At 33.1% G+C, this 72,089-nt stretch overlaps 1 non-coding gene across 1 annotated transcript; it reads right to left on the reverse strand.

Moving 5' to 3' along the window:
• Positions 1-38,757: 38,757 nt before the first annotated feature.
• LOC128039397 (small nucleolar RNA R71) lies at positions 38,758-38,864 on the reverse strand. The gene has a single exon (XR_008193901.1). It is a non-coding gene; the product is annotated as a small nucleolar RNA R71 (small nucleolar RNA).
• Between the last annotated feature and the right edge of the window lie 33,225 nt (positions 38,865-72,089).

Below are 72,089 nucleotides of genomic sequence, written 5' to 3' on the forward strand. Positions count from 1 at the left end.
CTCTGCGCGTATTGCCTAAAAATTTCGCCTGGTTTCTTTTCCATATTCTGCAGTGTGATCCTATCAGGTACCATGTCAGCCACATGGCTGTATAGTTTTATGAACGCCTGTGCCAGATCTCTCCATGAATTAATCTAGGTACGGTTCAATCGATTGTACCATTTGGATGCCGCCTCTGTGAGGCTATCTTGGAAGCAATAAATCAAGAGTTGGTCATTATTGACAAAACCGGTCATTCGTCTGCAGAACATGGTAATATGAGCTTCGGGGCTACTGGTTCCATTATATTTCTCAAACTCTGGCATTTTGAATTTGTAAGGAAGAACTAAATCTGGAACCAGACTCAATTCTTTAGCATCCATCCCATAATAGCCTTCTGCACATTCCATCGCTCTAAATTTCTCTTCCAGCCATTTGTACCTTTCCTCTAGCTATTTTGGAAATTTATCATTCATTTTCTCCTTTCCAGCCGTCTCGTCGAAATCAGGAATAGCAGGATTAACAAAGTTGGCTCTGGGGTTAGAGCCTGATCCTGCTTAGAGATTCATTAGCGTTGCAGCGTCACCCGGAGGATTAATGGTAACAGAAGACCTACGCGGGTATATCTCAACTTGTTGGGGGTAAAGTCTGGAGGATAGACAGGTCCCTCATTGTCTCCTTCTTCAATATTGAGAACAGAGCCTTTTCCTTTATCAGTTCCTTTGCTGAACCACTGAGTTAACTGAGCCGTCATACTCCCTTGAGATTCCATCATTTTGTCTATCATCTTTTGCTGCTCATTCATTTGCTTTTGAAGCTACTCTTGCATTTCCTTTTGGGATTGTTCTAGTCTTTCCATCCTTTGATCCATATCTTTAGTTTTCGATCGAGTACCGTAGTGGTGCTTGGTGGGTTGGTTGGTTTCCAGATTAACTGAGGAGTGATTTAAATTAATTAGAATCCCTTGATGTATTTCTTAATGCATGCAATGCATGAAATGAATGCAGAAAGGTGTCAATTTTGATTTAATTCCATATAAGAAAACTTTACTAGAAATTAAATTCCTTTACATAAAGTGAATTACAAATAAGACTTTGCCCTAGTACCTAGAACTCTAATCTTTCTAAGTAACAAAGCTAATTCTTGCCCCCGATCCAATTCTAATTCATACTTCACACTCAGCGTGTTAGTCTGTACTGCTAAATTTTGTATATGATCAGCTACTTCTCGAATCTGGACCACAGCTTCCTCGATAAGATGATCTCTGCTTCTAACTTGACTCTGAAAGTGGTGAAGCTGTTCATTATTACGACTTTCATTTTCTTTCAAGTGCTTGATCTGGATCTCACCATTTTGCAACTTCGTTTCTAGCTCTTCGATTCTTTTCTTCATTTCTTCAATCTTGCTCAAGCTAGCTTTCAACTCTTTTGCCAAATTTTGATTTCGATATTGACGAAGACATCCTTCCAACACAACCACCCTATCCTTTAGCTCGCCTTTCTCCTTTTGGCTTTCTGACAAACTCTTTTCTAAATCTTCGTTTTGTCTTTGCATCTCCTAAAATTTCTATTCCCATCTATCAGTTTTGTCTTTTTCTTCTCGAACTTTTGCTCGCCATTGTTCTGAAGTCCTTCCCAGCCCAGTAGTTCTTATTGACAAACGCATTTTTTTATAATCCGTCTACAGACTACCCAGCTCCTCCTCAGCCTTGTCTTTCTCTTTCTTTAACTTCTCATTTTTAAGCTTCTGAACGTCTATATCCAATCTTAAGTTCGTCTTTTCCGCCTCCATTTGCTCTATCTTTTTCTCCAAATCCGCATTTCTCCTCTCAAAATCTTGCCTTATGATTTCTAACTCAGAAGGAATGACTCGCAAATGCTCTTCGATTAACTGGCTGTCTTCCTAATTTAACTTAGGTGTATTGTCATTAATCCTTCTAGCCCACCATTCATGATAATCAGGAGTTGTCATTGGACCCACAGCTAGCCTCTTCATTCGGTGAGTTTGTTTCCACTCACTAGCCATCTCTTAAATTTTCTTTCTATAACCATCATCCTTGTACGAAAATTCACAATCAGCTATCCCTTGGGTCGCAGGTATAAATTGCCTTGACCTATATTGCCTTAGCACCAATAATGGGGCATATCCAACAGCTCCCCAAACCCCTAGCAGAGGAACCCAATCAAAACTACCACACCTATACAGGATCTCATCTGGAAGTAACCAAGGAGCTCTCCACTCAACGTCCTCTTCTCGAAGATTTTGAAGAATTGCCATCCACTTCTCCTTCGAAATGTCGTCTCTTTTTGGCGTAGCGACTATCTCCTTTAGTGGTGAATAATTTTCAGAGAAAACCCGATACGAAAGTTTATCCACCTTCCAAAATTGACTATGAAACCATGCGAGTAGAAGTTGTGCACATCCAATAAATCTCCCTTCGCCCGTCTTCCGGCATGCACTCAATGACCTGAAAGTTTTTGCCAGAATTGCTGGAATCGGTGTAACCTTCGTATCGAACCGGTCGAATAAATCAGTGACTGCTTCATCCACATACCCTAAGGCTTTAGGGAAGACAACCAAGCCGTATATACTTAAAGCAAAAACATCTAACCTTTTCCTTACATCTGGGTGTGTGAGAATTGCATCTTTCAAGCCTCTCCAAGGAACGCACTTACTATCCCCCTTTTGCTTAATTCATACAACAACCCACTGCTCACTCATTCCTGTGACACTCATCAGCTTCTTTGAAAAGGTTGGCACATTTACCGCTCTCGAATAGACCCTGTCCATTTGAAACTTTCAACAACTGATTAAAGCCATAGACTCCTCTATCGTAGGCACTAAATCGATCTTCCCAAACGTAAAGCAGCTGTAAGCAGGATTCCAGAATTGGGCGAGGAAACAAATGCTTGTCTACCTTCACATCAAGCAAATAAAGCAGATCCCCATAATTATTATAAAAGAGCTGTCTAATCTCATCACTCCACTGACCCCAGATTTCCTTCAATTCTTGTAAATTGTTTTGAGTTACACTGATATGCGTAAAGTCACATAACTCCGATACATGCCCGTCAGCCAAACTATCACCCTTTTCTTGCTGCGTTGTTTCAGACCAAGTTCGGACAGCCGCATTATCCTCCACTTTATCAAGAAACCCTATTTCCATGATAAGTCTTCTATCTAGCAACTAAATATAGACTGACGCCTTTTATGATGAAATGAAATGCCATGTCATGCAATCAAAATAAAACACAAAAAGTCAGTATCTTATAAAACATAAGATATAATCAAGAAATAGTAAAAGTCCTAATTGGATATCTACTAGGGTTTAGTTTAGTTCTACCTAGGGTGGATTCCTAAGGTTCATTATATGAAGTTTGGCTTCTAGGGTAAAGGTACTCGAACCAGCAGATTCCTCAATCCTCACCCATTATAGGCTCATATGGATCGAGTTCGGTTCAAGGGAATACATTTCCCTATGGCTGCAAGGAGATGAAAATCTCACGAAGACATAGGTACGAATGTATCCCGGAAGCAATCCACTACCCTACATGGAGGTGAAAACCTCACGAAGGCATAGCTTCTCACTCCCACTTAAAAGGGTAAAATTGTTCAACTCATGAAATGTGATAATGAATGCGAAAGGATGACATGAGTCTTTTAAAAATTTATTTTCTCGACAATAAGACAGAAATTAATCAACTTTGTGGCTCGACTCTCTTATTTTTTTTTTGAAAAAAAAGTCCCCAGCGGAGTCGCCAAGCTGTCGAAACCATTTTTTTGAAAAAAACAAAAATTTTAGGGTGTCGACTTTTAAAAATGAAAATTGGGAGTCGCCACCAATCTTTTATTAAGGTGTGATTGGGTCACCTAAAAATGACTTTGGTCTACAAATTTTAGAAAAACGGGTCCAGGAGTCAGTTACGTATGAGGAAGAATTAGCACCCTCATTATGCCCAAAAATTGGTACCTAGTTAATTAATTAATGTCTTAATGTCGAAAATTTGAAAATCGTAATCCTTAGCAAAAACTTAAAAACGTTACGTATTAAGACCCTTATCATTTCAGAGAAATAAAATACCACACCCAATACGTTAGGGCACGACATTATAATTTTCCCCAAAAATGAATTAGGGCAGAATACTAGTGCAATAAACAATGTAAAAGAATATCCATTTATCCAAGATTTAAGAAATCGCGGCCCAATACGTTAGGGCACAATTCCTCTAAAATCCCAAACTCGGAATACTTCCTTTATTATTTTTTTTAAAAAAATCTTCATTTCAAGAAATAATGCGTCACATCCAATACGTTAGGACACGTGTTGAATTCCCGATAATGAGTTCTTATTTTTTGATTAAAGAGATATGCTTGATTTTTAGATTTAACGAAGAAAATCGGAACCCAATACGTTAGGGCTCAATTTCCTTGAAAATCCTAAATACAAGCACTATCTCTATTTTGAAAAGTTTGAAATCGAGTAAAAATTATGTGATGCTACATTAAATATACCATGCAATAATAAATATTACAACGTCATAGAAATAATATAATAAATGAATAAATAGAATATACATAATGAAAATAATCACATACAAAATATCAAATGAATGATCAAAATAAAAAAATGAATTTTAACATATAAACGAAAACATGAATTAATAGTCGAATGAAGAAAATAATCAAAATATAAAGAATAAAGGGCACATAGTATATATGCATTGAAATTAAAAGTCATACACATAATTTACATATGCAATCTTGGGCTCTGAAACTTATACATACATGATGCATTTATGAAAATAAAAGAAAAAATAAATTATAAAGTATATAAAAAATATATTTGCGTTTTTAAAAAAAAATATGTTCATATATATAAAAATCAGTTAAAAATATTAATATGTGTACATACATATGTATACTAAAATATATATATACATATAGATCAAAAAATAATTACATATAAATAAAAGAATTATATTATACTACAAAAAAATAAATATGCGTATATGAAAAATATATATACATATATATATATATATTTAAAATAATTAAATATAACAAACAAAATAAAAAAAACTAATTAATAAAAAATAAAGAAAATGAAAAAGGACTAATTTGAACTATTAAAAGAAAACTCTGAGGCAAATCTATACATAAATGGAAACTGAAGGACCAAATTGAACGCGCATATTACATGGAGAGACCGGAAGGGAAATTTTCCCTATTTCCCTAAATGGCATCGTCTAACCAGGATCGAATTAAAATCGAAAATAAGTAAAGGGGTAAATTTAAAAATAAAAAAACTCAATTGCAAAAACATTAAAAGGCGGAGGGGCCAAAAGCGTAATTTGCCCCTTTGCTCAAAAACACGCGGATCCTAGGCCGGGTCGGGTCGACCCATGTCTAAAACGGTGCCGTTTTAATTGGCTATTTATGCCAAAAACCCTTCAAAAAAAATCATTCTTCTTTCACATTTAAAAAAATCTAAAGAAAAGCTCTCAATCCTCAGAACTCCGTCGTCGGTCAGGCCATCTATCGATCATCGACCCTCATGCCAAGCCACCATGACAATGCCGTCGTATCTGTGATGGCGGAAAGCCAAAAATCTCAGATTCGACTTTTCAAAGCCTTTAAAACCGAATCTAGCCCCAAAATTGCCAAAATATTGACGGAGGGGGCCCAAATCTCGATAAACTCTTCGGCTTCCGACCGTCTATCCTCAGAGACGGTTACCTCAATCACCCGCGGCGTTTCAGAAGTAAATCGTGGTGAGTCTTTTACCTTTTATTTCCTTTTATTTTAGTAAGTAAAAAAAAATAGAACGAGAATAGATAAGAAAACGAAGAAATATCAACCTTTTGATTTCTTGATTGATTTTTGGACTCTCTTAGTATTCGGTTGTTTGTGAAACTATTTGTGTTTTTTTTATTGATTTCTGAATTGGCCCCCATTACAGTGCTTTGGTGGCTTTTTATATAGCCGAATGAAACAATTAAAAGAAGAAACAATATATGTTTTCTTTTGATTTGATTTGCAAATCTCTGATTTTATTTTCCATATACTGTTTGTTTCCATTTTCGTGTAGGTGTGAAGATTCGGCTCTTGCTGATGGTTATGGCGCGAGGATCTGCCCTAGAAACCCTAGGGGTTTCCAAATCTGCTTTGGGCTTCTGTTTGGTTTGGGCCTCAATTGGGTTTGGGCCACCTCGGGCCCTTTAGATCCGGGCCAAAATAGGGTGTTACACATTTCATATCTCATTTTATACATATATACTTTCATATAAAATCCAACCTCACGAGTTTAACTTTTTATGAGCATTCATGACCAAATTCAATTTTAAAATAGTGCATACTTCCATCTATAATCATGTTATATATATATTCAGCTTATAACTAAATTAAACAATTGCACATAACATTCATTCATAAGACATATTTCATATAATGCCAAACCACTACCATAATATGCGTAATCTTTAATTCAAACCAAACCAAGAAAAACAAGTTATTTAAGCCATATTCGCACGGCTTTAATACATACGTACTTTCAAAATAAACAATTTCAAAGCTAGTCTATACATGCCATAGTCTCAAAAGAAACCTCAATTTAAAATACCGTAGTTATTTGATAGTGTGATGTACTTTTCTGACGAATCCCCGAGCTCGTAACAACTTCAAAATCTATAAAACAAAAATAAATAAACACAAAAAACATACAGTAAGCCATTGAGAGCTCAATAAGTCAATAGCATAGATAAGATTTTAACTAATAAAATGAAAGAGCAATTAACTTGTTTTATAAATACAATATACATCTCTTGGTTATACTTTTATTTCCATATACCTTTCTATTAATCCGAACATACCTTAACACATATGTATAAAGATATAAGCCTTCCTTACAATAACTTAGTTATCAAATAAGCCGAGTCACATCTATAAAGAAACATGATAACTTACAATATTACAATCACTTATAATATATCATCTCAAGCAACCAACTTACCTTATTTCCTTTCATTCATTAAACTAATACATACCTACAGACAAAATTCATTCGCATGTCCAATTGCATCTAATTTTACATTGACAAGAACATTCTAATCACATATTTTGAACAAAATCACTGGCACATAGCCTGCTAGGCTTGAAGCCTGATTCAGAACACCGGCATTAAGCCTGTTAGACGTATAGTCCGAAATATTTCACCAGCATTAGGCTTGGTAGGCACAAAGCTTGAGAATCTAAGAAACAAAGATGATCTTTCATAAAGATCTTCTTAATTACATAAGTCTTACTTAATAATTGTATATCTGTAACATTGAATTATATTTGATTCTTCTAAGTAAACATGCATTCGAACCACATAAGTATAACTCAAAAACATTAAATTCAGCTAAAAAACTTTACAACCTATATTCGAACTTCCTTAGATATATAAAATTCATACCTTAATTTTTCCAACTCAAGAATTTGAATATATATATATTTTGTATGTTCGAACCACACGCATATTCATATATGTAATTCATAATATTAATTTTAGCTCAAAACTTGTATTATACTTTCGAACCATATATTTATAACTCAAAACTTTAAATTCAACCCAAGAAATAAGCCTTACATTTTAATTATTTATGAATATATATATATTCTACTATTAGTTTCATATCATTGAACTTAAAGTATATCTAGCTAACATATATATAATTTGTGTCATTAAAACAACCTACCAAGATCAACTCATATATTTTGTTATCAAATAGGAACATAACAAAGTTTTATTCAACTTACATATTTTAAATTTGAACTTCTCATATATATGATAAATAAATATATTTAAATTCAATTTAGATAATATTTAGTTGCTAATTGACTTACCTCGGATATCGATGGGCACGATCGACTATTCAATTACCTTCATTTTCCCCCGATCCAATTCTGGTTTCTTCGTTTCTTGATCTAAACATATTCAAATTTAGCCTTTTTATTCATCAAATCATTCAATTAAATCCAAAAATACATAAATGGGAAAATTACCATTTTGCCCTTGACATTTTACAGTTTTTTCAATTTAGTCCTTTTTGTACAAAATACAAAATACACAAAATTTAAACACACCATGCTAGGGCCGAATATTCCTAGTGTTCATACAAGTCCACACATTTCATTTATTTCACATTTTAGTCCTTCAAAAATTTATTTTCACAATTTAGCCCTGACTACTCAAATTCACCAAAAATTCAAAAACAAAACATGTTAATCTTTCACATATCTTGCATTTTTCATCATCAACTATCACAAAGCTCAAACATTCATCAATGGCATATCTCAAAATCACTATCAAATTCTAAAATTAAAGCATGGGTCTTGTAGTACACAAAGCAACAATCACAAAAACGTTAAAATTTTCTAAAATCGAACAAAAACGAACCTTTAATTTGGTATGAACATGGCCGAACCTTTCCAAGCTTTTACTTATCATATATTATAATATATAACTATTTACTTATTTAACCTTATTTACTAATTATATAATATATATTTATTAAGGTTAAATTTTTCCTTAACCGCCCACTATCTATATAGTGGTTTAATTGCACCTTTAAGCCTCCCAATTAAAAAGACATCAACAAATTGATGCTTTTAAATTAACCCCTTAAATTTTCATTTTAATCGTTTAAGTCATTTTATCAAATTGAGTACTCAAACGATGAAATTTTAATACGAAATTTTCACACATAGTAATCCACATACTGTAAATACCAATAAAAATTTTAAAATATTTTTCTGACTCGAATTTGTGGTCCTGAAACCACTATGTCCTATTAGGGTCAAAATTGGGCTGTTACAGATCTGTTTAAGTCTGTGGATTACCTGAACAGAACAGACAACCAGATGTGAGTTTTCGTGAACTTAGTGTGTAACCCAATAGAAATATATATACAATTTATACAAAAATCACATATACATTCAGATTCAAATCGGACCTAAGTCCTTTACAGAAATAGATAATAGAACCAGATATGGAGAATCTACCCCCATCCTCTACACACCATCTCTGACCATCCCAACACACCATGTAGGGTTAAAAACACTCACCCATCCCTACACACCGTAATGTGTCATTATGAAACGTATCAGAAAATATGCAGCCAAGCTGCCAGAATATAGGTGAGGGTCGCCTTTCAGAACACTACCTCCATTTATACAATCCCACCCCAAAAAAGATACAGAATAAGATTCAGATACAGATATAACATGCTTATCATGCTTGTGTACAAATATCAGATTTACATATATCAGAATAGTCAGACATGCATAAAAGTGTCCAACTCAGACCATACTATCAGAATATCAAATCACATAATCTAGGGTTTGGTTACCCTTATCGACCCTACGGTAGGTCCACAGTCAATTGGAACGACCCGTGCGATCCTAGGGAAAATTTTATGGAAGTCCACTCAACAAGGGTAAGCCGCAAATAAAAATTCCAAATGTGGGACTTGAAACCAAGACCTCACACACACCTAAAATATTTAACCACTGAAGTAGATACACATTTGTGTCAGTTTTTTACAGAAGCAGAAAAAATTATTCAGGGCGTTACAACTCTACCCCCTAAAAGAATTTTTGACCTCAAAATTTACCTAATCATAACAAATGGGGATACTGCGGACACATCGAGTCCTCTGGTTCCCACGTGGCTTCCTCAGTACCATAATTCTGCCACAAAACCTGTACTAACGGAATGGACTTCCTCCTTAGAACCTTAATATCACAATCCAAAATCTGAATCGACTCCTCCTTAAAAGTTAAATCCGGTCTAATCTCAATCTCCTCAACAGAAACAATGTGAGATAAATCAAATCAATACCGCCTCAACATCGAAACGTGAAACATATCATGGATACAGTTCTACTCCAAAGTAACTCTAACTGATAAGCGATCGGTCCCACACACTTTAGAATCTGATACGACCAATAAACCTAGGACTCAACTTGCCCTTACGACTGAATCTCAAATCTTTATTCCATGGAAAAAACTTAAGAAAGACGAAGTCCCCCAAAGAGTACTAAATATCCCTCTTCTTCAGATTTGCATAAGACTTCTGTCTATTAGAAGCCACCTTTAGATGATCCCAAATCAGTCTAACCTTATCTTTAGTCACAGAAAACAACTCAGGACCCAAAACCCGACGCTCACCCAACTCAGTCCAACTTAACGGAGTACGACACTTACGACCATACAAAGCCTCGTAAGGTGCCATCTAGATGCTAGACTGAAAACTGTTATTGTAGGCGAACTCAACTAGCGGTAGATAATCCTCCAACTACCTCAAAATTCAATTACATAACTCTGAAGCATATCCTCCAATATCTAAATCACCCTCTCAGATTGACCATCGGTGTGAGGATGGAACGTAGTACTGAAGTCTAATCCCGAACCTAGAGCCTCGTACAATTTCTTCTAGAACCTAAAAGTGAAGCTAGGATATCTATTGGAAATTATCGAAATAGGAACCCCATGCAGTCATACAATCTCGAAGATATAGAGCTTCGCTAGCTTCTGCAGAGAGTAGTCTGTCCAAACTGGAATAAAATGAGCAGACTTGGCCAATTGATCCACGATGACCCAAAAAGAATCCTTCTTAGCGGGTTTCAAGGGCAACCTACTAAAAAAGTCCATCGTTACTCATTTTCACTTCTATAAAGGAATCTAACGGGTTGTAACAAACCCAAATGCAACTGGTGCTTAACCTTAACTTAGCACGTCAAACATTGAGTAACAATATCCGTAACCTCACGCTTCAAACACTGCCACCAGTATAACTCACGAAGATCGCAATACATCTTATTACCAGCAGGATGCATAGCATAAGGGCTATTATGTGCCTCCTTCAGAATCGACTACCTCAAATCAGAATCATTCAGTACACAGATCTGACCTCAAAAACACAGAACTCCATCTTTATTCAGCTCAAAATCCGAAGTACTGCCACTCTCAATCTGACAGAACCGCAAACCCAGAGACTCATCCCCTTACTGCTTACCCTAAATCTGATCAAGCCAAGTCGACTTAACTTGTAACTCGGCTAACAGACTACCATCATCAAACAGACTAAGGCGAGCAAACATCACTCTCAAATCAGTCATCGCTCTACAACTGAGAGCATCGGCCACCACATTGGCCTTACCAAGATGTTACTCTATTGTGCAATCATAATCTTTGAGCAGCTTTATCTATCGACGCTGCCTAAGATTCAAATCCTTCTGGGTAAGGAGATACTTGAGGCTCTTATGATCAGTGTAGATAATACACCTCTCACCATACGGATAGTGCCTCCAAATTTTCAATGCAAAAACCACTGAAGCCAACTCGAGATCATGCATCGGATAATTTCCCTCGTGTGTCTTAAGCTTATGGGATGCATAAGTCACAACCTCACCATCTTGCATAAGTGCACATCCTAAACCAATGTGCGACGCATCACTGTATACCATAAATTATTTACCAGATTCAGGCTGTATCAGAATAGAAGCCTGAGTCAGAACAGACTTGAGCTTCTCGAAGCTCGCTTATTACACATCAGTCCAAACAAAAGGAACACCCTCGCGTAAAAGCTTAGTCAAAGGAGCTACAATCAGAGAAAATCCCCTGAAAAACAGGCGATAATATCCCATAAGATTCAGAAAACTGCGAATTTCATATACATTATTAGGCTGTTTCCACTCAAGCATAGCCTCAATTTTTCTCAGATCAACTCAGATCCCCTCAGCAGAAACCACGTGCCCCAGAAAAGTCACCTCATGCAACCAAAACTCACACTTGCTCAACTTAGCATACAGCTGTTTCTCACGGAGTATCTGAAGCACTACTCTAAGATACTCATCATGCTTATCCTCGGTCTTAGAGTAAACCAAAATATCGTCGATAAAGACCATGATGAACTGATCCAGGTATGGCTGAAAGACTCGGTTGATCAAATCCATGAATGCAGCCAGAGCATTCGTTAGACCAAAAGGCATAGCCGGAGCTTAAGTCTGTGGATTACCTGAATAGAACAGACAAACAGATGTGAGTTTTCATGAACTTAGTGTGTAACTCAACAGAAATAGACATACAATTTATACAGAAATCACATATACATTCAGATCGGACTTAAGTCCTTTACAAAAATAGATAACAGAATCAGATATGCAGAATCCTACCCCTATCCTCTACACACCATCTTCGACCATCCCAACACACCATGTGGGGTTAAAAACACCCACCCATCCCTACACACCGTATTGTGTCATTACGACGCGTATCAGATAATATGCAGCCAAGCTATCAGAATATAGGCAAGGGTCGCCTTTCAAAACACTTCCTCCATATATACAATCCCACACCAAAAACAGATACAGAATATAGATTTAGATACATATATAACATGCTTATCATGCTTGTGTACAAATATCAGGTTTACATATATCAGAATAATCAGACATGTATAAAAGTGTCCTACTCAAAGCATATTATCAGAATATCAAATCACATAATTTAGGGTTTGGTTAGCCCTTACCGAACCTACGGTAGGCCCACGGTCGATCAAAACGACCCGGGTGACACTAGGGAAAATTTTAAAAATCTGAGCTCACATGCCCGTGTGGGCCCACACGACCAGATTGGCCTTACCCATGTGGCCCACACGACCTGGCCCAAAACGCACACACCCATGTGGCCCACACGCCCAACTTTGGTGTAGCCCGTGTGGTCCATACGGCCACACTCACACCACCACACAGTAGTCTTGCGTACGACCAAGCCCTGTCAATCACAGGGCTATGTCTCGCACACGACCAACCACATGGGCAACCACACGCCCGTTTGGTGTCAACAGAACAGTTTTTTGGGTTTTGCCAAAGTTTGATTTTCTGCATTTCGAGTACACACCGGTCTTGGTTTTGATGCAAAAACACACCCCAGATCACCAGAACCTAAATTCATCAAACCAAACTTCAAAATTAGTCTTAATTCACGATTAAGTCGAAACCATGAAACCAACAAGTTCAATTCAAACGCTCATCACTTACCCCAATACCTCGTACGATTTTGACTACAAATCCAGAAGAGGAGAGCCCGCACTTCACGATTTGCCGCTGCCAAAATAGAAATATAAGGCTCCAACCGGGAATTTGGAAAACACAACTACAGAAGCGTTAGAACCCAACTTACCAAACAATCGAAAGAAAATAGAAGAACAAAATACGAAGCTTTATTGACGGATCGAAGCAAAATAGAGGAGTATCAAAAAAAGGTGAGGAATAAAAGAATAGAGGAAAGCAAAAGAAAATCAGAGGTCAATTTTCCTGGAAAGAGAGAGGAATTTTGAAAAAATAAAATAAAATAAAAAAAGATAAAAAATTTGAAATGTGGGACTTGAACCCAAGACCTTATACACACACCCAGAACATTTAACCACTAAAGCAGATACACATTTGTGTCAAGTTTTTATAGAAAAAAATAAATTATTCAGGGCGTTACAAAAAGCATTGTTAATAGATATAAACTTAAATGCTACTTTTTGTTTTTTATAATTTCAAAACAAAAAAATAATAATTTACCCTATGAAAGAAACTAATAAAACCACTATCAATTGAGTTTATAAAATTTAGTTGTAACACCCCTTACCAGACCCGTTCGTTGGGTCCGAGCAACAGAGTGCCACATTCGTTGCCGTAAAATACTGACAAACTCACAGTAAAAACATCATTTCAATTCATCAATCATGCAACCAATCAATAATACATCATTGAATAACATGAATTTTTTTCTCGGGTCTTCTACAAGCATATGAATGGTTTATAGTCAACCCAAGATCAAATAGGGACCTTTTTGTAATATTTTTAAAAAATTTGAACAAGTATACTTATAAAAAAATGATTGAAATATTCAATCGTATCATAAATACCTAGATATTAAGATACACAATTAAATCTGAGCCCTCATTGAGCTTATGAAAGCTCTTTTGTAGACTCGAGCATGAATTAGGACTAAAGTGAAAGGTTTTCTATAACCTCTCAAACCTCGCCTAAATGTTATGAATGAATCCCAAAGGTTACATTAGCCATCAAAATGGCTAAGGAAAAACATCCTGTTGTAAAATTGCTATTTTGTTAAATTTTCGAAAACTTAGCGTGATTGTATAAGGCTTGTTAAAAAAACACCGATCTGTTAAGTCATTTATTTTTAAGTTCAGTTTATTAAAAGGTTGTGTCATTTGAAATAAAACTCAGATGATCTTGTTGAAAAGCCCTTTTAAAACCATTGTTTTATCATTACACGGCAGAAAAAGTATTGCAATTGATTTTTATAGAAAAATTCATATTTTAAGTCATAATAGGTTGGTTTGTAAATTTGGTCAGTTCTCATAGAAAAAATCATGCATGAAAAACCCCAATTAAAAATATCTCATACTACAGTCCATACTTTAAATAAAATTTACAATCCCAAAATAATAATACCAAAATAAAATAAAGTAATTAAAAATACTTTATTGCTAGAAAATCTGAGTTGAGACCTCTGTATGCCAAAACCAAGCTAGTCTTGAGGGTTGGCTGTAACAAATAAACTAGGGGGTGAGCTTTAAAAAGCCTAGTGTGAGTCAAAACAATATAGGCATCCAATGAGTCAAATATGCACTCGATTAATATAACATTTCAATCGAGTTATCATAGCATAACATCATATGAGTATGGCATGCTCAATGCAATAGTGCAATAATCCTACCCATCCATTCGCTACACATCACGTGTTCCCCAGAACCTGTCATTCGAGCTCCAAAACAGTAAAAGCCTAAGCTTGATGTGGTTCAAACCACAAGCAATAGTGTGCAGATAAAATTGCCAGTAAAAATGCAGTCAAGATGCTAGTAAAATGCGATAAATTGCCCAATCTCCTCAGTACTCCGGTGTAGTGCACTAACAACAATATGGTGGACTTTAAATGTCATCGGTACTCAACAGAACTCCTCTGTCAACTATAAATACCTACCCCATGCAGATACAATATGACATACAATCGATAAGAAAATCATGCTTTCAGTAACTATTTTGGTACAATGTCATGTTTAACATGCATATCAATATTCAGTGTCAATGTATGCTTTACATAATTTTCATTTAATGGTAACAATAACATGCTCACATGGTTTCATACATTCATTATCAATCACAGCCTAAAAAATGCGTCAAAATTAGTGTTTCAAAATCTAGTATGCTATACACGCATTCAATACGCAATTTCATCACCCAAATAGGACATTTAACGAACATGCTTTCTAATTAATTATGTACCTTGCTCGACAACTCACTTTTTGCATTTAGGCCATTTGGCCAAACCAAAATCAGCAAGCAAATTTCATCATTTAAATATATTTTACATGATTTTCAGGTTAGTTGACACAGGGGAGACCCACACTTGTTAAGCATAAATCCGAAGCACTAACTTAAATTGACAGCTCCCAGGACTCAGATCCGACTAGAACTCGTTTTGATATGTACACAACAGTGATCATTCATCAAAAATTAGTCCTCTATTATTCATATAGGGTTCAACCAAAGCAATGGTGTTAACTATAATTTAACATCTGAATCAGAAAGTTACTACTTACCCTATCAAACATGTTGATAGAGTTGCGAACAGTTCACCAAAGTCACTGTTGATCTAGAAGGTTTAGATCTTAACCTTGAATAAATTAAACACAGAAGGAATCAAACATGTGAGATTCGGCCATGCCATGAACCATTCGACCATAACAAAATACAAAAATTATAGGAAACTAATTTGATCTGAATAAACTAATTGAAAAATTCTACAGTTACACTACTTGCTTAAATCTAATGATAGAAAAATAACAAAAGATAGGGGAAAAGGTTCAAAAGGATGACAATGAAAAGGATGGTGGCTTACTGGGACGACGAAAATGGAGGGAAAAATGGTTGTAAAGGTACAACAGTGATAGTAAAAATGTAACCTCCCCAACTCGTCCTAGATGTTAGACCCAAAGTCCTTTGGCACGGTTCAAAATAAAGTTATACAAACTTTGAATAATAAAATAAATCAAATTGTAATTCTAAATAATTCAATATATAGAAATTGAGTCGAGACCCTTTGGATGCCTTGTCCATGCCCTAACCTAGCAGATTATATATAGAGATGGAAAATAAAAAGGGAGTGAGCTATAAAGCTCAGTGTGAGTCTTATCACAAGTGAACCAATGCAGAATAATAACTAAGCATACATATTAACAAATGTCATCACAGTAACATTCATATAAAATAATAGTATTAAACAATTCATTCAACATGCTTTAAGAATCTCAATGCAATGCGATTTTAGTTTAACGAGAATAATCCTACCCATAATTTGCTACACTCCTCAGTAAGAGTTCTCTCAAACTCCTCCAGCCATAACACTCCAGTTTGTAGCTGAGCCACCAGTATTGTAGGTTTATATGCTGCCAGTAGTTATGAATATACAATGTATTTGCAAATAAAAACTGCTAGAAAGTTTGCGGATAAACCACTAGTGTTTAACTACTAGTACTTCCATTATACAATTGTACCACCCCATGCAATACAGTATGTCATGCTTGAAACAACATTATGTAAAACAATAAACATGCTCATCATGCTCTCAATTCATTAGTAGCATTAGTTGTGCATATCATGCATTCGGTTTAGCAGTAGCAGTCGACATGTTAACCATGCAATCAGTATGTAGTGGTACAAGTAACAACAATGGTTTATCAATAATTCAGTCATAATAGGCATGTATTATTACAAATTAGGCATATATAATAATTTAGTTAATCAAATCATGGATTCAACATAAATAATAATATCAGGGACTTATTTGAAAAAGGTAAATTTCTAAAAACAAAAGGTAAAGAAGAGAGAGAAAAGAAAAAAAACCTAAACAAAAATTAACTCAATCTTTTTTTAGAAAAATTGATAACCTTAGATAATTCAGATAATTTTTTAAAAATATTCAAGTTAATTAGATTTTTCAGTGTTTGACTCAGACTAAAATCTGACAACTTGCTAGGGTGGGTGGCACATGCTTAAAAGAAAAAAAGAATTTGCAAATGAAGGGTAATCAAACTCGAGTCTTAAGGAAAATTACTCTACCTCTTAACCACTAGGCCAATTACTCATTCATGCTATAATTTACAATTTTATCAATAATAAATTCAAGATGTGACATTATCAAAATTTCTAGATCAAATACCAATACACCACATAAGTATCGATACCAATCTAAGCTTCGATGTTAATATAAATCCAATTAAATCAGAAGGTATCGATACTTGTCTTGAAGTACCAATACATCCCTTAAGGTACCAATACCTTCCCATAATATCGATATAATTTTATCGTATTGTTTGTTTGAAAATCTGATTGAAAATACTAAGTATCGATACATTTGCTAAGGTATCGATACCTTAATGCTAAAATGTCAAAAACTTTCCTTTTGGTACCTATTTCATGTCCAAGAAAAGGGTATTCAAAGCTATTATAACACACATCAAAACCTGCATAAGGCATACCAAATTTTATACCAATTGATTATTTAACCTTTACCAAAATCAAATCAATTCATCAAACCTTAACTTGGCACCAAACAACTCATCACAACAACTAATCTTCCATGCTTTTAAGCTATTCAAAACAACATATGACTATTCCAAATTTCATACCATTCCATATTAAAAGTAGTCATTCCATACCAACATCTTAGTCATGCCAAAAGATTACCAAGTTGTCATTGAAGTAATATATGTGCCATTACCAAAACAAAAAACATTCATCAAGGTTTAAACAAAAATCAACCAACCAAGATAAACACTTATATCAACCCTATATAGATGCCACAAAATTGGACATACAACAAAATTGGACATACAACGATAAAAAGAGCTACCAAACCGATATCAAGGTAGCATGAGCTTCTTGACGATCCACTTAACATTTTTCACAATTTGGCCATCTACAGGGAAAGGGAAACAACAGGGTAAAAAAACTCTTAGTAAGTTTACAGGTATTTAAACAACTTACCTTAAATTACAACTTAATTCAATAAGATACTAGCTTTACGAGTTTCCCTAAACAAGACAACAACATATCAACAAGGTGAGTATTAGCATATATCACATCTATAATAAATCAAGCATATAATATTCTCAATCACTTAAAACCAACATTTATTCAATTCAATATCAGTTTCATATCATTTCCCATATATTATCAACAATACATCCAATTTCAATATAATGCCATTCACTATTTCGTTTAGTTATTCAAATTCTGAATCAAATCATTAATTCATCACATTTCTATATCGACCCTCCGGGCTCGTATACTAAGTTCACGTGATCTTTCATAGATCACAATATATATTTGTATAATCAAGTCATATTATGAACTCAATTTGTATATCATTTATCCCATTTACACTCCTATTAACATGACTCAGACTCGAACGGATACACAGATCCAACCAACACACCAATTTGGCACCTAGTGCCTAATCAAACAATGTCGAAGTAAATAGTTTGTGCCTAGCGCTTATCAACGTGTTTGGCACCCAATGCCTCATTGATATAATCAGAGTAAATTTTTTTCCCACTACTCATTGACACGTAGTTGAAGTAACCCATACTTTCTCTATCCTATGACATCCAACTATATCTGACTCTGCTTGAATAGTTAATAAGGTAACCAATAATCAATTTTTTTTATAGCTCGATCCTCGTTTTGTTGATATCAATATCATCATTTCATCAATCAATACATCATTTAATCCATAGCATAACATTATTCATTACAATACTAGGTCAATTTTACAATTTCATCAATTTATACTATTTTCAATTCTATTCAATTTAGTCCTTTTCTCGAAAATGAAACATAATCATATCAATCGATTCAAATAAACTAATCAATCTTAGATTAAAATTCATTACATCCAATTTATCAGTCAATTTTTCTTTTCTTTATGATTTAGTCCATATCTCACATTTTGTACCAAATCGTAAACAATTCAAATTTCAATTAAACATATTTAAATTTATAATTTTAAATACATAACAATTAAAACAAACATACCGTATGAACTTACCTAGTCAAGACAACAATAATCCAAATCTTAAAGGACTAATAAATAATTTTGCCTTTTCTAGATTCTCCTCAATTTGGTTCAATTCTTGATCTATACAATAATTCAATTCAATTTATCAATTCCAACCTCTCACTTCATCTTATTATAAGCATATATCAGATCAATTTCATTATTTGAAATCCCTTTAAAATTTTTCATTTTGTTCAATTTAGCCTTTAAAATCGAAAGTATCATAACTTTCAAATTTGAGCTTCGATTTCGAAATTGACCTCAATTTCATCCTTCTACAGCCCTCTATCATCTATAATTACAAAATATTCTTGCCAATTTTTAAATATTTACACTTTAGTCTCTATGTTCAAATTAACATTTTTCACTTTACAAATTAGTCATTTTTCTATTTCTAAGCTTAAAAAATAACATTTTAACACCAAAACTTCAAGCATTCATCAATGGCAACATTTTTAAAAGTAAAACACAAGTTAGCTAAATCGAGCTACCACGATCTCAAAAACATAAAATTTACGTTGGCTATTTGGTTCTTCCCTTTGTATTTTTGTTGGAAGAAGGAAAAATGATAATGATAATGTTAGCCTTTTGTTTTATGCTTTAAAAATTTTATACTAATGTAATGTTAATAATATTAACTTTATTTACAACCAAATCATCAACTAACTATTCAATAGTTTTCCAAATGGACTAATTGCCACTTTGAACCTTGTTTTAATTACTAAATAAGCCCTTTAACAAATAAAAATCTATAATGATTAACTTTTACCAATTTTACAGTTTAGTTCTGATACCGTAATTAACTATCCGATTGACAAAATTAAAGGACAAAACTTCAATTAGACTTTATACTAACATCATAAATATTAAACAATAATATTTATGGACTCGATGATCGAAAATGGGGTTTCAAAACCACTATTTTTGACACTATTGATTTTCGGGTCGTTATAACTCTCCCACCTTAAAAATTTTCATCCTTGAAATTTTACCTGGTAAAAAGTTAGGGTAATGTGATTTCATGATTTCTTCTAGTTCCCATGTAGACTCTTTTGTTTCCAACGCTTCTACTAATGATACTCGTTTATTTTCCAGTTCATTCACCTTTCGAGCAAAAATTTTAACTGATTCTTCATCATATGTCAAATCAATCTGTAATTCTATCTCACTAGAAAATACCACAAGGACCAGAACAATAATGACGTGACATCGATACGTGGAAAGCATTTATGAATCTTTTCAAGTCTGCAGGCAAAGTAAATCGATAAGCTACTTAACCAACTCTTTTGAGAATTTCATACGTCCTACAAATCTTGAACTAAGCTTTCCTTTTCTATCGAAACGTAGAACTTTCTACTGGGAAGAAATTGTCAAAAACACTTTTATCGTTGACTTGAAATACAATATTTTTTCTTCATACACCAGCATAGTACTTCTGATAGTCCGAAGCAACTTTCAAATAGTGCCATATAACTCTTAAATTTCCTAAGTTTCTCATATCAGATCAATCCTTGTCAACTATTTACTTGCTCAATTCAGACCAATACAACGAATTTATACATTCATATTTGTATAAAGCCTCATCGAGTTCCATTTTAAATTTTAAATTAATAACTCTCATCACCTGCAAGCTCTGCTAATGGTTGAGATTTCTCTCAACTGTTTCCAAATTCAATTATACAACACTACATCTTGTCTTCTAACATCAGAATCACTTTTTTCTAATTGTTCATTAGTTTGAGGAGGAAACATCGTACATAGATTCAATTTCGTGACTAAAGCTTTGTGTAGTTTATTCCAAAATATAGAGATAATCTCGAGTCTTGGTCAGAAATGAAAGGTAATGGCATACCATAAAATCTGATAGAACCTGATGCTCAGCTTTGATTTGTTGCCATATCAAACATTTTGCCACATATTCAAGAATCTTTGTTTTTGTTCTCAATCATTGTTAAATTGTTTCAAGTCGTTATACATCTTATTACTACCCAGATGAATCGAATAAGCACTACTGTGAGCCTCGTATGAAATATCTTTTTTTTACTCTAAGCCTTTCAGTACATACTAACGGCTTCGAAAATATAAATTTTCGTTAACATCAATACTAAAATTTGATGTCTAATCATTTTCAATAAGTCTTCAATTATCAAACAACTCTAGATCATCTCTCTACAATTCTAGAATTCTTTGAAGGAATACTAGTTTAGCTCCAAACTTGGTTAAAATTGAATCATCATGTTTCAAAGTGTTCATAACTTTTAGAGCAAAACAAAAATTTCTAGCTTAGTAAATCAATTACCACATTAGCTTTACCCGGATGATAGTCGATAATCATATCACAATTTCTGAACAACTCTAGTATGTTGCGCTATCTCAAATTCAAATTTGAAGCTTCTGTTAACATAGCTTTTGACTGTTCAAAACTCTGTTGGCATCTATCTGACAAAAAGAGTTGACATTTTTCAGTAATAGTTTCGCCAACAACAGAGCTATCACCAAAAAGTATGTAAGAAATCATCTGTAATATCTAGCAAGTCCTAGAAAACTACGTACCTCTATATAAGTTTCTTATAAATTCTTAGTTCACATTTGTCGAAAGTTTGTTTAGATCAATACCAGTATTTTCAGCCAATATTACGTGTCTCAGAACCCTACTTCTTAAAGTTAGAATTCACCTTAACCAAACTTTGCATACCAATTTTTCTCTTGAATAATCTGTAACATTGTTCTCAAATGTTAATCATGTTTAGTTTTTGACATGACCGTGTGGTTTGTAAAAATTTAGGTGATTTTGGTGCACACAGTTCAAGGACACGACCATGTGGCATATCTCACACAGGTTGAGCTTTTGTACATGATTAATGACACGACCATGTGATTCATCACACACGAGCTAAGCTTTTACACGCAACCTGGGGACACGGTCGCGTGACCTCTATTTTCAAAATTTTCTCAACCTTTTGTTTTTGATTTAATTTGATCCCTTTTTATTATAAAATTGTTTTAAAGCTTTTGTATACTCAATATTTACCTAAAATAGATTGAATAATGTATTTATACTTGGTCGTATGTGATTATTTAATATGTATTTGAGATTTTCATTAATAAATTGTATGAAATTGTTTGGTAATTGTTCGTAGCATCTCATTACTTAGGTCTGGCAACCGGACCGGGTAAGGGGTGTTATAGTTTCAATCCTCATGTAAATTAGAATACCATCGATAAACATAACAAATCTGTCTAGATACAACTAGTAAATTCTATTCATTAGGTCTATAAAAATAGTTGAGCGTTCATTAATCCAAATGGTATTACTAGAAACTCACATTGCTCATATCAAGTATATAAAGTAGTCTTCAATATATCTGACTCATAAGTTGGAGCTGACAACAACCTAATAGAAAGTTAATCTCTTGAAATACGATAGCTCCCTTTTACTAATCAAACAAGTTGACTATACAGAGTAGCTGATCTACTGTAATTTGATACGTCAAATTAGACTCCCTAATACACTTGAAGAGCTTATTCTCAAGCAATTTAAGTGTCTTTTATATATTTTTGTTGATTTTTAGTTTTTCATTAATTAATTATTTTTTATTAGCTTTAAGGCATTTTTGAGACCCAAATTTTCCAATTGTGCCATGGGAAACCTAACAAGTTGATTGAGTGTTATAGGGAGTTGACAGTGGCCCAAACATGAAGAAAACATCACCTAGAAAGGGGTATTGCGATATTGAACCATGAATGTCGTGATACCCCTGACTATGCTGAAATGAGGGTAATAGAGGCCATCCATAGTGGCATCTTGATACTAGACCATGGGTATCACGATACCAAGACCCTTAAGAATTTCAATCTCAAGACTATTGTTGGTATCGTGATACCCAAGTCTGACAAGTAAAAGAATTGCAAGGGTAATTTTTTCTCAAAACAAGCTTATGTCTTCTATTTACTTAAGGGAAAAATGGTCAATGTATGATGAAATGTTAGTAGGCTATAAATACAACTTTATAAGCCTTTCATTTTAGAGTTTGGTGGTTGAAGAGTTTCATTAGGGTTTATAGTTTTTATGTTATGTTTTCTTTCTCTTTTCCTTTTCTTTTTCTTTTCATTTTTAGTTTAAGTTTTCTCTCTTTTTTTTAGATTAGAATTTAATCTTATAGTTTTCTTTCTTTCTTATTGTTAAAGATTTTGTAAACAAGGATGAACAAACTCTTGGGATTCAATAGAAATTCCTCAATTGAATGAGCATTTTTTTAAACCCTTTGCTTTCATTTTATGCTTACAATATGTTTGATAAAATACTTGTTTGGAATTTGAGTTTGAGTATGCGCTAAATTTTTTTGATGGTTGATTGTTTGGTTGTTTTTATGTTAGCTTAAGTTTATGTCAATTCTTGATTGATTGGTTGTTCTATTATATCGAAATGTTTAATATGCTAGAATTGATTCCTCTAACAGAAAACCTAGATAAACGAAACTGAGAGGAGAGTTTATCCTTCAATAGTTAGATATAATCGTGGCGAATAGTGAGATCGAGAGGTAATCTATATGCCTAGGTAAAACTAAGAGGTAATCTTAGGTTGTATCTTTTAGCCTAGGATGAGACCAATAGGAGATTTCTAACTAAGAGTGGCGACCAATGTAATCGGGGTAGGTTCATTATTTTAATTAGCACTCAACTAATCAATCAACTATCATTTAATTATTTAAATTATCTAAAACATTAGGAAGAAAGTTTAGCTTAGTTATTTTAGTTAGTAGTTTAATTTTAGTTTATAAATCATTTTATTTGGACTTGGACTAATAATTTTAGAGTCGATAAACACATTTGGGTTCGAACCTTGGGATACTCAAGTTTCCCATTGACGCTACAAATATTACAACTGACAATGTCCGCTTGCAGTTAAAACCACACTTTTCAATTGCTGCGTACAAACGCACCGTTGTCGGGGATTGCGGCGGTGTATATGTTGTTAAGTTAGTTATTTGAAAATAGTAATATTAGTCTTAAGATGAGGATTTTAGATAGTTCTTTTCATTTTATTGTATAGTGTTTTATTTTTGTGATTTTATTTTAATTTACCTTGTTGAAGATTTAGCTTAATCATGTTTAATAAAAATGGATATAGGTGGCTGGGAAACCAAGACAATTATGAAGATCAATCGAGTCCAAAGAATGGAGATTCAATGAACCATTGGAGTTATTATGGTGATTATAGATGGCAAGAGTATTCATATACAACCAAGATGAGTAGCTACAATCACAGATGGTCGGATAATGATCTGACACAAGATTCTTATTCTTCATATTACTATCCGAAAAGTAATATGTAGAGTGATGAGTACATGGAAGACCATCCTTTGCTACACCGGTTGAAATGTTGGAGGAGAGCATGTACATGTATTTAATCCAAGATGACGTGTCCTCCATGTCCAAGACGGTGGAACAAATATTGAAGCCATCCATTGCTGAACCATAATAAATACTCTAATGAAAGAGGTTAAGCATAACGTTCCCGAGCTCGAGGATGAGTTCCGCTCCATCGTTATTGAGCATGATGAGTTGAACAAGGGTGTTTAACAAGAGTTCAGAGTTGAAGATTGTGATGAAGTTGTAAGAAACATAGAAGGCGTCTTCACTCTGATTGACATAAGAATAGGAGTAGGAATAGAATTAGGAATAGGAGTAAAGTTAGATGTAGAGGAAGAGCTAAACCAAGAATTAAGTGAAAGTCTGGAGTAGTCGACACACTTTTTGACTATCATTTTGAAAGAGCCAATCGATGTATTTCACGATCATATTATTATTCTTCCGATATGAGAATTATGGTTTGAAAAAACACGACTGCATATGACATTGAGTTCATTTTGCCTAAAGTTATAGTACCTCGGAATGAATTTTGGAGTTGGTTATGCTTTAGAAGCAAGTGGCTCATGATGCGATTGTCTAGAAGGTCTGAAATACAAAAAAAAAAATGTGCTCAAATGACAAGGGGGTCCTCATTCTATTCATGAATAACAAACATTGATACAAGGTATCGAGGACCTCTTAGAAGTTCTTTTATGGAAGGGATATGGATCACCCAAAAGTTGATAAGTTTTCTTGTTACTAGTTTTTATGTTTTTTTCTTTTTATTGCATATTTTGTTTTTGTGGTGTCTGCTTTTATTTTTCTATGTAGGTCTACACACTGAGAGCTACACAACATTGAGAGCTTTAACAAAGTTTGAGGACTACTCCACCATTTTGCTACACATAACTGTAAATCAAGTGAGTCTTGTTAAACTTTATCTTTAGTTAGGACACATTGGGGGCAATGCGTAACTTAAGTGTGGGGGGTGTACATATATTTTATCTTTGTGTGTTTTGTTTGCATATTTTCTATTTTTTCACAATTTAAAAAAAAAAGAATTCAAAAAAACTTCAAAAATATTCAAAAAAAATTTCCTTGTTTTTTGTTTATTTTGTTGTTTTTGCATGGTGCTTGGAAAATAATTGGTCAATAGGTCATGGGTTGTAAATATCGAATAAGTAAGTTGAGTTGCCAAGCATATAAATTTTGACTGATACTAGATAATTCAATGTTCTTAGTTGTAAGCTTTAATGAAAATGTATAAGGTGTGTCATAGGATGAATTAACTGTGTGGATCCTTGTAGATAAATAAATTAAATTTTTAATTGTTCATTTGAATAGATGTATGCATGATAGAAGTTGTGTTTCGTAGATATTTTGGGAAAGACCTTAGGCATTATTTACTTAGCCTTGAGCCTAAAAGCCTTACCTTTTTCTATATACCATTAGTTTCCACACATTTGACCTCAAGTATCATTTTCTTGTTAAGCCTTAATATTGAAGCCTTAAGCCTAGACGAGTCAGGAACTCAACCCTTCATTGTCTCAAATACTAAAATGCACTATGTAATGGACTTTGGGCCATGGTAGAGACGTTAGGGTTGCTTCTTGTGTGATAAAAAGGAAAAGAAGAGACTACGCAATATAGTACATATAAAACTTTGCTAAGTCGAGTTATAAAACGAAAGAGAAAATTACAAAAATAGAAATGTTGAATGAATAAAAGTAAGGTGAGGGTTAAAAGCATTATGAGTGAAAGAGTACAATTAGTAAAAAAGACCTTAAAAGAAAGAAAAATCGAGCTTAGAAAGAAAATCTTTTAAGTCATAATGTGTCAAAGCTTACTAGTTTTGTATGTGCCAATTTTGCATAGTCTCTTTTGAAAGTTTGGAGAAATAAGATAGGCGAGAGAAGGAGAAATAAGGAGGCAAGCTTATGAATAAATTGGGGATGAAGGGGAAACAATGTCATGTGCTTAACCAGTTCTAGTGCTTGAACCCATTTTGAGCTTTCCATTGTTTCAACTCTGAACCATCCTAAGACTCAGAACGTTACAAACCTAGTAGACCTTTGAGACTTGAATAATTCAATAACACAATAATTCTTGAATTGCTTGCATTTTTTCGAATGAACATGAACAATTTATTTTTGATATTTATGAGCTATCCAAGTAATTCATTTTGATGGATAACACTTGTACACACATTCATTTTAATTTATTCTATATTTGTTAACACTTTAATTTATTAAATTAATTGTGTTTCCATTGAGGAGGCCCAAGTTAGCTAAATATCACTCTTATGTTACATGTGAGGTATTTCTCATTCAAGTTTGATGTTTTATCACTATGTGACTTAATTTTCCTATTTAGTCCAAGGGTTGTCTTTTTGCATGTTTAGTGTGTTTGCTTGAGGACAAGCAAAGACATAAGTGTGGGGAGTTTAATCTGTTGTAATTTGATACGTCAAATTAGACTCTACTACACTCGAGGAGCTTATTTTCAAGCAATTTAAGTGTCAATTATATATTTTTGTTTATTTTTAATTTTGTCTTTAAGAAATCATTTTTATTAGTTTTAAGTTTTTTTTAGACCCAAATTGGCCAATCATGACATGGGGAACCTAACAAGTTGATTAAGTATTGTAGGGAGTCGATGGTGGCCCGAACATGAAGAAAAAATCACGTAGAAGGGGGTATCGCGATATCGAAGCATGGAAGTTGTGATACACCTAACAGTGTTGAAATAAGGAGAATAGAGGCCATCTACAATGGTATCGCAATACTAAGATCCCCAAGACTCCCAATCTCAAGACTACTACGGGCATCGTGATACCAAAGCCTGGGTATGGCAATACCAAAGCTTGATAAGTGAAAAAACTGCAGGGGCAATTTTTATCCAAACAAGCTTATGTCTTTTTTTTATTTAAGGGAAAAATGATCAATGTTAGGTTAAATATTAGAAGGCTATAAATACAACTTTATAAGCATTTCATTTCAGATTTTGGTGGCTAAAGAGTTTTTTTAGGGTTTATAGTTTTTAAGTTAAGTTTTTTTTCTCTTTTCCTTTTCTTTTTCTTTTCATTTTTAGTATAGGTTTTCTCTTTTCCTTTTAGGTTAGACTTTAATATTTTAGTTTTATTTCTTCCTTATTGTTAAATATTTTGTAAACAAGGATGGACAAGCTCTTGGGCTTCAATGGAACTTCATCAATTGACTGAGCATTTTCTTAAACCCTTTACTTTCATTTCATGCTTACAATATGTTTGATAAGATGCTTGTTTGGAATTTGAGTTTAAGTATGTGTTAAATTTGTTGGATGGTTGATTATTTGGTGGCTTGTTTGTTAGCTTAAGTTGATGTCTATTCTTGATTGATTGATTGTTCTATTTTATCGAAATACTTAATACTCTAGAATTTACGCCTTTAGTGGAAAACCTAGATAAACGAGACCAAGAGGAGAGTTTATCCTTAGATAGTTTGATATAATTGTGCCGAGTAGTGAGACCGAGAGGTAAACTATATGCCCAGGTGAGACTGAAATGTAATCTTATGTGGTATCTTTTAGTTTACGATGAGATCGAGAGGATATTCCTAACTAAGAGTGGCAACTAATGTAATCAGTGTAGGCTCATTAGTTTAATTAGCATTCAAGTAATTAATTGACCATCGTTCAATCATTTACGTTATCTAAAACATTAGGAAGAAAGTATAGATTAGTTATTTTAGTTAGTAGTTTAATTTTAGTGTATAAATCATTTTATTTGGACTTGCACTAATAATTTCCTACTCGATTAGATTAGTAATTGCTTAACTTGTAATTAACTTGATAAACACATTTATCCACTTGGAAATACTTTGGGTTCGAACCTTGGGATACTCGAGTGTCCCATTAACACTACAAATATTACAACTGGCATTGTCCACTTGCAGTTAAAACCGCACTTTTAAATTGCTTTATAAAATTGTTCTTTTTCTTGCTCACAAGTGCAAGTAGTTCAATAACATATACTTATTCTTTATGATGACTCTGTTTAACTGTCTATAGTCAATATACAATCTCATAGTTTCAGCTTTCTTTTTCATAAATAACATTGACGTACACCAAGATGACATGTTTTGTTGACTAAATCCCTTATCTGATAATTATTGCAAATATACTTTCAATTTTTTTCAAATCTTTCTATACCATTTTGTATGGTGCAATCGAAATCAGATTAGTTCTTGGTGTTACTTCAGTAACAATTTCAACTTCTCTCACTCTAGCTGTAAATTTGGCAATCCTTCAAGAAATAAATCAATGCATTCGCTAACTATCAAACCTCGTTCCATCTTTGATTTCGATACTCTGCCATCTAAATGTAGTCGAATCCACTTCACAACCTTTTTTGATCTGTACTAGGGCAGATATTGCTAATATGATATTGATCAAAAAATCCAATATGTCTGTCTCAACATTAACCAATTCACTATTTTTTTGTCTCAACAAAATTCGTTTATGTTAGCTACGATGTCAGGGGTTGTAGCCTCTTCTCTAGTTCGAATAACATTAGCTCTAATTGGTAAACGAGTTTCAAATCTCAAAATTGTATCTCTGGTCCCGCCTCAACTGGTTCCAACATTATTACTAGTTCCCGTTTTCCTATCTCTTTACGAATTTGGCATCAGTTAACAATCTAATCACTAAGAACATTTGATTTCATCGACAATCCTTCATTATGTGCTCGATAGAGCCGCATCTAAAACAAGCTTCCATTCTCACTCTGTATTTTCCTAAAAATTATTTTTGTCGTAATGTTCACAAATAGAGTCAATTCAGCCGAAATGATTTAATTCGAGCACACTATAAACAACTCCTGATCGAAAGCTGGAAAATCACTTTCTATTTTATCATATATGACACGATTTAATTTGGCCAACATGATGTATTTATATAAAAACATATTCAATTCAAATAAGAAGACATCACACTATCACATGTTATTGTGGCATGTATTTCTAGCCTCAACTTTGAGTTTGGTTTAGTCTGAGAGTCGGGTAAACCTATAGCTAACACCCCTTACCTGACTCGATTGTTGGATCCGAGCAACAAAGTGCCACATTTGTTGTCGAAGCAACTATTGCAAAATTCACAGTAAAAACATCATTCCACTTTATCAATCAGGAAATCAAGCAATAATACAACATTGAATAACATGAAGATTCTCCCTTGAGTCTTATATGAGCATACGAATGCTTTAGAGTCAACCTAATATCAAATAGGGACTTTTTCGTAACATTTTTAAAAATTTTGATCAAGTATACCATAAACAAATCATTCAAATATTCAGTCATATCATAAATTCCTAGATATTAATATACATAATTAAATATGTGCCTTCATTGAGCATAAGAAAGCTCTTTTGTAGACCCGAGCATGATAATCCAATTGAAAGGTTTACAAAATTTCCAGATCAAGTATCGATACCAAATTGACATTTGATGCTAATGATAATCCAATTAAATCAAAAGGAATTGATACTTGTCTTGAAGTACCGATACATCCTTTAAGGTACCGGTGCCTTCCCATAGTATCGATAACATTTTAGCATATTGTTTGTTTGAAAATTCGATTGAAAATACTAAGTATCGATACCTTTGCCAGGGTATCGATACATTAGTGCTAAAATGTCAAAATTGTCATTTTGTTACCTATTTCATGTCCAACAAAAGGATATTAAAAGGTGTTATAACACACATCAAAACTTGCATAAGCCATACCAAATTTTGTACCAATTGATTATTTAACCATTACCAAAATCAAATCAAATCATCAAACCTTAACTTAGCACCAAACACCTTATCACAAAAAGTTATCTTCCATGCTTTTAAGCCATTAAAAAAAAAAGACTATTCCAAATTTCATACCATTCCATATTAAAAGAAGTCATTCAATACCAAAATCTTAGTCATGCCTAAAGACTACCAAGTTTTCATTCAAGTAATATATGTTCCATTACCAAACCAAAATTTAACATTCATCAAGTTTCAAATGAAAATCACCCAATCAAGATAATCACTTATATAAACCCTATATACATGCCACATAATGACCTGCTAGTGGCAAATTAGGTACTTTCTGACATTTAACGAGTTTGTTTTTACTTCATTTTAGGTTATTTTATTGCATTTTTAGTATTAGTAGCTTAGATTTAATTTCCTGCAAAATAAGTGTTTTTACGCAGAATTTTGAGTTAGTTGACCTCTTAGGCCAATACCAGCCTTAAGGTAGTTTTAATGAGTTACTTAAGTGTGTAGGACACCTGTTTTTAGGACTAAAAGCATCAGGAACGAAAATTGGGTCTACGGTGCTCAAAATTTGATTAAAACCAAATTAATCGAACGAACCGATCTAATTTGGTTAATCGATCGGTGGTCGAATTTAGTTTGGTCAGAGGTTGGTTAATAAATTTTTTGGAATTTTGGTTATCGATTAATTTAGTTCGAAATCGAGTAACTAACTGAATTAAATTTATCCCACTATACACTAGGCCCCAGCCACCCCCAATCAAAATAAATATTTATAAACCCAACCCAACCCAACCCAATCCAAATAATTAATTTAATTATAAAATAAATTTATATTACATAAATATTTTAATAAAAAATAATATTCCTAAAAACTAAAAATAACTCTTTCACACCAGAAATTTGGATGATCCAAATTGAAGGCGTGTAAATGTGAAATTTTTTGTTTTGGCGCACTTTGGTGGTTAATTAGGCAAAATTTAACTTCTGGGGAACTAATGTCATGGCGAATTGAGTATCTGCCCATGGAAGTATATCATGATTTAGTTTTTTATCTGTTCTACAATAAAAAAAAGAACATGATAAAAGAAAAGTAAACTCTGTGAAGGTATAGTTTGCCTAGTTTGCTCAAGCACTGTGAAGAGAAAGCCTTGGTAACTAGATCTGGTTGTAAACCAACTAAACAGACTGGACAAGTAGCATATGAAAAAGAATATCATTTATAATTTCTTTAGATTTTGTAGGCCATTAGGATGGGCATATTCTGAAATTCCTTGAAACTTATCAATTTTTTTTCTGAATAAAAGTTTGATTATATATGTGTGAGAAGGGATCATTAGAAATTTTCTCATTCTTGGAATATGACTCATTAATACTTTATTTTTTTCTTAAATATTAAACATTAGTTGCTAGTTTCTTTTCTTAAGTAAACTAGAAGTTAACAATTCTTGGGAATAGACAGAAGATGCCATTTCCTAGTAAGTCTGGTAGCTTTGCATGTTAAGAGTAATGATTCTATGAAGTATATAGACAATAAGATATAAATAAAAAGCCATGCATGAGGATTTTCTATAGATAAAGTGTTAGAAATCTATCTTTAAATGAGTATTAAAGGTGAATTCATATTTTTTTAAGTAGTGTTCCTACTGGTTTGAATTGGATGTTTGATTCTGTAGTTGGTAGCTGCAGTAGGTAAGTCCCAGGTGAGTCCTATTATCAACTCCTACAAGTCTTTCTAGAACAGTCTCCTGTGAAAGATGTTTTAAAAACAATGAATGAGTATATTAATGATTACTGAAAATAAGTATGTATTCTTGATAAAGGTCTTTCTGAGTCCAGACTATAATGAATTGTGTGTATGGGTGTATGTGATTCTGTGAACTGCCTATGCATGTATGCTTGGAATGTGTACTGTGAGTTGTGATTGTATTGATGTGTATGAAATATTTATTGAAGTATGATTTGGTTAAGAAAATGCGTTAGCCTAGCTGAATATGTGTTTATATTGGATTTGTGATATGTGATTGGAAATGTTTTAGAATAGGGTGTATCTAAGTGTGTGGAGAGGTTAAGATGTGAGTTTGGTCACCACGGTGTTATTTGAAGAAGTCTGTTGGAATAGGAAACATGAATTTTGATATGAAAATTTTGAAGAAAATTCCATGGTCATGGCACATTCTGAAAACAGATGGATAAACTGCATTTATTGACTTGGGTTCTTTGTGTGTCCCGAGGCGATGATGGGCAAACCTCACACGATATGAGTTTAGGAAAACCCATATCGTAAACACGGCAGTTCATGGGGTGTCTGGTGGCATTTTTGTAGCCTTTATAGCATATTATAATTTGCCCTTTATGACATTCTGTTTGCCCTTTTGGCACATTCTATTAGCCTTTGTGGCATTCTACTAGCCTTTATGGTGTACTCTATGTATTGCCTTTGTGGCATATTCAGTCGGGCTCTAGTGGCATACTCTGGTAAGTCTGTGATATGTTCTATTTGAAGTTTTAGTGTGAAAAGTTTTGTTATTAAATTGAATAAGACATAAATGAAGTATGATTCAACATGTTCAAAGGGGGCATTCGCCATGGTTATCAATTAGTTTAGTATATGGCCATCTCCGATACAAGAGTCTTTCAATTTGATATTCAATGTATTTGTATAGTATCATGTCTTGTTCTAAGCTCTGATGGAATCTAGGTTGTTCGTTATATTGGATGTCTACTGTTTGTAACTAAGATGTGCATAATTCTTTTGAACAATTTGGATGATTCTTCGTCTGTATGAGTTTATGTTTGAATAAATCAAGGTTTAATCTAAATTGTGATATGATTTAGCAATATCAGTTTGGGTATTCACCAAAAGTATGAACAATAAGTGGTATCCGCCAAGAGTAGTGCGTAGGACCAATTGCTTGAGACTAACTATTTAAAAATGTTTGAAGAGAAAAGAAAAAATTAGTATCTACTATCAAGATTTAGGGTCAGCCAAATAGTTGGATGAATGAGAATATGGTATGAATGATAAAGGCGTATAAATATGGAAGTATACAACTAACAACATGAAGGTATTTCACTAGAGGTTGATATGGAGAAATCAAAATATTCAAGATAAAAAACTTATCAAGAAAAGTTAAAAAGACAAGTTGTGCTTAAAACTCACTAAGTTCCTCTTCACTCACTAGTGTTATGTTTATGTTTTTGTTGTTTAAGTGGGGGTACTAGGAGAGATAACGCTAGGAATGTATCATGAAGCGACGAGTTGGGATAATATGCATACACGGAACATTTTAGGAGATGTTGTTTAGTTTACTACATTTTATCATATTTCGTTTTTAATAAATATTTGGATTTTAATGTTTTAACTATGTTTTTACAAAAAGAATCCATGGTATGTAGTGTAAGTTTTACCTTGGTTTAGAAATCTTATTCAAATAAATTTAAATTTTGTTAAATTAAAATGTATCGTCCCTTTCTTTTTATTTGGAAATTTGGCTAAGTATTCTTTGTAGTAATACCCGAGATCTGGACTTGGTGATTCAGGTCGGGTTGAGGGAGTTTCAAACTCACCATCCCTACTCCCTAATCTAAAACTAAAATATCCAAAATCTATAATTTGATCTCCCAAAACCCCAAACTTTCTATTACCAACAACCCAACACACTCACCAGCCACAATCATTCGGCAATTCAACATCACCGTTCGTCTACCATTGTCTGTGATGCCCGAACCAACACCTTGAATCCACAAACATCTGATAGGGTAGAACTCGACCTATCACAACCCAACCTTGTTGGTCTATATATATGCAAAAATAGAAATATATTTATTGTTTTGTTTATTTTTACATGCATTGCTTAGCTCTTGTCTCAATCTTCGGGCTTTGCTCTATAATACACTTGGGTGATGTTCAAATTGACTTGCTGCAATTTCAAACCCAGTTCTTGAATTGGACTGAACTTAACTTCAATGAAATTAAATCAATTTACTTTCCTATGATAAAGTTTGTTGGTCTAAGAATTAGGAAGTTTACCCTTGTTGATTGCGCTCATTACCTGTTAGATCATTTGTCTGTTAGAAATGCTACTTCTTAGAACACTATGATGTCGGGGTTTGTTCGCGTCAGTTTATATGGGAACATGATGCTTTTGTTTCGTGAAATGTAGAATTTTAGTGTTAGGCCTTCTGGCCTTCTGAATTAATTGGAATATTTTGGTTCAGTTAATGTGCTTGAAAAAAACTTAGGTTCGGTTAATGGTTAAAGATATTTAGAGTTTGGTTAATTTGGTTAATTCTATTTCGGTTCGGTTAATAACCGAATCGATCATTTGAACACCCTTAATCCGGTCACAACATAAGCTTCCAAGATCACAACAGAGCCGAACAAGCTCCAAATTTAATAATCGAAGTTGTGTGTCACAACACAGGTCTAACGCAGGGCAAAAATTAATTAAGGGTGTTTTCATCTGCAAAATTCATATTTAGCCTAATTAAGGCTTGTAATTAGCCTAAGTGAGCAGCTAATTTTTCCTATAAATAGCAAAGCTTATGCTAAGCTAGGGAGGTAAGATTTTAGGGTAGAATTTAGGTTTTAGTTTTACTCTTAGTTTTTAATTAGGATTTTAATTAAGTTTTTATTTTCTTTTTAAAATATTTTTTATTTCTTGTTCAAAATTGGATTCAATTTGAGTCCAAGACATGGTTATTAAATGTTTTGATATTTTTGTTTAACTTCTTGCCTGTCAACATTGATATCTCCATAGTTGATAAAGGAATTCGCGAAACCGAGCACATCCAGTTTATCAAACAAGTCAATATCGATTTTCCTTTCATTTTAGTTTAAGTTGTGTTTTTGCATGATTAAATTAATTATTAAGAAAATGGTCTCGAGATTCATAAGTAGTGAAATCTTGTAGGAAGGTTAATAAGCGAATGTGAGAGTAATTAACGAAAGAATGAGGGTTCCCCATAGAATTAGTTGGTTTAAATTATATATGCTTAAACCCTAGGATTAACACCTCTAAGAAGTCATCTAGGTAAAATGAGGTCGAGAGATAAGTGAGTATTTATCAGTTAATTAATTAGTTAGTGGCCAAGAGGTAATAATTGGTTAGTTATTAGCTAATTCACTTAAACTTGAGTTCTAAAATTAATTACAAACCACTAAAGTGAGTTAATCTTCTATTTGTTAATCAAGATTTCTTTGTTGATTAATTTATTTCTAGTAATTTTATTTTAATGCATAATATTAATTTTACTTATTTATCGTCATATGTTTTTAGGTGAGTCCTGTTTAGACCTATTATTTTAAAAGGTAATTTTAGAATTAATTCATCTTCCCTTGGGTATGATCCTCGGAATACTTCTTATACCCTGTTGTACAAAACTATATTACAATTTGACTCGTATACTTGCGGACACCACTTCTTAATTATATATATTTTTCTTGCAGTATTTCCAGTCCAAACGTTCGCATGTTTGGCGAGGGTGAAGTTGTTGGTGTCATTGTTGGGGAGGTTTCGACAGTAAATTTAATTAAATTTAAAACTAGTAAGATAAATAGGAAAATTGAAAATTCTTTTTTCTTTTAGTTGTTTTTAACTTTAACCTTTATTTTCTCTCTCTAATTTTAGTGTATGACCCGAAGTTGAAGCATTTCAATTGAGCCACATTTTGATCCAGAGCGATTTTGGACACAACCATAAACTGATGCAAAATAATCCACCAATTGATTTACATTGAGAAAACCCATTGTTTGATGATCCACCCAAACCATAAGCACAAATCGGCGAAGAGCTACTGATGGCTCAACAAAGGACGTTGCACGATTTTGCACTACCAATACTAGATGTTGTACGAGGAAGTATTGAAATACTGACGATTAACACCAATAATTTCAAGATCAAAATGACTACAAGTCAACTGATTCAGAACACTTTGCAATTCCAAGGGAACATGATGGAGGACCCAAATCAGCACTTGAAGCAGTTCCTTCAACTTTACAACACATTCAAATATAACGGGGTTACCAATGACGCTGTTTGTCTTTGGTTGTTACTCTTTTCCTTATGTGATAACGCAGCTGATTGGTTTGATTCGTTGGAACCAGGTGACTTCCTAAAAACGAGTTATCATTTATAGTTAAATATAACACCAAAAAAATATAATAATTAAGAACAGTGGTGTTCGCAAGTTGGTAACTCTTGAAAGGAGTTTTATTTCATGCCTTTAGACCTAGATAATTTCCTGTACTTAGGGACATTTAGTTGCATTTTAGGACATGTCATTCATATTTTCATCATTTCATTAAGAGCTTGGACTGTGTTTAAATATTTGGTACTCTTAATTGCTTGTGGTAGGTCTATGTTTGGTGGTTTGGTAGGTACAGGTTGAGGAACGAGAAATAAATTAGTGAAGGTTTTTTTAGGCAAAAAGATGGACATTTTGTCAACACGAGTGCCGTGGAAATTCTAGGAATATCAAGTCAGCACTCAATGCATACCAGTTTCAACCCAGCTGTACTTGTACCAAAACAATCTGCATAAAAAAGAGAAGATAATCCTGGGATGTTGGTTTTTATCCTATAAAAAAAATTAAAGAGAGGAGAAGATAATCTTGGATTGTTGAAAAAAGAATTTACAAAGAGGAGAAGATAAACATGGATTGTTGGTTTTACCGTAGAGAAAAAGCTATAAAAATCCAAAGGAGAAAACCCTAAACGGAGAACAAGAATGGAGAGCCTTAGGCAAAAATATAGGGTACCAACTGGGTAGAGACAGAAAGAGGAAGACAAAAGTAGTCCCTCTCAGCCATCAAAGGACACTGTGCTGCTGGAGTGTGTATTAGACACACGAAAGCTGTCTTCCTTAAGTCTTCCGTATTCCATACATTGTTCTTCTGTGAATTCAATAATGAAAATGGTGTTGGATGTTAATTTATGTACCAATCCATGAGCTAAATCTCATCGGGTTGGGATTACATGATGAAACTTTTACATTTTTTAATGGTTGAAGCATAGATTCGAATCAGTTTGTTGTTTAGTTCAATTGTTTTTATTTCTAAATTGTATGCGTGCAATCCTCAGACATAGATGACTATTTTACATGCCTATAAACTAAATCTAATTTTGAAAAGCTTCGATTAGTTGGATCGATATTGAATGATATGAACAAGTACTAAATCGATACTTGCAGTAGACTCTAGAATAAAGCAGTGTTAATACAGAAGGAATACAATACAGGGTACCATATTAAGGCCTATAACATGGGCAAGGTAAATTGAGGTTTTTTCTCTTGAAAGAAGCAAACCATTTTAGAACTTTTTTGAGCAGTAAACTGAGTATGATTTTACCGAGGCATTATTGACAATAAGGCTAGATTCTTAATAATTCTAACCTTCCAAATCAACATCATATATCCTTTATTCTTTGACGATGTCTCTTTACCATATCATTCATAGTTATTTAATTATCCATTTACAAAATATTCCCATAGTAATTCTCATAATTTCCATTACATTTCTACTATCGTTTTCATAACATTTCCAAGTATTTATTAATTCCACATATTTCATACATCACTATTCCTTTAATTGTCACTGCATACTTACCATAACTTTACCATAGCATTAATTGCATTTTATTATAATAACTTGACCACTTTATGCCTCAATCTGATCCTCGTGGGAACGATACTCACTCATCATTTTATTACTTGATTCGAAGTGTATACTTGCATAATTCACATATCATTTCACACATGACAAGTTTTTGGCGCCGTTGTTGAGGATCGGCAATTTGGTGTAATATTGTTTGGTTATTATAATTAATTCTATTAGTTTTATTTAACTTAGTTATATTTAATTTCTACAGGTTTGTTATCAATGCATGAGAAGAGGCATTCCTGCTATCAAATAATATCATTTTGACCCAGAGATTGAAAGAACTTTACGAAAAAGCCAGAAAGAATTGCAAAAAATGGCTAGAAATGGGAACGATCTTGGTCCCAATGACAATCCAAATGGTATTGGTCTCAACAAAAATCCAAATGGTTGAGATGTTAATCCTTCCATTGGACGTGGGGTAGATGACCGAGACAGACCAATTCGAGAGCATATTTTTCCAATGTTAGATGACTTGAATTTAGGGATAGTTAGACTAGCCATATTGGCTCAGTAGTTTGAATTGAAATTGTTAATGTTTCAAATGTTGCAAACAATAGGATAGTTTGGTGGACTACCCATTGAAGATGCAAGACTGCATTTACGACTTTTTCTAGAATTTTGTGACTCATTTAGAGAACAGGGTGTTCCTGAAGGTGCTCTAAGGCTTAAGCTATTCCCATACTCTTTAAGAGATCGTGCAAGAGCTTGGCTGAATGCTTTGTTATCAAGAGCAGTGGCATTAGGGAATGATCTGTGCTAGAGGTTTTTTCTATGGTATAATCCACCAACTATGAATGTCAAACTTAGAAATGACATAACATCTTTTTGGCAAATAGAGGATGAAACATTATACGAAGTTTGGGAATGATTTAAGAAGTTAATTTAGAGATGTCCGATGCATGGATTCCAGCACTCGACTCGAGATGTTTTGTAATGGGTTGAATGTGCATACGAGGATGGTAGCTGATGCGTTTTCTAATGGTATTCTGCTAGATAAAATGTATAATGAAGCATATGTGATTTTCGAAAAGATTATCAACAATGATTATCAATATTCGAAAATGAGAGTTAGGCCAAGCAAGAGACCTGTTGGTACCATAGAGCTTGATGAAATCACTTCGTTGACAGCTCAGGTATCTTCTCTAGCTAGCATAATTAAAACAATGAAAAGCTCAACTACAGTACATAAGATGAAATTAGTCGAGTTGTCATGTGTTTATTGCGGTGAAGGTCATGTGTTTGATGAACGCCCATCAAACCCATCATTAGCATACTATATGGGAAATTTTAACCAGAATAATAACCCCTATTCCAACACTTACAATTCAGGGTGGAAGCAGCATCCAAATTTTAGTTGAAATAATCAAGGTACAGGGAGTTCACACAATGTTGCAAGAAAAAATATGCACAATGCACCACCCGGTTATAATCATCCTATGCCGAGGAAAAATGCTCAACAAGGTCATTCTATTGAATCTTTACTGAAGGAGTATATGGCAAAAAATGATGATGTGATTTAGAGTTATGCTATGTCTCTCCGAGCTCTTGAAAATCAAGTGGGGCAAATAGAGAACACTCTAAATTCAAGGCCACAAGGAGCATTGCCAAGTGATACTGAAAATTTGAGAACCCAAAGGAATGAGCAGTGTAAGGCCACCACTCTTAGAAGTGGGACTCAATTGGATAAAGTTGTTCAAGATACCACGAAAGAAGAAGACAAATCCAAGCATAATCAAGAAAAGTCTCAGAACCTATTGAAAGATAGACATCACTTGAAAAAGGTACACATGGAAATGTTGTGACAAAAACCAGATCATGTTGCCAACAAAAATGTCACTCAAAACAATGTCAGTAACCTGAAGGACAACCACCTTTACATTTTCCTCAGTGATACTAGAATGCTAAACAGGATATTCAGTTTAAAAGGTTTTTAGATGTTTGGAAGCAACTCTACATCAACTTACCGTTAGTAGAAAGTTTGGAGCAAATGCCCAATTATGTGAAATTTATGAAAGGCATATTGTCAAAAAACCACAGGTTGGGAGAATTTGAGACTATTGCTCTCACTGAAGGGCAAATAGCAATGTTAATGAATAAATTACCTTCAAAGTTGAATGATCCAGGGAGTTTCACTATCCCATATTCAATTGGAAATCATTATGTTGGTAAGGCATTATGTGACTTAAGAGCAAGTATAAATCCATTGCCTGTGTCTATTTTTAAGAAGCTATGAATTGGGAAAGTAAGACCTACTATGGTGACTTTGCAATTAGCTGATCGATCCTACACCCATCAGAAAAGTAAAATTGAGGACGTACTAGTAAGAGTGGATAAATTTATCTTTCCTGTTGATTTCCTTATTTTAGAATTTGAAGCTGATCAGGATGTGTCAATTATTCTTGGAAGACCTTTCCTTGCTACAGGAAAAACTTTAATTGATATGAAGAAAGGTGAATTGACCATGAGGATGAATGGCCAATAGGTCACTTTCAATGTATTTAATGAGCTGAAATGTGCTGATGAGAATGAAGAATGTCGTGTCATTGACTTGATAGAAACAAAAGTGGTGGAAGACTTCACGAGATTTTTTCACAGTAAATCTAATAGTCATGAAGATTCATTTTAGCAGAGAACCTTGTGCACATTGCTGGAGCAAAATAGACTTTTCAATTTTGATGAAAAATGCATGGTAGCTCATGTATATCTGTATGGAGCTGTTGATGTTAGAGACATGAAAATGGGGGTAAAATTTAAAGTTAATGGACAACGCTTGAAGTACTACTAGGGTGCTCATGTAGAGCGAGACAAATAGTCCATTTATCTTTGAGATGTTTAACTTCAACGTCTTGAAAATTATTTTTAGTTTTATTTCATTTTTTCGATTTAAATTTCTATTAGTTATTTCATTTCCTTTGCTTAATAAACTCTAGGAGAGGACAGAGCCCGTTGAGACAAATCCTACCAATGAAGAGAATATACCAAAGCACCAGAGGAAGAACCAGAGAAAATAGAGTTTGTCAGCATTGAGAGTGACCGTGAGGACGAAGAGAAAGTAGAAGTGCAAGGTTACTGCTCGTAAATCAACTCGTCAGATAGAATGAAGTATCTGTAATACAATCCAAGCAAGGAAACTTTTCTTTTTCTTTCATACATATTGCATTGCATATATTTTGCCATGACATTGTCTGTATATAGATAGTTTGCATATATCTATTCATGCATTGAGCACAAAGCATCCCTTAGGTTTAGGGGTGTAGTGTGCATTTAGGTTACATTACGTATCTAGTATATATGTTCATCCTAGTATAGTTAAGTTGTTTGCCAATGCCATGTGAATATTAAGTAATTTCTTCTCTATGAGAAGTTCAATCTTTACTCGTGATGTTCGATGATGAGCTTATATTCTTCAGTATATCTAGAACATGTGACAGTGGATGAGGCGAGTTTATCTTAGGTTAGATTGCGTGAAAATTTATTCTTAAAATGATGTTCTATACTCATTTTTTTTATTATAGCGTGTGTCTTCTAATGAACTTAGGGTTTTTGAAGCCAAACCCAATCGTTTTGCCACGACATTACTTAAATAAAGGAGACGCTCCAATGTTTAGAATTGTCGAGTAAGTCAGCACCACTTTGTTTGCTCCATCGTGCTGTTGACTAGGAAGGTGAGTTGAAGTAAGAGTGTGTAATAAAAAAATTAAGGGCATTCCCCAAAAGTAATAAGCTAAGTAGCTAAGGAGGTAGTTCTTTGCTCCTTCAATCTATTTAGTCAAAAGCTTTAGCTTCAAGAGTGATTTATATTTTAATTGTGACATGATTGAGTACTAGGTAATTCGATGTATGCTCTATTGTGGTTATCAAGTCAAAGAATTTTGTGGCATGCTAAATAACCTACTGTTATAAAAGAAAAAAAAGAAAAAGAAAATAATAAAAAGAAAAGAAAAGAAAAAACAAGTACAAATAAATATCTTGAAAAGGTTATGAGCAAGAGTTACAAAGAAACTTGAGTTTAGGTAACAAATGAACTGAGTGCATTAGGAGATATTTGCTATGGTCAGAAAGCCTACATGAGTACTTAGGAAATTTTGTTTTTAGGGACAAATTTTCTTCACTACCTTTGTTGAAACGAACCTTTGACATTTGACCAAGTTTTTAGAGAAAAAGGATTGCTGAGAACTGATGTATATGTTGTTCTTTTAATAGATTAAAATTTCAAGATAGTTATATGCAAGGGCAAAAATTTGTGCATTCATGCATTCATATGTGTTTTACTTAAGGACAAGCAATAACTTAGGTTTGGGGGTGTGATAACTCTTGAAAAGAGTTATATTTCATGCATTTATGCCTACCTAATTTCTTATACTTAAGTACATTTAGTTGCATTTTAGGACATTCCATTCGTATTTTTATCATCTCAGCAGGAGCTTGGACTATGTTTAAATATTAAGGATTTTTAATTGCTTGTGGTAGGGTTGTATTTGGTGGTTTGGCAAGTGCAATTTAAGGAATGAGAAATAAATGAGTTAAGGTTTGCTGGGGCAAAAGCTTGGACATTTTGTCAGCACAAATGTCGAGGGAATTCCAGGAAGATCGAGTCAACACGTAATGCATACCAATTTTAGCCCAACTGTACTTATACCAGAGAAATCTTTATCAAAAAGAGGAGAAGATAATCTTGGGTTGTTGAAAAAAGAATTTAAAAAGAGGAGAAGATAAACATGGGTTGTTGGTTTTACCTTAGGGTAAAAGCTATAAAAAGCCAAAGGACGAAACTCTAAACGGTGGACAAAAATGGAGAGCCTTAGGTAAAAATAAAGAGTAGCGGCTGGGTAGAGACGGAAAGAGGAAGGTAAAAGTAGTCCCTCTCAGCCATTGCAAGACACTGTGCTACTGGAGTGTGAATTAGACAGGCGAAAGCTGTCTTTCTGAACTCTTCTGTATTTCTTACTTTGTTCTTTCGTGAATTGAATGATGAAAATGGTGTTGGATGTTATTTTATGTGCCAACCCATGAGCTAAATCTCATCGGGTTGGGATTACATGATGAAACTTTTACATTCTTTAATGGTTGAAACATAGATCCGAATCAATTTATTATTTTATTCAATTGCTTTTATTTCTAAATTGTATGCGTGCAATCCCTAGACATAGATGACTGTTCAGCATGCCCATAAGCTAAATTTAATTTTGAAAACATTTGATTAGTTAGACTAGTATTAAATGATATGAGTAAGTACTCGACTGATACTTGTAGTAGACTTTAGACACAAAGCAGTGTTCATCCAGAAGGAAAATAATACAGGGTATCGTATTAAGGCCTATAGACACGAGGAAGGTAACTTGAGGTTTTTGCTCTCGAAAGAAGTAGACCATTTTAAAACTCTTCTGAGCAGTAAACTAAGTTGATTTTGCCGAGTCATTATTGACAGAAAGGATAGATTCTTAGTAATCCCGACCTTCTAAATGAACACCATATATCAATTATTCTTTGCCAATGTATCTTTACCATATCATTCTTAGTTATTTATTTTTTTATTTACATAATATTCCCGTAATAATTCTCATAATTGCCATTACATTTCTACTCTCGTTTTTCCATAGCATTTCCAAGTATTCATTAATTCCACATATTGCATACATCATTATTCCTTTAATTGCCACTACATACTTACAATAACTTTACCATAGCATTAACTGCATTTTATTATAACAACTTGACCATTTTTGTGCCTAAATTTGATCCTCGTGGGAACGATACTTATTCATCACTTTATTACTTAATCCGATGTGTATACTTGTACAATTCGCTTATTATTTCACAAGCGATAAGTTTTTAGCGTCGTTGCCGGGGATCAGTAATTTGGTGAAAATTGGTTTTAGTATTTTACTTAGTTCCATTAGTTTTATTTAACTTAGTTATATTTAATTTCTACAAGTTTTCCATCAGTGCATAGGTCAAATTGTAATATAGTTTAGTACAACGAAATACTTTGGTAGTATTCCATGGATTGTACCCAAGGGAGGATTGAATAAACTATGAAAACCTTTCTATAATAATAAGTCTAAATAGTACTAAAAATAAAGAAACGATAAAAATCAATAAACTAATCAGGAAGATTAACTCACTTCAGGGTTTGTAACTAACTTCATATTAGGGTTTTAGGGTAGATTAGCTATCGATTAACCAATTATTACCTCCTAGCCTCTAATTAACTAATCGATTGGTTAATACTCACTTATCTCTCGACCTCATTTTCTCAACCAAGATAAGTTATGATTTACTCGGTTCGACTTATCTGCCGACCTCGTCTAGCCTATTATAACTTCCTAGGGTTGTTTAAGCACACGTAATTCATACCAATTGATCCTCATCTCCATCTACTTGTTAATCTCCCCTAAAGGATTTAGCCTTATGTTATTTATAATCTCAACTCTAGTTGAATAAATCATGTGAGAAACACGATTGATTTGGGAAACAAAAGAGCTTTAAATAATCATGGATTGAATATCAAATAGGATACGGAGTAGCAAATCACTTGATTGGAGTAAATAATTTAATAGAATTCAAAATAAAATAAACTAAAATACTTTAATTAAATAGATAGACTCTTGAACCAAAACTAATTTCAAGAGAAAAACAAGAGAGTTACGAAAAACCAGAAGAACAATAATCTATACCACATGATAAATGAATATACAAAAAGAATGAATGTAAATTGAATAATAGGTTGTTAGAATTGATAAACTTGGTTAATTGAATCCATGCATTCGCATACCTAGTGATGACTTAAGGCATTGTTTGGTAGACACTAAAGCTAAAAATCTGACTCGATACATGAATTTTTAGTACCCTGTTTTGAGCCTAAATCCATTTTCTTGATGAACCGTGAATGAAACCATGAGCCTAATATATAATATTTTAGTCCTTTCTTTTTGGCCCCAGCACAAACTTAGACGTCAGGCTATTAATATTGAAGGTTAGGTAGATACATAACGGAGGTTTCAAAATAAAGAAAATAAATAAATAAAAAATAAAATAATTGAGAGTAAAAACTAAGGAATAATATAGAATAGTGAGTATAATATTCTTGCAAACTTGTGCTTTAGTGAAAAAAAATAAGTGAAGAAAAGCTTTGTGAAGGTTAAAATCCAAGCGAGAAAATCTCGAATGACCAAAAGCAAAGTGCGTAAAAAGAAAAGAAAAAAAATAGAAAAATAAAACTATACTCATTTTTGCATAAAAGACTTGCCAAGTTGATTGTACTCATGAATACTATATTGTACATTAGAGAATGGAGAGAAAAGAAAGGTGAGAGAAGTGGATATGAAGTGGTGAGCCTAATTGGGACATTGGGGAAATATTGGGAACAATATAACGTGCCAAAATATTTCTGTGCTTAACTTGTTTTATTGAGCCTATTCTTAAAATCCGAATCAACCTTGTCGGAGAACATTACAAGCTAAAAAGTCTTATGTGACCTAGATGATACGTACATGGATGAAAATTGAACCGAGAATTGACAATTCTTACCACTTACATTTCTTTGAACATAAATGTATAGTTGTAATTTTTTAAGTTTATCTTGGATGTTTATATGTCCAAATCCATTTGTATATGTTTAACTATATTAGTAAACGGTGTTTGAATTTTAATAGTTAATAATGGGTATTTTAGTTTAATTATATTATTGTTTGGATATTCAACAAATCAATTAAATCAAATTTAAATAATAAATTTATTATTAAAATTAAGGTGAATAATATTTAAATAAAATTATTTAATTTTTTAAAACTAGACTCTAAAATGACATTAAAAATAAATAAAGCATTGCTTATTGTTAATTCAAAATAAAAACCGAAAAGAGGTTTATATTTTGTAAACAGGATTAAATTGGACATTTCTCATTTTTTCAATATAAATAAGTGTGATTAGGACTAATTGAAATTATTATTAATTGTTTTATAACAATTTAAGTATGACTGGATGTGATGAAAATTATAATAAAGTTTCAATGCATATATGATAATTTTGGTAGGAACAAATAAATAAAAGATAGTTTTAAGAGAATTATTAAATTATATTACAAGTCATACTTAGAGTGAGTTAAATTACAACAAGCCTTAGGAATGCCATTTGTCCCTCATCCTCATGCAACATCTACATAATCTCATTAGGTGAATTCTAAACAATATAAAGTGTTAAAGTTATGTTAATAGCTAATTTTACGAGTGCATCGACAATTCTATTATGGTCCCTATACATGTGGATAATTTTCACTTCCTAAGTATGTTACAATAATCTCTTGATGGATTGAATCAAAGCATTATGGGATTACTTTCGAAATTCAAATATCATTTATAATTTAATTAAGTAAATTGAATACTAGAAAATTTTGTGAGAATGAATTTGAAATAATTTTAATTCTAAATTTTTAATATTTTTCCTTCATGAATTGTAACACTAAATTGATGATAAAAATTAAGTAATAGAATATTAGTTGAGAAAGTATTCATATAACAATTCATTTTCTAGTGGTATAAGAAATGGAGATTTCAAAAGATCATTTCCGATGAGTAAGCCAGTAAATATTATTTTTAATATTTACAAGGTTAATATAAGGTTTACTTAAAATTTAGTTCCTAAATTATGCCAATTGGATAGTTAATTAAGGTATAAGGATTAAATCGTAAAAGTGGTAAAAGATAGTCGTTATGGATTTTTATCGTTAAAGGGCTTAAAGAGTAATTAAATTAGAGTTAAAATGGCAATTAGACAATTTATAAAGGTGGTGGACGGTTGGTGCTTTTTATTAAGAGAAATATATGTTAAAATAATGTTAAATTATTGTTAAAATATGTTAAAACATAAAACAAGTTTTCATTTTCATTTATTTTTCTTCCATCCACCGTTTTTGCACAAAAGAAAACTTGAATCAAGGATATTTGGCCCTTGCATAGAAATTGTATCTGAGTCTGATTTTTGTAAATTTTATGTTTTTGAGGCTTTAAGAGCTTGATTTAGTTAAACCATGTATCAATTTATAAAAATGTTAAAGTTTTAAAGAGTTTTCATTGATAATTTCTTCAAGATTTTGGTATTAAATTGTTAGATTTTAAGCTTAGAAATGGAAAATGGCTAATTTGTAAAGTAAAAGTTGTTAGTTTTGAACTTAGGGACTAAAGTGTAAATATTTCAAATTTAGAAGGCTAGAGGAGGATGGAATTGGGATTAGTTTTGTAACACCCTAAAATAGGGCTTAGGAGCTTTACGAGTATTTTAAGAATTTTAGCTTTAAAGTGTTTGGAATTTTGTGACATGGTTTATTGATAATGTTTTCGAATATTATATTTAGAAAATCAAATCAAATTTTCAAAAAGTGTTTTGGAAACCTATAATTTTCAAAATAGGACTTATTTGTAACAATGTCAAAATTTTGAGCATTTATAGTTTTACCGAATTGTAAAAGTTGAACCTAAAAACCCCCCATTCCCAATTTCGTTTTCACGATAGTTTACCCATAGCTTTTTCTTGCCATCCCTTTGCTCTCCCAACTCTCTCAATCAATTTTCTTTGTTGAATCTTCATCCACTTGATTTCCATCACCACCCATGTATTTAATCTGCATAATACTTCAAGAAAACACCCCAAAATCTCATTGATTTCTTCATCTTCTTCACGTGTGGGTTTTCGGGTTTTCAAAAAAATTTCATTTTTCTTCCATCAAATGTAACTGTTCATCTTTCTATTGGTTTTTAATGTTATTAGGCCTTTGAAACTGAGTTTTGAGTTATTAAATTGCATGTTTTAAATAAAAGCTGAAAATAGAGTCGTTAATTGTGAATTTCGAATTTTTGAGTAAAAATGTGATTTCAAAGTTTTAATCAATAGGTTTTGACATGACTATGAGGTTTCTAAACTTACCTTGACGTTTCATAAAATATTTCTTGAGTTTTAATAAATTTTTAAAAAATAGCCAAAAAAATGTTGAAAAAGTTGATACCATGGATTGAGTGATTTTGAGTAGTTTAAAGAATGAGAATTAGTCGTAGATGAATTATAAGATAAATGAAATTTGTTTTCGACGAAAAGATTGAGTATAGATCGAGATATTTCAATTTAAAGTTTGTTATGTTAAAGGTTTTGGTTACATGAGAACTTAGTTTAGGTTTATATTTTTTGATTGCTTATGGTGAGTCCTTAACTGATTCTTGAATGTATTGTTGTGTGAATTATTGTGTTGAAGCTTCAAATTCATTAGGATCATTTATGAGTTAGGAAAGGCTAATTTGACATTTCGGCTTTTCGGCGAAAGTATATTGATGAGTATTTGGAATAATTGCTTGTCGACACGATTCAATATGATAATTGGGAATTTAGTAGTAGCCTAAACCCCTACTCTAAATTCTGAGTGTAAGCTTCCTTGTGCTCATGTTTATCTTGTTGAATATGTGCGTGTGTTATTATGAAAATGTGATCTGAAATGAGATGATATATATGTGCTATATGTTCATGATTATTGTTGTGAAAGAGAATATGTAAGCATGTCATACATGCTAAGTGATAGTGATAATATTGATGCAAATGTGTTGTGATAGCAAACGAAAATTGGTAAGTAATATATGTGTTTAAATACGAATAGTTGGTATTGTGATTCATGAGACCATTGGATATAGTTGGCATGCCATAGGATTGCGAGTACTTACCTATATGTATATGCGATTTGGGCATTGAGGCCCTAGGACATGTTTGGAGAGATAAAGGAATGTGAGTTGAGCTCCATTCAACAGGATATGTTTGGTGTGTTAAAGAGTGATAGCTTTATACTTCACTTTTGGGACATGTTTGACTCTATGAGTCTATGTGGTGTGTTGGAGATCTGTGTATCCGATTAGTGGTGATAGTGCCCACTTTTACATTTCATAGCTCAAGTGTCAACTTATCTATAAATATGATTGTGTGTATTTTGACGTATGCATGAATATGTGTGTGTTGACTCTGTAAATAAACTATTGAATATGCATGCGAAGTAAAATATGTCAACTAAGTTGAGACTGCTAAAATTATGCTACATATACATTTAATTAATGCTTGATGAACTGTTTGCATGGTAGTTGTTCAAGGCATTCATTGAAGTTGTTAAGCTCATCCACTCCCTTCTTAAACTATTGTAGATTAGTCGTGTGCCGGTGTGGTTTCTGAAGGGTGATCCTAGCAAGTCCATTTTCATTTTCCTGTAGGTGTTATTGTTAATTGTTTATGTTTTGGGAACAACGCAATGTGGTAGACTTTTATTGGTATTTTCCATGATGTATTTGGATGCTTCCATAGTCTATACGTTCTTAGGATTATGATATTTGTTTCATAATATGTTGATTTAGTATTGATTTTCCATTCGGTATTGATACCGAATGAAGGAAATATCGATACCTATGTACCAGTATCGATACCTACATACTTGATTGAATTTCTTTTCTAAGTGGCCCTTATGTATGTACAAATGTTTTTTTATGATGCTTAAGGTATGTTTAGCAAGACTTAATGGTAACTAGTAGCATGTTTCACTTAAAACTCGAGCAAATACTAAAATGGATGACGTTTCTTTTAGAATGAGCTTTTGAATTGTTGTGAATGACATGAAACGGTGCTGTGGCATCCTGATATTTTGGCCTAGCGATCGGGCTAGTTATAGGGTGTTACAAGTTTCGAAATTGAAGCTCAAAATTGAAAGTTATAGTAATTTCGATTATAAGGACTAAATTGAATAAAATGAAAAATTGTAAGGCACATTCAAAAACTAAAATTGAATTGTCGTATGCATAAAATAGAATGTTATAAAATATTTGGAATTGATAATTGAAATGAATTAATATTATAGATTGGGAATTGAACCAACCGGAAGATAATCAAAGAAAGGAGGAAATTGTAGATTAGTCCTTGGCATCTTGTTATTGCAATTTCTACTAGGTAAGTTCATATGGTGCAATTATAAGTAATATTGATATAAATATGTTTGAATTATGAAATTATTTGTTTGTAAATGTAATTTTGAACTTGTTACGATTTGGTACAAAAAGGTGAGACATGAACTAAATTGTAAAGTAATGTTTTTTGTTCGGATGATATGTGTATGATGACACTACAACAACTTAAATGTTAAGAATTCAGTGTTAATGCTAGCATGAACTTAGTAAACGATTAGGATACGATTGACATGCCAATAGAGTTATATGTGCACTTGTACGGGTTTAACACTTTTGTGCTTTCTATTCAACACTTTGGTGCTCTTTGTTCAGTACTTTGGTACTCCCTGTTCAGCACTTCGGTGCTCTTTGTTTAGTACTTTGGTACTCATTGATAAACACTTCAGTGCTCTCTTTTTAGAACTTCAGTTCTCTTTGTTTAGCACTACGGTGCTCTCTACTATGGTGCTACTACCCATGTATCCGAGTTTATTTACTAGAGTTCATCGGGTTGATTGAATAATGGAAAGATGAATGAAAATGGTATGTTACAAGCTAGATGCTCAAATGGAATATGATGATCCGATAACGTATATGGTATTGAAATGTGAATTTTATGTGAATGGTACTAAATTGAATATCTTATTAAATGTTGAATTACTATATGACTCGATTTCTGATGAACTCACCTATTTACTATGAATATGCTATGTCAGGTATATTATGTCATGTTATTTAGTTCATTTCAAGGAATTTTATATTGACGTAAGTTATCATTTTAACACCTATGAACTTACTAAGCATTTAAAATGCTTACCTAGTTGTTTTATCATTTCTGTAGATTGTTAGTTTGTGGAACTCGTCAATTAGATTGTCACAAAGATCACACTATTTGGCCTCTGATTTGGTAGTCTTTTGGCTCATTGTAATTTTGGTTATGTGGCATGTACTAGGGTGTCATTATAAATGTGTTATTTTGGATTATGGTATGTTAGTGGTTATATGAAAGTATGCATATGTTGATATTTATGAAATTGCATATGTTTTATATAAAATTCAAGTTGAAAGTTAATTAGCATGAAAATGATAAGGATATGAAATGGTTTTAAAAATGTTAATGGTTAAGAATGTTAGAAGTTAGAAAATGGCATGTTTAGGGACTATATTGATGTATGATAGTGGTTGATTTGGAAATGGTTGAATGATGATGTTTAGGGTATGATATGAATTGTTTTGTGTAGGTTTGTAGAGTGCCTTTAAGCAGCAATTGTGTTTGAATTGATTTGAGTATGAAATGGTCACCAAAATGGCAATTTTTGACACTTTGATTTTAAGGTATCGACACCCTGTTAAAAGTATCGATACTTAGCAAATTTCAATTAGTTTTCAAATAAACAGAATGTCAAATAGGTATTGATACCGAACTAAAGTATTGAAACTCTGGATAAAGGGTACCGATACTTTACAAGGGTACCGATACACTTGGTCTTTGATCAATTTTTACAAAAGAAACAGAATCTCAAAACGATATCGATAGTAGAATTTGGTATCAATACTTGTAAAGGATTATCAGTACCACAATTCAAGTATCAATACTTGTTGATTTAAAGATGAATTTTTCAAACATCAAAACTAAATTTGGTATCAGTACCTTTCGTGGGGTATCAATAACTGTTTTGAAAATTTAAAATTTTGCAATTTGGCCCTATTTCATGTTCGTTTTAACAATTAAGTTTTCTTATGTTCGACTAAGTCTAGGGAAAGTCAAATTGTAACAACCCAATTTTCGGTGGGATTGAAAATGCGATTTCAAAACTCTATTTCAATAAATTGTGTTCGTATATATATTAATATTTAATGTTTATGAGGCTAGTATAGAAATATATTAAAATTTGTTTTAGTAATTATGTTTAATTGTTAGTTAATTAAGGTACAAGTTTAATGACCCTAAAGTCAGTGGTATTGAAAAATGAGGTCTTGGAACCAAGCCCAAAATTTTTTTATTAAATATTTAAAAAGTTATTATATAGGTAAATTGAATTTTGGATAGGTAATTTTGCCGAATTAGTACTAATTAAGGTACAGGGACTAAATCGTAAAAGTGATAAAAGTTTAACTGCTATGGATTTTTAATTACCAAAGGGACCAATTGAAAAATTGGACCCATTTCTAATATTGGTAAATGGAGGATGATGTTACCATCCACCATATTAGATTAATTAAGTTTAATAAATGATTAATTAAGGTTTAATGCCACATCCCAAAAATCTGGTTAGTGAACAAAGAGTGGTTCCGTCCTATTTTTTAATAAATGTTCTAGGAATCGTGTCAAGTAAATTAATAAGGTTCAGTGGTTAAGTATTTTGGATTGTGTGCTTGAGGTTCTAAGTTTGATTCCCTTCCCTTGAATTTTAGGTATTTTTTATAACATCCCAATTTAAGGCTTAGTCGGAACAGTGGTTTCGGGACCACAAATCCAATGAGAAAAAATTTATTTTTACTATATTTTTATGGCCTACAATTTCATGGAAAGATTTCGTGAAAATTTCGTTCAAAAATTTTGACGTTGGGCACTCAATTTAGTCAAAAGGACTAAATTGTAAAAAGTGCAAAATTTGAGTTTTATATGTTAAAGGCATTTAATTGTTATGGAACTATAAATTAGGGGTCATTATATGGTAATTAGACCATTAGTTAGTGATGGAAAAAAATGGACATGAGATAAGTGAAATAGGATTTTTTTAAGTAAGGGCATTTTAGTCATTTAGTAAATAAATAGAATTGAAAGGGAAAAAGATGTAAAAATTGTGTTCGTCATCCTTGCTTGCTGCCAAAACTTTAAGGAAGCCATAGCTAGGTTTTCTTCACTTTGTCAAGCTCATAGTAAGTGATTCCAATCCCGTTTTTTAATGTTCTTTACGTTTTTGGAATCCCGGTAGCTTAATTTAGCTTATTTTAGCAATAATTTAACCTAGGGTTCATATTTGGAAAAATACCCATAGGTGAAATATGTTTATTTTGATGTTTTATGGTAGAATATGAAGCTAGGAATTATGTTAAACAACTTTTGCTAGTCGATTTTAAGTGAAAACGAGTATATTGACATAATCAACGAAAATACCTAATGTTCTTAAGTAAGTGTTAGAGTAAGAATTTGATGTTGTCATAGAAGGGAAAAATGTTCAACATGTTATAAAACATAAGAATAAGAGATGAAGTTTAATTTTTGAGCTTTGGGGAAAAAGTGTAAATATGCAAAAGTTTAGGGGCAAAACTATAATTTTGCCAAAATTGAATCAAGGACTGTTTTCATGAATGTGAGTATTAAATAAGCTAAATTTGCTATTATAGCAAGAAGAACGAAATCTGAAGCTAGACCGGGGAAAGAAAATGATTGAGGACTAAAGTGTTAGATTTGATCACATTTTTGTACTGAGGTAAGTTTATGGTAAATAAATGCAATATTTCGATAATTATTATTAATGTTGTTATTTTTCAGCAATTATGTATTTATTTCATAAAAATATCTAATGTTGACTTAAGTATGAGATGATAGAGAATCAGTGATAAAAGCCCTATTGAAACATTGGGAATGTATCGGATAAAAATGTCATGACATTTGGGTAAAGAGATCCCATGTAAGACAATGTCTGGGACATGGTGTTGGCACCGAGATGAGAGGTCCCCCCTAAGACCATGTCTGGGACATGGCATGGGCACCAATATGAGAACTCCCATGTAAGACCATATCTGGGATATGACATTGGCAGTACAGGAAATATCCCATGTAAGACCATGTCTGGGACATGGCTTTGGCATGTTATTATCAGATATGAGACCCAAGTATCCTTATTATTCCAATGTGGCTCAACGGGCTAGAAAACAGATTATGTTCTATGGAAGTTCAAGTAAAAGTATAATTGGCAACTTTAGGTGAGTTATAAGAGTTAACAATATGTTATGATATCAGTGAGAACCAATATTTCAGCAAGAGAAGAGTAAGTTGTAATCTTAAGTTATCTAAATAGGTAAGTAAATAAACAAGTAAATGAGAGTAAGTAAAGAGGAAACTTAAGAACATGATACTTGTATATCGTTATTTGTGTTAAATGTTGTTATTTATTTACTTGTAAACTTACTAAGCTTTATTCTTACTTCTTTTATTTCTTTTTCTTTCATATAGTATTATCAAGCATAGTCAGGATCTTGAAGACGTCGGAGAGCGTTCACACTATCAACCACCACAACTTGGTATTTTAAAACGATAAATGTTTCAAGCTATGGCATGTATAGGGACTTAGTCATTTCGATTGTATATTCTTAAATTATGACCAAAAGATGATATGTAAATATTTGATGATGAATAGTTATTAAAGTGGCTAAGTATGAAGGTGTTTGTTGTTATAAAAGTCTAGGTGATAAATTATGCATAGAAATCATGAAAAGGTAAAAATTAGTAGTGAATCAGTTTTGAGACAGCAATAGTGACATGATTTTGAAAAATCACCAAGGATAGTAGAAAATGAATTAGAGCATGGATGAGATATAGAATTAAAGCTTATTGAGTCTATTTTCATAAAAAAATAACAGTGTGGACAAAGAAATTATGTATTATGAGATATTTGCATTTTAGTTAGACAAGATGAAAGTGGTTTTTGGAATCCCCTATTCTGACTTTGGAAAATCATTACAAATTGTAAAAAAATATTTATGAGTTGTAATTTAAATTTCTAGATTTCTTATTGAGTCTATTTTCTTTAAAAACAAGTGAGAACACCATATGAAGTTTGTACAATGAGATAATTAAATTTTAGTGACAAGAGGTCAGGACAGTCGATTAGTTAAACAGGGGAGATCTTAACTAATAAACTGTACTAATTGGCTAAACCAAAAATTCTGAAAAATTTATGGTAGAAATATATATGAGCTTACTTTTAGGGAAAATTTACGGATCTAAATTTTGAGTTTCATAGCTCAAGTTATAATTAATTTAGTAACTGCTGCGCAGGTGGACAGCTTTGTTGTGAATAGTGAAATTAATTTCAAAAGTAAAATTTTATGCCCCGAGCTTTTTAGTTAAGTCAAGTAACGCCTCATGCTCGACTTCGAAAATGGTCTTGGGTAAGGGGTGTTACATTTTTGTCCCTATATTTATCTTGCCACATCTAGATTATCTATTATGTTCCGTGAATTGTTGGCAAGAATGCGCTTGCTAGTTTAGTGATAAGGCTTTAGGTTACCTTTAGGTCCTGTGTTCAAAACATGTTTTATGCAAAAGTAGAATTATTTTTGTTCCTGTCCTGCTTTGCCACCCATGCTACAAAATGTGGGTCAAATTTGATGTCTGATTAGCCAGATAGGATTAGAAGTTAAATCTAGTTAGTTGGGATTTAGGTATTTTTTTAAATAAAATAATAATCCCCTAAAATTTCTACTTGGTCGACCCCCACTTTATCTCAATCCTCAATTTCCATTTTTTTTCTTTTGTTACAACAAACTTCCTCTCTTGGCTTTTTTTTTTCTGTCTTCTCTGTTTCCTGTGTTTTTCCAGCTTTCTCGAAACAACCCCTTATTCTCCTCCTCTTTTCCATCTTTACGTATATCTTGTTGTTGGTTTGTTTTGTTCCATTCCTAGTCTCTGATTTTGTTGATTAGTGTGTGTGTGATTTGGAATTCCAAAGATAGTGGTAAGTTTCGTGTTAGTATAATGTTCATTTGTTATAATTTTTTTAAGAAGAATATTTTGGATATTTTTTCTTCTGAGAGGCTTTGTTGGCGTTGGCAATATTGTGATGGCCTTATTGTTTGTGAATTTGCCAGCAGAGGACACATAACTCTCTTTCGACAAACTGAGCGCCTTAGGATTCGTTCATTTTTAGGTAAGGGTTGAATACTTTAGCACTTATGGCCGAATGAATGACTCAGGTTTGTTTTATTTATGCTAAACTACTCGATGTTTTAGTGCTAATCAACCTATTCAGTATCATTATAGGAGTTGGCAGTGTTGTTGTTGGGTTGGCATCGAAAAATAGTCAGGTGTGTGACCCGAACTCAAAAATTTTTAAAAATCGTGGAAAAATGAACTATCAATCGACACCACACGACTATGTGCCAGTCCGTGTGAGCTACACCGACATGTGCTTGACCAAGTGGGTCACACGAGCTATGCCAGGTAGGGTGTGTGGGACACACAGGCATGTGGGCCCACTTTTAGTAAGTTTGGTTAGGGTCAAGTTTTGGATTGCATGTTCAATGTTAGCAATTTTGTAAACTTCGATGAATGATATGTATGATTGTCCGGTCAATGAAATTTGTTGTTTCTGTTGTGTGTGTTTTATCTTGTGTGATAAGTTATGTTTTGTTTCAATTCTCTTGGCATGTAACATTGTGACTATTCTGATTAAATTGATATGATATTAGTGAAATCTGACACATCTGTTCTGCAAAGTAAGAAATCTCATGTCTACTGAATTCTGTTAGATATACAATTGCATGTTCAATATGCTTACTGTTCTGATTATGTATTTGTATGCCATGTCACATTGCATGGGGTTGGGTTGATATGGTAAGGAGGAAGTTTTGATAGTTTAATGATCTACACTATCTGGTGGTTTAACCACGTATCTATTCTAGCAACTTGACTACAAATATGGCGGCTTGACCACATATATCTGATCTGGCAGTTTAACTGCAACTTTGGTGGCATTCTCTACAATTATTTATTTGTGTGTTCTGGATGGATGAGTTTTGGGTAACTCTAATTGGTGTGTAGCGGAGTTGGGTAGGAAGTTTTTTTGGAAAAATTGCATTATATTTTCTGTAAATATTGTATTGACATAGCCATGCATACTCAATTTTTTCTCTCTTGAACTTGATGAAATTCTCTACGATATTCTGATATGTTAATTTTATTGTCTGTACTTATGCTTGAGTTAAGTTACACACTTAGCTTCATAGAACACTCTTTTACCTAATCTCCTCAAGTAATCTGTAGGATTAGGCATTGGCTGCATTTCAAAAGCTCGGATTGTTTTCTCAGATAAGACAGTTTTGCTTATATATAATTTCTAATTAAATTTTCTGGACTATGGATTTTTGAACTAATTTTCGGACTTTGTTTTTGGTTTCAGGGTTTTTGTCAGATTTGTAGCTAAGTGGTTTGGATAACTTGTCAAATTTCTGCTAATTAAAAAGGATGTTTGATTTTCAAAACTAAATAAATTATGGATTTTTCCGCTACAAAGTAAAATAAGCGATTGACATTTCAGAAAGATAAAATAAGTAAAAATAAGATGTTTGGTTTAAATTGGTTGTGAATGGTAAATGTTTTTGAAAACGCTTAATTGAAAATGGCTAAGTTTTTTGCAAAATTATCAACACGAAATTATAATGAATTGAAAGAGTTTTCTGCAAAATTATCAACATGAAATTATACAATGTTTTAGGAAGTAAATAATCTGATTTTTGAGTAGGTGGTGTAACCTTCAAGATCTGGTCATAACATTTACACCGGGTTTGGGGTGTTACACTTAAATTAATTAATTTTGGTTTATTAAATTTTAATGATAGTATATAAGTAAATTAAAAAAAAGATATGCATTTTCTTCATCTTCCTCCTTTCAACATGAGAAACAAGAGAACAACCCTTATTGAGTTTTCAAGCTTTCATTTCTCAATTGGTAAGCAATTTCAAGTGTTTTTCTTATAATTTTTATGTATTTGAGATCGTGGTAGCTAGATTTAGTTAACCCGTATATTATTTTTCAAAACTGTTAAAGTGTTCAAAAATTAACATTGTTGATTTCTTGAAGTTTTTGTTGTCAAATGGCTAGATTTTAAGCTTAGCTATAGAAAATGACTAATTTGTAAAGTGATTTTGTTAGTTTTTTCAAAAAGGACTAATTTGAAAAATTGTAAAAATGAGATGAAATTTCTATAATATTAGATTCTAGTGAGTTATATAAGGATGGATTTGAAATTGGTTTTGAAACCTAAGCTCAAAATTGAGATTTATGACCATTTCAGTTTTCTAGACTAAATTGAATAAAATGAAAAAATTAGGAGCATCCAAAAATGAAATTCAACTAATACATGCATATAGTAGATTGGCATAAGATGTTTGGAATTGATAAATTGCATTGAATAATTGTATAGATTAAGATTTAGACCAAACTATAGATAATTGCGAAAAAAGCAAATTAATGATTAGTCCTTGACGCCTTGTTAATTGTTCATTTTGTCATATGGTATGATTCTATTTAAATTTTATATAATTTAATTATGAATTTGTGTATGTTAGATAGTAATTTTAACTGTTTGCAATTTGGTACAAAAGGTGAGATATGAACTAAATCCTAAAGAAATGATAAGTTGATTGATAAATTGAATAATTTCCAGAATAGTATGACTTTTTAATTGAATTTGATTTGGATAAAACTTGATATTATACTATTATTGAATTATTATTCGTAGCTAAAAATGATGTAGGATCGTCGAAAGGGAAAAGAAAAGGCGAGATTCGATAATGAGTAACACAAACTTTCAGTTTGTATTTCTATGACCCGAAACTAATTTAGTTACAACTTATTCATGATATGATGCATTATACAACATTAAGGTAAGCTATTAATAGTTATTGAGTGAAATTTTACGGTGCGAATGGAAGATCGATACATGGACTAAATTGAATAGAATAGAAAGTTCGTTGTACCACCTCAAAAATTTGAAATTTGTGATTTGTTAAATTATGTCATAAATTAAGTATCTACTTTAGTGGTTAAGGGCCTTAATTGTGTGTTTGAAGTCATTGGTTCAAATTTCACTCTTAAAAATTTTTGTTATTTTTGTTCTTATTCCTATCTCTGATCTTTTGATTTAAATATTTTTTGCTCAACTTATGATAGAATGAGCTTGTTGATTTAGTGGGAAAACTTCATCTTGCCCTTTGGTCTTGTGTTCAAATCCTTACATGAGTAGAAGGGCAATAGTTTTGCAATTTCTTGCTATGCCGCCCATGTGTTGGAGTTTGGGTTAAATTCAAACTCTAGAAATTTGGTAGGTTATCAGGAAATTAATTGGTTAGGTGATATATTTATTTTTTGATATCTATCTAATTTTTAATTTATTTTATTTTTTGGCTTTTCCCAAAAGAAATTAGTTTGTTTTACACGTTCTATCATTTTCTCCTCTTTCCACTTATCACGTTTTTTTTCGTCTTCCCCTTTTTTTTCCCATTCCATTGTTGTTAATTGATTTTTTTCCAAGTCCCTACTCTTGAATTCTTTCTTTTCAATTTTTGCTTCAACGCTTCTTCTTGATAGCAATTGTGTTCCCTTGTGCGTTATTCGTTGTTTCATTTCTTTGGACAAAGGTTGGTGCTATCTTTGATTTTGAACGGTCTTGGTAGTGTGGGGCAAGGTTTGTGTGCAAAGATTTGTGATTTTATTTCCTTTAAGTCTTCATAGTATTGGTTATCTTGTTATCTTCTCTATGCTATTCAATTTTAAACATTCTAAAATTTTTTATTTAGCCAAAGTTGGTGAAGTGCATGACTTACCTCTGGTGATTTAGGAGTTTAGGGGACTGCCTTGTCTGTTTGGGTAAGTGGTTGAACATTAGAAGGCTAATTTTTGTTTGTTAAGGTTTAATGCCACCGCTTGTGGTCAGATGAATTCTTGGAAATTAAGGAATCGATACTAAAATTGGTAGTTTGAATGACGTGTTTTAGGTTCTAGAAGTCTCGTTGTTGCATTCACATCAAATCAGATTAGGTGTGTAACGAAAACTAAATAAATTAGCAAATGGCTGAAAGCCAAAATTTGGACTGTCAACACCACATAGCTGTGTGCGACACACATCCATGTGACAAACCGTGTGCTAGGCTGTGTGGATCACACAAGCTAGCCAAGTAGGCCATATGGACCACATGAGCGTGTGGGCTCAAATTTCAAAAATTTTCCCTAGGGTCGTATTCCTCATTCAAGTCAAATGTAGCCCTTCCTATGGATCTGAATGGTACAAATTAGGCTATAAATCATGATTTCTAATGTTCTGTTAGTGTTAAATATGATTTACGTACACATGATTTGTATGTTATATGCTAAGTATGATATGTTATATGCCAAGTATGATTTGAATCTGATATGAAAAACATGTATGTCATATACGTATGTGATATCTATCTAATTTTGCATATGCATTAGGGTGGGAGATATGTTTATGGAGGAAGTGATGGCATTTTAATTTATTTACCTAATTTGGTGGCTCGGCCTCGTATGGCTATATTTGGCGGTACATCACCTCATGATTTGGTAGCTAGGCTGCAAACATTTTGGAAAGTGTCATACAGACACTAATTGGTGTGTAAGGCTGGTTGGGTATTTAATACCCTAATTGGTGTGCAGGGATGGTCGAAGATTGTGTGTAGCAAATGCGGATAGAAAATTAATTTGTATATGATATTCATCTGTTTCTATTTCTGTTTATTAAATCCGTCTAATTGATATCGGAATGCATGTTGGAACTGTATTTGTTTATTTGTTTGATTCTCAGGTAATCCTCAAACATAAGCGGGTCAGTGCAACCGGAGCTTGATTAAATAATTTTTATTTGTGCTATTAAAAACTTAGTTTTTTTCTATTTTGGTAATTTTAAACTATTTCGGACTTTTGGGACTATTTTGGACTTTTATTTTTTTGTTTCTAACCACTTAATCGTTTTTAGTCATAACTACACTATCAACAAAACATTGGGTTTTCAAAATTCAAACTGCATTTTTTAAACCAATTTTAACTAAGAGTTTTGCTGCAAACATAAGCGTTTGATAAGTACTATTTAATCGACAAAATTAGCGAAATAAGTAAGGAATGTGTTTTTATTTAAGATAAACCAGAATTATTTTTAACAAAAGTTGGCTTTATTTCTATAAGCCCAACAGATCTTTGAATTTTCAAAGTGAATCATGGTAACTTCTCCAGGTCTGGCCATAACGTCTAAGTCGGATTTGGGGTGTTACATTTGGTGGTATCTGTGAAAAGTGTTTTTGAACAAAATGTTTTTTTCTGATTAAATCTAAAAAATAAATGTATAAGAATACTGAGTCTTTGACATCAATCCTGTAAGTACTTCTGCCTTAGTTAAAATTTTAGAAAAAAAACACTATGATATTAGAATTACTCTATTGTAGTAAAAGATTGTAACAACTCTGTTAAATTTATTGATAAAATTCTAGACATAAAATATTTGATAACAAACTTCAAAATTGATAAATAAAATTCTGGAAATGTAGATAATTTACAATGAGTACGTGTGGAACTCATGGATGAGGTACGTATAGGCGCGGTGGGCGTCAAAGAGGGGCTTGATCTGAGCCATCCTCGACGGGCAGTATGTCTTGATATGAGCGAGACTATAGGTATGCATATTGCTGAGACAGGGTCTCAAACACAGTCGGCTGGGGACGATGCATTGTCCCACGCCATGTTGATAGTTCTTGAGAGGGTCTCTGGGACCCATTCTAGATCTAAGAGTCGAGGGTCAGTAACTGAACAACTCCGGTCCAATAGAGTAGAATTATTTAGGGACGTCATTGGGGTCACCCAGACTGTGTCCGAGTATTGGTTTGAGGCACAGAGAGGATTATGAATGACTTAGACTACACTCTTGAGCAGAAACTAAAGGGTGCAATGCCCTTACTTCGTAATGAAGCCTGCCAATGGTGACTAACCGTTGAGGGTGTCATGTGTGAATATGCTAAGTGAATTATGCAAGTGTACAAGTTGGATCAAGTAATAAAGTGATAACTGAGATTTTCTACATAGGGATCTGTTAGGTATAAACTGTTTAAGTTATTTTAAATGAGTGTGTTTAATGCTACGGAAAAAACAATAATAACAATGCAGAGATAACTAAGGAATACTGATGTGTGTAATATGTGAATTATAAAAATAAATAAAAATGTTATTGCAAGACAAGAGTAAGTATGCAATGAAGTTACGAGAATGATTACGTGAATAATATGTAAACAAGTAACAACTAAGGATACGAAAATAGAGATGCTACAACAAAGGTTAAGGGAACTAGGATGTTGAATCGTAAGGCTTGGATTACAAAGAATCTACCCTCGTTAACCAATAATGCCTCGGCAAGTTCAGTCTTATTCTACTTCTCAAAATAATTCTACTGTGGTTTGCTTCTTTTGAGAGCTAGGCCTTGAGTTACCTCACCTTGGGTACTATATGTCTATAGGCTTTAAGTTTGGTTCCTACTACTGTTCTTCTCTTTTCCATACAAAACGTTGTTCGATGTTTAAAGTCTACTGTGAGTTTTTTTTCAAGTACTCGTTCAATCATTCAATTTCGATCTAACTAACCTATCATACTGCAAATTCACCTATGTCTAGAGATTATAGGCATGCAATTCATAAATACCACTGAACAAAACAGTAAATTAAAATTGATCTAAGACATGGCCAATAATGGAAATAAAAGTTTCATCAAGTAATCCCAACCCTATGAGATTGAACTCATGGGTTGGTGTATAAAATCCAGATTCAAAATAGCATTCAACATCGTTTCCCTTATATCAAATTACTAAACAACAAATAAAGAATTAAAGGTAGAATTTTAGGAAATTAGCTTTTATTTGTCTAGCCCACAACTCTGGCTACAAAATGTATTTCGGTGACTAGGAGGGACTGCCTTCGTCTTTCCCTTTGCACCTCTACCCTTGTCTCAATCACTACCCTCTATCTTCATCTAAGGATTTCTCTTTTCAATTTTCTCTCTAACCGTCTACGCTTTTTTTCCTCCTTCTTGTTGGGTTTTATACCTCTTCCTTTAGAGTAGGCTCATTATCCCATGATCTCATGATTTTTTTTCCTTTTGGAGGTTGATTTTTCTGGTACACGTATAGCAGGACTAATAACAAGTAAGTGTTGACTAGGTCTCTTCCTGGCATTGCCACGAAATTCGTGTTAACAAACTGTCCAACCTTTTGCCACAAAAAACCTTCAATTATTTATTCCTTTTTTCTCATTCTACACCTACCTCTCAATCAACAAACAAATCCTTCCCACAAACAAAAACGTAACATATAATAACATTTAAGCACAGTACAATCTCTGCAATGTAATTTCCTAAAAACACTAATGGAAAATCCTAATATGCAACTAAATTAACCTAAGTACAGACAATTAACCAAGTCTAAAGGCATGAAATATAACTGTTTTCAACAGTTCTCACACCCCAAACCTAAGTTATTGCTTGTCCCCAAACAAGATATGTAAGAATGCAAGAACAAAATATACATCAGTTCTCAGTAATCTTCTTTCTCCAAAAACTTGTTCAAGTGTCAAAGATTCGCTCAACAAAGGTAGTGCAGGAAATTTTATCCTAAAAACAAAACTTCCTAAATGCTCTTGTGTACTTTCTAGCCATAGCAAACATCTCCTGATTCATTTAGTTCATTTTTTACCAAAACTCAAGTTGCTCTAACCTAGTCAAAATGTATATATATTATTCATATTTTATTAAAATTAATGTACGGGATTTAGCATGCACCAAATTTTTTAACTCGATAATCACAATGGAGCAAACACTGAATTACCGAGTAATCAATCATGTCACAATTTAAATAAAAATCACTCTTGAAGCTAAGGCTTTTAACTTGGAAGATGGATGGAGCAAACAACTACCTCCTTAGCTATTTAGCCTGTTACTACAGTGGAGTGCCCCTTATTTATTTTATTACACACTCTTACTCAAACTCACCTTTCTAGTCAATAGTATGATGGAGCAAACAAAGTAATAAAAAACACTCGCTATATTCCAAAACTAACTGAGCTTAGGACATCTCATGTTTAGGAATTAATTTTCAAGTAACCTATCCAAAGCTAAATCCACCTAATCCACTTTCACATGTTCTAAGTGTATTGAAGAATTGAAGTTCATCACCGAACATCATATGTAAGATTATACTCGTTATAGGCAAAAGAAATTGTGGCAATTATGTGTGCCATGGCAAAATGAATGACAAGTGAACCACAAATTAAAACATGCTCAACTAACTATTTAATGCAATACTAAATGGTCAACACACCCCCAAACCTAAGGGATGCATTATCCTCAATGCATATACAAATATACAATAGCAAATGTCATGGCAAAATAAATAAAATGCATCATGTATGGAAAGGAAAATAACTTCCCTGGCTTGGACCAGAGTGTATTTACTTCATTTTGTCGTACGAGTGGATTTATGGGCACTGACTTTATACCGCAACTTTCTCAATGTTGCGGCATAACTCTATTTCGCAATGCTACGGAAAATTGCTCTGAGTACCAAAATTGATAAGTTTGCACTTTTTATTCCGTCTCTAGAAAACATAAAACTACTCAAAGATAAAAATAGAAATAGAAGAAAAAAGAAATAATTAAAGATAACGAATAATAAAAATGAAATTAAAGTAAAGTAATTAAGGAAAAGAAAAATAGAAAATATAATTATTAGCTCAAACATCTCGGAGCTCAATGAATTGCTTATCTCTATCCACATGAGCACCCTAGTAGTTTTTCAAGCATTTTCCATTAACTTTAAATGTGACCCCCGTTTTCATTTGACATCAACAACTCTATGAGGATAGACTTGAGCTACTTCAAAGGGACCTGGCCAGCGAGATTTTAATTTACTAGGGAACAATTTGAGCCTAGAGTTGAACAACAACACCTGTTGTCTTGGTTCAAATTGCCTTGGCATAATCCTTTTATCATGCCACCACTTGGTCTTCTCCTTGTACAGTCTAGCGTACTCATATGCTTGTGCTCGAAATTCATCCATTTCATTCACCTCTAATAACCTTTAATGGCCAGCAATGATCTAATCCAGGTTCAGCTTTTTAATAGCCCAAAATACTTTATGTTCTAGCTCAACAGGTAGGTGACATGGCTTCCCAAAAACAAGCTTAAAGGCAATATTCCCAACGATGTTTTGAATGTCGTACAATAATCCCACAACTCATCATCCAATCTGGAAGACCAATCTTTTTGAGTTGGGTTCACCAGTTTTTCCAGGATTTGTTTAATTTCTCTGTTAGAAATATCTGCTTGTCCATTTGTTTGGGAATGATATGTCATGGCAATCTTTTGTTTCACCCCATACTTGTGCAAAGCATTAGAAAAAAATTTGCAATCAAAATGAGAACCTTCGTCACTGATAATTTCCCGAGGTGTACCAAATCTTGTGAAAATGTTCTTGTGCAAAAACTTCAGCACTAACTTGGCATTATTCGTAGGGGAGGTACCGATTTAGCCCACTTCAAGATGTAGTCCACTGCCACGAGTATGTAAAGATTGGCAAATGATGGTGGAAATAGACCAATAAAGTCGATTCCCTAAACATTAAACAACTCAATCTCTAAAATATTTTACAACGGCATTTTATGTCTCTTAGATAAATTACCTGTCCTCTAACAACGATCGTATGACTTATAAAATTCTTGGGCATCCTTGAACAAGCTCGGCCAATAAAAACTAGATTAGAGTACCTTGGCAGCAATTCTCATTCCTCCAAAGTGTCCTCCAGAAGGTGTTGGGTGACAGTGTTGCAGGATGTTATGTACTTCATCATTAGGGACACACTTCCTAATTATCTGATCAACACATTGCTTGAATAGGAAGGGTTCATCCCAATAATTATGCTTGGCATCATAAAGGAACTTCTGGTGGTAGCAACCCACTTACTAAGAAGTTGACTATATCGGCGTACCAAGGTAATGTCATTGTAACCAACAATTGCTTGTCTGGGAAATTTTCCTTAATAAGTTGAACATTGTCATTTTCATTAACATCTTTTAACCTCGACAGGTGATCAGCCACTTGATCTTCAATTCCCTTTCTATCTCCAATTTCTAAATTAAACTCCTGCAGCAAAAGTCTCCACTGAATTAATCTTAGCTTGGCATTTTTCTTAGTCACCAAATATTTAATAGTAGAGTGATTTGTGTAGACCATAACTTTGGTGCCAACGAAATATGATCAAAATTTATCTAATGCGAACACCACAGCCAATAACTCATTTTCTGTGGTGGTGTAGTTAAACTGCACATTCGTCAGGGTCCTGCTCGCATAATAGATTGCATGAAATACCTTGTCTTTCTGCTACCCCAACACTCCTCCCACAGCATAATGGCTGGCATTACACATGAGTTGAAATGGTAGTGTCCATTCTGGAGCTATTACAATTGGTACTGCTACCAGTATTTTCTTCAATTCCTTAAAAGCGATCAAACACGGTTCATCAAAATTGAATGGTCTATTCTACTCCAGCAAAGTACACAAGGGTTTTGATATTTTCAAAAAATCCTTAATGAATCTTCTATAAAATTTCACATGGCCTAGAAAACTTCTAATACCCATGACACTTGTCGGAGGCGTTAATTTTTCTATTACCTCAATTTTTTCTTTGTCAACTTCAATCCCTTGTTACAATATCTTATGACCTAGCACAATGCCTTCACAAACCATGAAGTGGAATTTCTCCCAATACAAGCCAAGATTTCTTTCTTCACAGCGACGAAGAACCAATTCTAGATTTTTCAAACAGTCCTCAAAATCATTGCCAAAGACAGAGAAATCATCCATAAAGACTTCAAGAAAGTTTTCCACCATGTTAGAGAATATGGCCCTCATACAATGATGAAAGGTTATCGGGGCATTACATAACCCAAATGGCATCCGTCTAAAGGCGAAAGTATCATATGAAAATGTGAAATTTGTTTTCTCTTGGTCATTTAGAGCTATGGAAATTTGATTATATCCTGAATAACTATCTAAGAAATAGTAGAAGGTTTTCCTAGCTAATCTATGTAACATCCCGAAATAGGGCCTAAACAGAACAGTGGTTATAAAACCATGAATCTGAGATAGAAAAGTTTATTGTGATTAATTTTTATGATTTACCGATTGATTGGATGAATGTGTTAGAATACCGAAAAGAAATTTCAGCGATTGCATGTCTGAATTGCATATTAGGGTCTAATTGCAAAAGTGGATAAATATGAGTTTTAGATGATAAAGGATTTAATTGAAGTGCATAATTGAAGTAGAGGTCCTTAAATGGTAATTAGATCATTATATTTTCATGGAAAAAAATGGGCATGCATAGATAAAAATAACTAAAGTTTTAATGAAGGGCATTTTAGTCATTTGGTAAGAAAAAGAATTAAAAAGGAAAAAGATGACAAAATGTGCTCATCTTGTCTATAAGAGCTGAAATTTCAAGGGACACCATAGTTAGGGTTTCTTCACTTTCTCAAGCTCATAGTAAGTGCATCCAAACCCCGTTTTTAATGTTTTTTATGTTTATGGAGTCCACGTAGCTCGATTTAATTTATTCTACCGTTAATTCATGTTAGGGTTCTTATTTGGAAAAATACCCATAGGTTAAATGTGTTTATTTTGATGTTTTATGGTAGAATATGAAGTTTTAAATTATGTTAAACAACTTTTGTTAAGTGATTTTAGGTGAAAATGAGTAAAACGACATAATCGGTAAAAATACCTAATGTTCATAAGTAAATGTTAGAGTGGGAATTTGATGTTGCCATAGAAGGGAAAGATGTCCAGCATGTCATAAAACATAAGAATAAGGGATGAAGTTTAATTTTTGAGCTTTGGGGTAAAAGTGTAAATATGCAAAAGTTTAGAGACAAAATCATAATTTTGCCAAAATTTGAGTCAATGATTTTTTTGATGAATGTGAGTATTAAATAAGCTAAATTTTCTATTATAGATCAAGAAGAACGAAATCCGGAGTTAGACCGGGGAAAGAAAAAGGTTGAGGACTAAGTTGCTAGATTTGATTGTATTTTGTATCGAGATAAGTTTACAGTAAATAAATGTAATATTTCAATAATTATTATTAATGTTGTTATTTTCCAGCAATTATGTACTTACTTCATGAAATTATTTAATGTTGAATCAAGCATGAGATGATAGAGAATTAGTGTTAAAAAGTCCCGTTGGAACATTAGGAATGTATCGGATACAAATGTCATGACATTAAGGGAATGAGATCCCATGTAAGACCATGTCTGGGACATGCCATTGGCATTATTGAGGTTATGAGAGGCCCCATGTAAGACCATGTTTGGGACATGGAGTTGGCACCGAGATGAGGGGTCCCTTGTAAGACCATGTCTGGGACATGGCATAGGCACCGATATGAGAACTCCCATGTAAGACCATATCTGGGATATGTCATTGGCAATACAGGAAACATCCCATGTAAGACCATGTCTGGGATATGGCTTTGTCATGTTATTATCTGACAGGAGACCCGAGTATCCTTAGTATTCCAAGTGGTTCAACGGGCTAGTAAATAGACTATGTTACATGAAAGTTTAGGTAAAAGCATAATAAATAGATTCAGGTGAGTTATAAGGTTAAGAATATTTCAGTTATCAGTTGAGAAAGAAATTTCATCAAGGGAGGAGAAGTTATAATCATGAGTTATTTAAGTAAGCAAGTAAGTAAACAAGTAAGAGAGTAAGTAAAGAAGAAGCAAAGACCATGATACTTGATGATAATTTATTAGTATAATTATTTATGATAAATGTTGTTATTTATTTGCTTGTAAAATTACTAAGCTTTATGCTTACTCTCTTTATTTTCCTTCTGTTTTTTATAGTATCACCAAGCAATTTCAGGGATCGTAAGGACGTCGAAGATCATTTCACACTATCAACAAATCATCTCGGTATTTTGTGATTCGAAATGTTTTAAGTTATGGCATGTATAGGGACTTAGTCATTTTGTGTGTGTGTCCTTATGATATGGCTAATGAATAGCATGTAAATATTCGATAATGATTAGCTATTGAAATGGTTATTTAAGAACATGTTTTGGTGTTATGTATGCCTAATTGATAGTTAATACAAAGAAATTATAAAAGAGTAAAAATTTGCAATGGAATAGTTTTTGGATAGCAACATTGACGTCATTTTGAAAACTCACCAAGGATAGTAGAAATGAAATTAGAGAGTGAATGAGATATAGAATTAAAGCTTATCAAGTCTATTTTCACATGAAAGAAACGGAGTAGGCAAAGAATTATATATTATAAGATATTTGAATTTTAGTGAGACAAAGTCAGAATGGTTTTTGAAGTCCCCTGTTCTAAATTTAGAAAATCATTAAACATTGTACAGAAAGAATTATGAGTCATAATTTATATGTCTAGATTTCTTAGTGAGTCTATTTTCAATAAAAAAAAACAAGAACATTATCCAAATCTGTACAATAAGATAATTGATTTTTAGTGAAGAGGGGTCAGAACTGTCGAGCAGTGAAATAGGGGAGACTTTAACGAATAAACTGTACTATTTGGCTAAACCAAAAATTCTGGAAATTTTATGGTAAGAGGATATATGAGTCTAGTTTCAGGGAATATTTACAGATCTAAATTTTGAGTTTGTTGGCTCAAGTTATAATTAAATTAGTGACTATTACACAGGTGGACAGTTTTATTGTGAACAGTGAGATAAATTATTTTAATCTGTTTAAGTATTCGAAAAAATTTTAATGTTCCCGGTTTGGACCCGAACCACTTATGTTGCATGTTTTAGGGTCTCGAAGGTCCTTTTTAGGGATATGTTGATTGAATGTGAGCGAATTAATTTCAAAAGTAAATTTTTATGCTCCGAACTAGTAAGTTAAGTCAGGTAACGCCTCGTGCTGGACTCTGGCAACGATATCGGGTAAGGGGTTTACAATCTATCCAACATTTGGTCAATAAATGGCAATGGAAAATGGTCCTTCCAGGTTGCCTTATTGAGCTTGCGATAATCCATGCATACTCTCTATCATGTGACAGTGTGAGTTGGAATAAGCTCGTTGTTATCATTGCTGGTCAATGTGACACCTCCTTTCTTGGATACACATTGTACAAGGCTCACTCTCGAGCTGTTAGAGATCGGGTAGATAATACCAACATCTAACCACTTGATAATCTCTTTTTTAACAACTTCTTTCATGATTGGATTCAACCTCTTCTGATATTCAATAGAATTGTTACGGCTATCCTCCAGTTAAATTTTATGCATACAAATAGCAGGGTTGATTCCCTATATGTCTGTAATTGTCCATCCCAATGCCTTTTTAGATCGTCGGAGTAGTTCTAACAACCTCACTTCTTAATCGGGTGTCAACTCGGCAGAAATAACTACTAGCAAAGTGTTATTTTCTCTCAGATAAGCATATTTTAAATGCTACAACAAAGGCTTCAACTCCAGTGTGGGAGGTTCCTCTGTAAAAAGTTTAGAAGGCTTGAAAGAGCGATCTGATAAATCCAAGGATTCAAACTTTTTCTCTAGTCTATCCACAAGCTGTTTGGCTTTCGTAAGTTCACCACAGTCCTAAAAAATTATTGCGTCACTCTGCTCAAGTGAGTCTTCATCACTATCAGAATTGCTATGGCAAACTCTTGTGAACTCTTCCTCCACTACTGCCCCTATCAGGTCGATGGCACAAAATTCTTCATTCTTATCAATGTATTTTAAGGTATTAAATACATTGAATGTGATCTACTGCTCATTTACCCTCATGGTTAGTTCGCATTTCTGCACATCAATTAAAGTCATGCCTAAGCAAGAAAAGGTCTTCCCAGAATAATCGGCACATCCTAGTCAGCTTCAAATTCTAAAATAAGGAAATTTGCTATAAAAATAAACTTATCTACTCTTACCAGCACATATTGAATTTTACCTTTCAGATGTGCGTAGGATTGATCAGCTAGTTGCAACGTAACTGTAGTAGGTCTTGCTTTCCCGATTCCAAGCTTCCTGAAAATAGACATAGGCATTAGATTTATACTCGCTCCTAAATCACAGAATGTCTTACCAACATACTGATTTCCTATTGAGAAAGGGATAGTGAAACTCCTTAGGTCCTAATCTACACTTGTTTGATAGTATGTCTTTCATAAATATAACATAATTGGGCATTTGCTCCAAAGCTTCAACCAGTGGTATGTTGATATGAAGTTGCTTTAGGACATCTAGAAATCTTTTGAACTGAGCCTCATGTTTACGATTGTGAAATCGCTGAGGAAATGGTGAAGGTGGTCGTCTTTCAGGTTGTTAATGTTGTTTTGTTGTAGCATTTTCATTAGCAAGATGATATGATTCTTCTGCAACATTCTTTTGCTTAGCCTTTCCAGATGTAGTGTGATTTTCAGATTTTTTAGAATCTTTCCATAGTTGCAATCTGATTTTCCTTCTTCTGCAATGGCATCTTTAACAATTTCATTCAGCTAAGTTCCATATCTGAGAGTGATTTCCTTACAATGCTTCTTCCCTTGTGATCTTGAATTCTTGGTATCACTTGGCAAAGCTCCTTGAGGTCTCGAATTTAAAACATTAGCTATCTGCCCCACTTGATTCTCAAGAGCTCAAAGGGATTAAACTTGACTCTAGATCACAGCATCCTTCTTGGCCATATACTCTTTCAAAAAAGCTTCAATAGATGATGATGATTATGAAACTGATGTCTAACCTTGTTGCACATTTTGCCTCGGCATAGGTGTACTGATGGCATTTTGTCTTGCAACATTGTTAAAATTCCCTGCTCTTTGATTATTCCAACTAAATTTTGGATCTTTCTTCCACCCTAAATTATACGTGTTGGAATAGGGGTTATTTTTTCGATTGAAATTATCCATATAACACACAGTTGCTGGATTTGATGGGCATTTATCAAACACATGGTCTTCACCATAATAAACACACGCTAGCTCGACTGTTTTCATCTCCTGGACTGCAGTCGGTCTCTTCATTGTTTTGATCATATTAGTTAAAGATGATACTTGGGGAGTCAATGATGTAATTGCATCAAGTTCCATGGTGCCAGCAGCTCTCTTGTCAGTCTCAACTCGCGTGGTAGGATACTGATCATCATTGTTGGAAATCCGTTCCAAAATATCATAAGCTTCATTGTAATATTTATCCAACAAGGTACCGTTGGCAAAAGCATCAACTACCATCCTTGTATGTGTGTTGAACCCATTATAAAACATCTCCATCTAAGTCCAGTGTTAAAACCCATGCATTGGACATTTTCGCATTAATTATTTAAATCTTACCCAAGCTTCGTACAGTGTTTCATCTTCTGATTGCTGA

The sequence above is a fragment of the Gossypium raimondii genome, chromosome 2 (assembly GCF_025698545.1).
Source record: "Gossypium raimondii isolate GPD5lz chromosome 2, ASM2569854v1, whole genome shotgun sequence".
Taxonomy (NCBI): domain Eukaryota; kingdom Viridiplantae; phylum Streptophyta; class Magnoliopsida; order Malvales; family Malvaceae; genus Gossypium; species Gossypium raimondii.